Source organism: Tachypleus tridentatus, chromosome 9, assembly GCF_004210375.1.
Source record: "Tachypleus tridentatus isolate NWPU-2018 chromosome 9, ASM421037v1, whole genome shotgun sequence".
NCBI classification, from domain to species: domain Eukaryota; kingdom Metazoa; phylum Arthropoda; class Merostomata; order Xiphosura; family Limulidae; genus Tachypleus; species Tachypleus tridentatus.
The window spans coordinates 119,873,649-119,933,658 of NC_134833.1; the positions used below are offsets into that span (position 1 = coordinate 119,873,649).

Below are 60,010 nucleotides of genomic sequence, written 5' to 3' on the forward strand. Positions count from 1 at the left end.
TATTGTTGTGAATGCAGATGCGTAACATGTTTACAAAATAATAGTAATTCATTTGTAATTTCATCAACAGTAACTTTGAATATAATGTATAATAATATAATGATTTAAAAACATATAATTTATGATATTATAATGATTTAAAAACATATTATAATATATAGTATTATAATGATTTAAAAACATATAATATATAATGTATAATATAATAGTTTAAAAACGTATACCTTTTTCAACAACTCGAATTTGAAGTGAGATTTTAAATATACTTAGTAACTGAATGTATCCTCCTTGTCAGATGTTAGTCTATGATATGTTCGTCAATTGTCTATTAAAGGCCTTTACTTACATCTGTTAATAGTACAGACATATTCTGCGTTATTTTGTGGCTTATGATTCTTCTACAGTAGGTATGTGTAATATGTTGGCGATAAATTCAAAAATCAACGAACAGAACTCACTCTATTAGTTTTCAAAATAATTTATTTATTCGGATCTAGTTAAATGTTTGTAGAACAATTTCTTTCCGCTATAGAGATCACAGGCATGCCATAAATACCATACTGTTATTTTATTATTATTGAAAGTCCACTTAGGTCTATTCAGTTGTTTTAGAATTTCATTTTACAAGCCGAACTATCTTTTTTCTATTACTATTCACAGTATAATTCATTTACAATTGTCACGCGAGTTAGCGCAGTCATATGCTGCTCTTCCAGTAATCACTTTTTCCTTTTGTCAAAGTTCACACAGGCTGGTTCAATTACTTTAGAACTCGCTTTGACAGAATAAACTATACTTCTTGTCTTTTAAAACTTAGTTTTATCTAACATATTATATAAGTCTATCACTTCTACGACTATAAACTTCACACCAAATTTTTCCTTGGCCGTAGGTTTATCTTCTTCCGCTATTGTCTTTGTCTGTCTTATGTTTCCCGCTCATCTCATATTATTTATATGTTTGTTACCAAATTGTCTGCTAGATATATTCCCTACATCAATGAATCGTAAACACAACTTCCAATAATCATCTGCTTTTAACTCTTTTATAATAAGACAAAATTAAATAATCATAAAATATTCATTCGCAAAATAAACTAATTAATAATATATATGCTAAACAATATTTTATATCATAACATCTCTGACAGCTCAAAAGTTAGTTTAAGGGCTTATAAAGATAAAAGCCAGGGCTAAATCTCGCAGCGCAAACAGCAAATTGTGCAGCTTTTCGCTAAACGCAAGTACGCCAATGAGAAGATAAAACCGTGTATAATTTATATATAACTTGATATATAACTTTTTATAAATAATTTACACACGTTTAAAATAAGAAAGGTTGTGTTAGATATTGAAAATTCCTTAACTCCTGAACGATGCTAAAAGAAATAAAACTGTTTTCCTACAACTACTCAGCTTTCTTTGATCTCTGTTGTTTTCTTCGTACTTTTTTGTGTAAAACAAACGACGTACCAAGAAGCTTCGCCTACCAGTGGCTCAGCGGTATGTCTGCAAACTTCCAACGCTAAAATCCGGGTTTCGATACCCGTGGTGGGCAGAGCACAGATAGCCCATTGTGTAGCTTTGTGCTTAATTCAAAACAACAACCAAGAAGTCTCATCGAAGCTTTGTTTCGAAACGCTCTTCACAAATTAACTTTTGAAATATTATTCAAAAGTACTAGAGTAACTGGGTGTAATGCCCCAGAAACAAATAGGATAAAATGTTTTTATTGAATATATTTTATATTTAATTTAAATAACGGACCTAATAATAATATGTTAGAAAAGGACAACAACATTTACAACTATAAAATATTATATTACGATTTTCTTAATGTCTTTAGAGTGATTGTTGTTGAACTCAGTTAAAAGTACAAAACTCAATTAAAAACACTGTGTCAACGCTTAAAATAAAGGCACTTATGCAAGGATAAGCAGAAAAAAAACACTGTCTGTTTTTCTGGACTCCTTGTGGCACGAGCCTCCGAACCCCAATCCGCTTTGTTAGTTATTATAATTTTTCATGTCTATTATGAATGGGTCTTCTGTCTGTTAAGTACAGTTAAATGTCGTAAGCTTAAAGTCAGGGGTTCGTTCTTTAACTTTTGCGTGTGTTCATTGCTAAGAAGTCTTTTTATATATTGTTTTTTTTCTAAACCATTAAGTGGACATCAAAAATTGAAAAGCAAGGAAAAATTTGCTCCTTTGTTGTTTATCACAAAGCCACACAATAGGCTGTTTGTGTTTTGCATGACTGGGAAGAAAATTGAAAAGTTTCAGAATTTCGAAAAGTAAATGTATATTTGACGCTAGAAGAACAAGTGAGAGAAGACGGTTCGGGGAATGGAAGAAAAGAAATTACTTTATGATTATATTATCGTGGTCAAAGTATTTAGTCGACCCATAAATAGGAAATACTTTCCCTCGGGCTTCTCAAGTTCTTGTTACCTCACTAATTATTTTTAAAACAATACTGAGATTAAGTAAGTTTTGAACCCTGAAGTTGAGTCTATAGTTAAAGGAATTTAGATTTTGGGAAAGTAAAAATTTTCTAACATCTCTATATATATAGCTGTGTGTGTGTGGTGTGGAATACATTGTACTTTATTTAAAATGTTCTTCATTAATTCAAAAAATGTATTTTTTCTAGTCTTTAAAAGTTTTTGGGCTGTAGATAACATGTAAGTCACCAGACGTAGTTAATGCAAGTCTGAATCGTTTGCGTCATTTGTTATTATCAGTAAATCCTGCTCCAAATATTTTGCAAAAAAAAACAGTGAACTCAGAATAAACGGGTGGACAGTCATATGAAGATGTGATGTCAGAAAAAAAAATCTAGCTATATAATAGGGAAAACTAATACGATAATATACAAGAGAAGGTAATTAACACAGTAAAAAGAAATTTCGAAAATTTGGTCGTTTTCCTGTATTCGTGTTGCTGCTGGCTGCTCTGTCTAGTCAGTAGTTCAAAACTTGACGCAGTTACACCTGAATCTTACTTATCTGACATGGCCATAAGATGTCGTTTGAATTGAAAATTCCAGTTTCTCAACTACTAGTTAAAACAAAAAAAAAAAAAATGCAGGTATCTCCCTATATGTTTTATTGATAAAAAATCATTACAAAATGTTTTCTATATATAAGGGATATAGCACTTTCTTCCGAACGGTGTATTGTTATCAAGTATCGTAAGACACTGCATAGTAAGTGATACGCTGTTGCTGAGCGCTATAACAAGTGTATTGATACACTGTTATTAAGTGTTGTAGCACACAGTGAGTGATATAATATTACAAAATGTGGTAACGCAGTGTGTGAATTGCCACGCTAGGGTCCATGTTGCAAGAATATTTAAAGATACAATGTTACCAAGTGATTTAGCACATTGTTTACAAGAACACACTAATTCTTTCAAAGTATCGTATTTATCAGGAACTAATGATTAAATAAACCGTTAACTGTTAGTTCTGGTGTCTCCCTCTTCAACAACTTATATCAATGAAATTCTGAGTAGTCAATTAACTGGCTATCTTCTTGACTCGAACGAAAGAAAAATCGTTTTCCGAGGAGTTAATTTGTAACTAATCTGAGTTTGCATGGAATTAAATAATTACGTTAGTAGCGTGCTAGTCCTACTGACTGTTCTAATTCACTATAATTAGCAATATCCTAATTTTACACTCTGCCTTTGTCTTACTACTACTTTAGCATGCTTCCATTATATATTTATTCGTGTGTATAAATAGCAACTAGTTTTAGTAGTCCTGGACTAGTTGAGTCGTTTTAAAGCTGTTCTCAGAAAATACAAAACGTTAAGAACAGTACGGTGCGGGGTAGTGACCTGAGGAGCAACCTGTCATGTGAAGCACTGCGGAAGGGGGTTGTACGGGTGTGAAGGATGGGGGGTAGAAGACTAGGTGATAAGATCCTACAAACTTCTATGAAACAAAATATTTAACTTGTAAAATAAGATGCTGTGATTGGATGGATTAAATTATCCCGAGGCTCACACTGTCTTCTGCAGGTTGGTAGGTTAACGTCGTTCCACGACTGGTCTTCACTGTGCTCTCAAGTTGACCTCGATTTCTGTGGTGCACATCGGGTCCGCTGAAGAGATTTACCTTCTGCCGGCTTTGCTTCAGTTCGCGCCGACTACCAAAAGCGCAAGGCTCGACACAGTCTCTCTTCCCGTCATTGTACTGGGCACGTGTATTCGAGCTGTCAGAGGACCATGTGTATTGTTGCAATGGATATTTATTACACAACAGCAGCTTAATAACTTGAAAGATCGTAATAGTTGTGACTCAACAAATTTATAGACAAGGTAAGTCTTAGAGGAAGTGTCTACGTAAATTTTTCTTTCCCTAAAGTTTCGAGACTAGCATCGCTGTATAATTAGTCATCTGGAACAAGGTGAAGACCATATTTCTGAGTCTCGCACCTTAATAGATAGAAGCGCCTTAATCTTACTGTGAATCTGATACCTATAAATAGATAGAAACGTTGTAATTTTAACACCAATCTGCTTCATCAATAGGTTTATTTCGTACCAACCTACACGGAAGTTACCTGTGTTACCTATTCCTCATTTTTTAAGTTCTCCACTAGAGGGAAGGCAACCAGTCAATACCAACCATCAACAATTCTTGGACTGCGCTTATCAGACCGAACAGTCAAATATGTGTGTGTGTGTGTGTACTTTGCGTTAACGATTTGTTTGTTTATTTTTTGAATTTCGCACAAAGCTACTCGAGGGCTATCTGTGCTAGCCGTCCCTAATTTAGCAGTGTAAGACTAGAGGGAAGGCAGCTAGTCATCACCACCCACCGCCAACTCTTGGGCTACTCTTTTACCAACGAATAGTGGGATTGATCGTCACATTATAACGCCCCCACGGCTGAAAGGGCGAGCATGTTTGGCGCGACGGTTGCGTTAACGAACAGATAACGTATTTATAAGTATATGTTCAACTTCAAGAGTGTAGTGACGTCGGAACATATAAAAATCTATTTAATTTACACTTGATATTGTTCATCAAAACCAAAGGTCATTTTTTATCTGCTCTGTTAGCATGATAAGAGGTATGCAAGGCATTATAAAAAAATGTTGTTAATATTATAGTGCGGTTAAAAGATCATTGAAGTTTTAATGAATTTTTTACAATATACAGTTTCTATTTAGATTATAACGTATCTTTTTAAAAATACTTTCAAATAACGTTATATTTTCAATCGCAAATTAAAGAAGCTCACCCTTTCAAACTATAGTATAACCTTTAGAAAACTTGATGGCTGAGAGCCACAGTATACCTGGAAGAAAATGTTTAGAGACTGCAATACACCTTTAAAAAAATGAAAACATTTAGTGTGAAACAAGAAATGTCTCCGTTATAAATTTAAGAAATTTCTTGCTCAACTTCATAACTTTCTATGAACAAATGTTGTTAAATTGGAATTTGTTGCAATCGAAACACTAAGTTTAACAGCAAATAAAGCGTAAGAGGCAATTTAAGTTTGTTTGCATGTTGAAAACAGTAAAATTGTTTATCCGAAGACTTACTATCAAATATTGTTGTGGGTTGTGTTTTTTTAATGGTTCTGGTGCGGCCAAATGTTCAGCGTACCAGAATACGTATTCAAAGGTCCAAAGTTCACGTCCTGTTGCCGAAGGGGGGAAAAAAAAAGTTCTCTGCCTTTGGAGTCGAGGATGCGTTATAAAAGTGACAGTTCATTACTACTGTTTGATTAAAATAGTTCAAGTGGGTGCTGTTGCTTACTGTTAAATGTATCAGTCCCAAAGCGACAGAAAGGATATGTGAACTAGTTCTTCTACCGCTTTGTACGACTTTATGAAATAAGCAATGATTGTTTTTGTTTTAAGATTTACACCTTTATATTGTTATTTGGCCAGAGGGAGGTTTGATGTCACGATTCTCAACGTTCTGACTTTTTATCAAAGTTTTAGAAATGTTTAAATACAATATAACGAACGAGTTAGGCTCGAATAAATGATAAAAGAGGTACAAATATGTTACATTAAATTGTGAGTTTATTACTCATTTCGTGAGTAATCGGTGTATGATTTAACCTGCTGCCCATCAGTGAGTTCAGCGCTGTAACTTTATAGATTTTGTTTGCGATACAACAAGAAATATGAAATTTGCAAGTACGAAGAATTTTTGTTAAGACGTTTCTAACATGAAACAACGAACTTGTAAATGAAGATATAAACACCTTGTTATCATTAAACTTCGTATTATTCAATATGCCAAATGATAATGATATTAAAAAAAAATACAATAATTAAAATCATTACAACAGTATTATAGGACACCAATTTATCATAAATATCCTATACTTATTAGTATCATGGTATCAGAAAACAACAACTTTATTTCATCAGATGCACTACGTCCTTTGATATTAACAAAATCATTGATATATTAGTGATAGCGCACGTGTGTGAAGGATGAAGTATAGGATATAAAATCCTATGAATCTATACTAAACAAAATTTTGAATCTGTAAAATGACATACTTTTTAAGAGTAAAACTGTGTTGTCATCTTAAAAATACATATTTCTAACAGTGGTAAAGACAGAACTTCTAGAGATTGAGGGTGGTGCACGACTTGAGAGCCATCCTATATCATTAGTATGGTCGTGTTTGGTTGGATTCTGTAAATTTCTCCAGTGTTTTTTACAAAGTAGTATACTGACTTGTGAATGTAAGGATGGTGTACTTTAACACCATCCTGTATCGTTAGAGTCGTTTCATATGTGTTTTGTAAACTTTTCCGATAATTTATCAACGTCATTATACTGACTTGCATTTATACATGGCAGTGCGCGACTTTAGCGCCATCATGACGTCCAAAGTTCAGTTTCTTAGAATCACTTATAAGGTTTTGTTTTTCTGTGTCATCTTTTGTCTTGGATTTGGTGTAATATTTCCATTCGAGTAAAGATACAAGTTTTTTAGTTGACTTGCAATTTGTGATCATTTCGATAAAACATCATTTATACACAACTGCTCTTATCTCCCTTGCTTTGGCAGTAAATTCACTGTTCCCGTCTTCCCTGTAGCACTTTTTAAATCCTTGTTTTGGCTGTACTTTAACTGTTACCACCTTCCTTGTAGCACTTTAATTCATTTTTTGGCTGTACATTAATTGTTCTCGTCTTCCCTGTAGCACTTTAATCATTGTTTTGGCTGCACTTTTACTCTTCCCGTCTTCCCTGTTGTACTTTAATCATTGTTTTGACTGTACTTTAACTGTTCCCGTCTTCCCTGTAGCACTTTAATCATTTCTTCTTACTCGCACGAGGGAATAAATTAAACGCTTCATACTGTTAATCACTATCGTGAAATTAAAAACGCACTTAAAAACAAAAATAATTATAGGATTGAAAACTCTTCCCGCCCTAACTTAGAATGCCCACATAAATAGAACATGAATAGTTGGCAAGAAAACAGTTGAAGAATAAACCATTTTAATGATTTTTCACTCAAATTCTAGGGTCGCTGCATAACTATTTTTAATCACGTAGAGTATCGTTTTTTTTCCTTCTTTGAATTTTCTGTGCGAGACTGTAATTACACTATTAACAATTTCTAAATTACCACACTGCTAAATAGAAACAAGAACAAAACATGTATAAACAGTCTAGTGGGCAGGGTGCAACTTAGTTCCTTTCTGCAGTACAAAAAGCAAGTTTTTGTGACACATCTATTTAACATCTGTACTAAACGCTCTGTGAAAACATAATAGAAACAAAATTAACACATGGAATACAATTAAGATTTTTTTTTTTTTTTTACTTGAGTCAGTTAGATGTTCAGGTAATTTAACATTTAAGAAGATATGTTAATCTTCCGAAAAGAAATGCAACGCTGACAAATACAACCCCAGTATACTCGACCATTCAGTTAAATGTTTGTAAGTACTGTAAAAACTTTACTGAAATTTTTATTTTATATACAACAAACTAATGTGCGAGCTTGCAAAGAAACACCTGAACTTAGATGACCATTCTGTGTGTGTGTGTATGTATAGAAAATAGTTGGTTATAATAGACGAATTTTACCAGGACCAAAACAGCGTTAATTATACATAAATATCGTAAATTTGATTACATATTTGCCCAAATATCATTAAAATCATTTCGCGAATAATTCACGGACAAAGTTTATTTTGTTTTGAATTTCGCGCAAAGTTACACGAGAGCTATCTATGCTAGCCGTCCCTAATTTAGCAGTGTAAGACTAGAGGGAAGGCAGCTAATCATCACCACCCACCGCCAAATCTTGGGCAGTTCTTTTACCAAAGAATAGTGGGATTGACCGTAACGTTATAACGTCCCATGGCTGAAAGGGCGAGCGTATTTGGTGTGATAGGGATTCGAACCCGCGACCCTCAGATTACGAGGGGAGTACCTTATCCACCTGGCCATGCGGGGCCGCACGTGCAGAGGATCGTAATTTAGTGAATTAGCTCAAACGACCAGACTCCTTTTGATTTGTTTAATTTCTTTTCAGTTAATTATGTTCTTGCTTGTTTTGTCCATATGAAATTATACATACACATTTACGTGCATATTAACATATTTTTATTTCCTGACTTGGATTTAATCATAACCGTTCACACAAAATATAATTGAAAACAGATTGAGTAATCTGAAACGTCTAAAATTTACTTTTGTTATCCTCTTCGTAATTTTGCGATTTCTCTTATTACATAAAACACTGTCAGCAATTTTTGTGTTTATATACAGTTGTATATGTCAAAGTTCTTTGTTTTAGTAACTTGTTATAACCATACTTGACAACAACTGTTATTACTGTAAAGTTATTCTACTCAAAAATTACATCCCGTAAATTGGCTAGATATACCTTATGCCTGTTAGTTATGATATGTGGTGTATGAGTGATTAAAACGTACATATTGTGATAAGTGTATTGATTAGATATAAGGTACGCAGTAAAATATACGTTGTTTATTGTTAAGGAGATTTGTTTGGTACTTAATTCATTAGGACTTAAGGATTCGAATTACAATATGCGCTGTTGTATTTTCTGTTGGGAGGATGGAACTGAAGAAACGAAACGTCAACACACAAATTGTTCTTAACAACGAGTTAGTGCCAATTTCCCTCTATGATAAATTAGAACGAAACTTGAAGACTCGTTTTTCTTACCCCCAGAAAACAGACCGTCACGACAAATGTCTTTCAATGTGAGTAAATTAGAGATGAGGTGGCTGAAACATGAAGAAGTTTCCGTTCTCTTTGTTTAATTCAAATGTCCACTCAATGGTAAGTTTGAGAAACTATAACACAAAAATTCGAGGTTTAAACACTACGTTTTAGCAGAGCTCATTGTGGAGCATTGTATACTTAATTAATACATACTAACTTTAAAATTACTGTGTTATTACTTCATTATAATACCTGGTATAGAGCAGTTCAGGGTTTGTACTTTTACATAATAGTTGGACGTTTAGGTCATTTGGTTTGTCAACGATTCTGTGTAAGCAATTTCATGAGAGTCATCACAAAATACGATTTGAAAGATCTGTTAGCAAAGAAAAAAACGGTTGTTGTTCTACTGTAAAACTACAAAACGGACTATGATCTACCAACCTCGGCCATTGAAGCCTCATTTTTAATCATGGAGACTTATCGCTGAACCACCGGGAGCTAATACAAAATGAGTAATTTATGTTAATGAAGGCACTTCTTGTGAAACATGCCTAATATCATGGTAGGGTACCTTAAACTTGTGGGATCGTCACATTTAAACAGAAAAGAGGAAGTTAAGTGTTCGCTCGAATGATTATAAACGATCGTTGTTTTTATTTGAACTATTTCTGCTCTGTTGCTAACTTCTTTTAACCTAAGGCGATATTATATGTGAATAAAGATAGATACTCATTCACATAGGTTAAAATGCCTTCGAGGCAATGATAAGATATCATGATGTATTGTTATTACATAATGCCTTTCGAAAGACGGACGATCAGGTTGTTCCGCCATCGATATTTTACTCACGCATTTGTCAGTAAATACAATTTTTCATCTAAACTATTGTAATTACACTGTGATATAAATTGATACAAACTTGATTCAAATAATCTTTAAGTCTATAAAGTTCAATCATCTTTCAAATTTGATTTTTACAATAATATTACTTTCAAACATATTTTAGGTTTTTATTTAGCTCTTTATAGTTTTTATGGTTTCGGTACTGTTTATATTTTTAACCTTTTTTGAACCCACTTTTTCAGTTTTATTCTTTATATGACAATATTTTAATTTATTGATTGATAATTTGATATTGGTATATATGATGCTGTATGGGCTGAGTATGACCCAGGGATTTACGTCCCAGAGTATGAACTCATGAGTCCAATGCCGCCTGTGGTTACTGCAAAAAGTTAACAACAACAAACAACAAAAACAAACTCGATCCACAATTTGAAACCGTGTGTGCGTTATTGTCCGTCAGACAATAGTAGCTTAAGAGTTGATGGTGAGTACTATTGGCTAGATACTTTCCCTGTAGTCTGTCCGTTGAAGATTAAGAACGCTTACTGCAGTTAACCCTTGAGAAACTTAGTTCAAGTACAACAATTAAAAAAATGTTGGTTTTTAATGATTATAACCCTCTATCAATTTCGTGCTTATCTTGTTTTACTTTATCCATTACATTCTGTTTATTTTCTCATTAATTTTACTTCCATACTCTAATTCTCCGCTTCTTTCTTTTTTATTGTGATTTTAATTTTATACTTTATTTTAAAGTTGTATTTTTGCAGCTCCATCTGTGTTCTGTAATTTCATTCCTCCACCTTTTGTACTTTCTTCTCATTCTTTACCAGCTTCTCGTTTCTATGTTTGTTTGACCATTGAAGATGGATATCGGTGCAGCTATTATTTAATTAAAAAAACGTGTTAAAGTTATTAAGTGAATGGAACTGAGCTGAATTTAGTCATCATTCAAAACGTGGTAATTGGTGTTGAGCTGAATTTAGCCACCATTCAAGACGTGGTAATTAGTTTTGAGCTGCATTTAGCCATCATTCAAGACGTGGTAATTAGTTTTGAGCTGCATTTAGCCATCATTCAAGACGTGGTAATTAGTTTTGAGCTGCATTTAGCCATCATTCAAAACGTGGTAATTAGTTTTGAGCTGCATTTAGCCATCATTCAAAACGTGGTAATTAGTTTTGAGCTGCATTTAGCCATCATTCAAAACGTGGTAATTAGTTTTGAGCTGAATTTAGCAATCATTCGAAACGTGGTAATTAGTTTTGAGCTGCATTTAGCCATCATTCAAGACGTGGTAATTAGTTTTGAGCTGCATTTAGCCATCATTCAAAACGTGGTAATTAGTTTTGAGCTGAATTTAGCAATCATTCAAAACGTGATAATTAGTGTTGAGCTGTGCTTAGCCATCATTCAAGACGTGGTAATTAGTTTTGAGCTGGAACCTAGCCGACATCAGACGCGTGGTAGAAAAGAAAAAAGGCAGGATCAGATTTTGTTCTTACTTAGTTCAGCTCCTCCATCTTGAGGATCGTGTTCTAACACATTAATTTAAACAGTGTTTGATCAAAATTAATCCTTTTCTTTCAATATGTTCACGAAGGTCCTCTTATAGATAGCACGACACATTCTGTATCAAAAGATGCAAAACACAATGGCATGACAGGTGGCGGCACTGTTATATAAACACATCTTTAGGTTACTTAGTTTGACGGGAACATCTGTTCTTACTTGCAACATAAAACATAATAATTATACGCCTTATCCTAGGTCTCCACAAAACAGCTGGTGCTAAAGTGTATCGACGGACCGTCTTGACTGTAGTAGAGACAGTCTTTTTCTCGTGATTGAGTACTCGCTTACATCTAGTACATCATGCTCCAATGACTGCGTTTTGGCCTCAACCCTTCACAATAAAACAGTGGGTTTGTACTGGGCCATTCAGCAGTCGCTCTGTCGAACGGGGCACGCCCTTCATTTCATTTTCGTTCATTTAAGTTGATTTCTTATGTTGAGACTCTAGTAGCGAGAGTCACCGTCGTTGATAGTCAGGGCTGTGCATGGTTCGTGTTTGGTTTTTGAAGCAGCGGTAAGTCTCGAAAACAGACCTTGGACAAACAACGGCGAAAGTGATCAGTTTGTCTGTTGGCACGTACAGATTTACGTCACTAGACCTTGAGGTCGCCAGTGTTGTTTTTTTTTTAACCGTTGCGGACGCCTCCAAGCGTCTCTTACCTGCTTGTTGCCAACACGAGACGCAAGCACTTGGAAAAGTCGTGTTTTCCGTTTAGCCCACTTCCGGTGGGTCGGAGAAAATCACTTGCGCCATCGATCCATAACTAAATAATTCGATGGCCCCGTATGAGTCGACATCAGGCTTTCTTCTGTTTCGCTGCAGGAGTGTGTTCTTATGACAACTAGCAAGTCTCGTTGAAGTTGGATTTAGCCAGACGTACCTGGAACGAAGCGGGGCGGATATGGCTCCTGCCTTGACGGTAAGCACCTATGTAAATGTTCGTAGATGCGAAGCTACATGTTTATAAGATTTTCTCAGGAGTTTAGCACAACAAGTCCTGCTCAGGATGATTATAGACGAGAAACCTATTGGGCTACACTTTTAACCACCTGTATGTAATGTTTATACGATGATATTTTGTACTGGATCTTTTGAGAGGTGATGAAAATTTTTTCGTGTGTGAATTACACTTCCCATCAATAGATATATATTTTTAGCAACTTTTCTTTCAGGCTGAACGATAACTAGAGCAGGTATTGAGATTGTATAGAAGACGTAAACACTTTACTTCAATACCAGAGAGCCGGCATGGCCAGGTTGTTAAGGCACTCGACTCGTAACCCTAGGGTCACGAGTTCGAATGCTCGTCACACCAAATATGTTCGCCATTTCAGCCGTTGGGGCGTTATAATGTTACAGGCAATCCCACTATTCGTTGGTAAAAGAGTAGCCCAAGAGTTGGCGATGGGTGGTCATGACTAGTTGCCTTCCCTCTAGTCTTACACTGCTAAATTACGGACGTCTAGCGAAGATAACCCTCGTGTAGCTTTGCGCGAAATGCCAAAAAAAAAAAAAAAATCAACACCAGCTTCATACTTTTCAGTCTTTCGTGATGAACACTTTTTCCTTGGAATAACTTGCCTAATCATTCTGGGCCCGGCATGGCCTAGCGCGTTAAGGCGTGCGCTTCGTAATCTGAGGGTCACGGGTTCGCGCCCGAGTCGCGCCAAACATGTTTGCCCTCCCAGCCGTGGGGGCGTTATAATGTGACGGTCGATCCCACTTTTCGTTGGTAAAAGAGTAGCCTAAGAGTTGGCGGTGGGTGGTGATGACTAGCTGCCTTTCCTCTAGTCTTACACTGCTAAATTAGGGACGGCTAGCACAGATAGCCCTCGAGTAGCTTTGTGCGAAATTCAAAAAACCAAAAAAACAAACCTAATCATTCTATTTTTAGTGCTACAGAGTTTCTCAGTTTGAATAAAACACAATATTTTTGTGTATATTTTTTAAGTATGGAGAAAAAAAAACACTTAGACGGACAGAAGCGGTTTTTCCAGTAATCTGTTCTACTGGCACATAAGTTAAACATGTAATGTTTACATAAAAGTACTTACTTGGACTTTTGAAGTATGGTTTCATCTGGTTACTGTTGTTGAATTCGAGGACAAGAGGTTGTTTTTAAGTCCAGGTTTGTTTGCTTGTTTTTCGACTTTCGCGCAAAGCTATACGAGGGATATTTGCGCTAGCCGTCCATAATTTAGCAGTGTAAGACTAGAGGGAAGGCAGCTAATTATCACCACCCACCGCCAACTCTTGGGCTATTCTTTTACCAATGAATAGTGGGATTAATTGCAACATTATAACGCGCACTCTGATAAAAAGACGAGCATGGTTGGTTTGACCACGATTCGAGCCCGCCACCCTCAGATTACAAGTCAAATGCCCTAACCAGCTGACCATGCCGGGGTTTTTAAATCCAGCAGCTGGTTGAAAGAGCTTCATTCCATCACAAAAGTTATATTTAGAAGCACAGTTCGAGTGTAGTCTTGTCGTTTCTCAATTTTATTGAGTTTCAAATGTGACTCGCCTTCACTCTTGAGTCGTGTTGTTTACTATAAAATATTTGTTCTCAAGTATATGAAGTAAATAAAGAAATGTGTTCACGAAAGAAAACCAACAAAACAACTTTAGTTAGAAAATATCTTACTTATAAAAAAAAAAATATTAATGCAAATATCAAAACCTTCGAATATTTGTGGTATTTGGTTAGGAATGTCTTTGAAGAGCCTGAACTAACACGTTGGTTATATGGATGTTTATATAAAAGTTACATATATATATTTAAGTTACTTAGAGATTTGTTTTAAATTCCTGAACATACGTTAGTCATTTAAAGTTTCTTTGAAATTTTGAGATATACGTATTAGTCTAAGAGTTGCCTTTGAAACGTCTGTTTAAATGTGGTATAACTCTCGAACTCTCTGATAAATGCTTGAATATAGTAGTATTCATCTAGAGATTCCCATGTAATATGCAAGAGTAGTTTTCATAAGAATTATTATTCCATAAAGAATTTACGTGCTGTTTCAATGTTGATGTAACCATTTTTCGTTCACACAGTTATTTCTTGAGAAGTTATACATGACTTAAATATTCCTTTCTGTCCGTTATTTCATCAGCGTTTCTGATTTCATGTATAATATGACGAAATAAATAGAGAAAAACAGCACATTCTTTCTTTTATTTCACTTTTACCAATGCTTTTTGATTCTGGTATAACGTGAATAGCTTGACAGAAGCCAAACTTATTTTTCTATTTGGTCTTATATCGATGTCTGTCTGTATTTTCCTTTATAACACTAGGAGATATGTATAGCAGAAAGATACTTTTTACTTCGTCATTCTACTAATGGTTCTCTTTCCTTGTTTCACGCGATTAGCCGCATAACACACTTTTTTTGTCCTAGAGGTCACGTTAGTACAGTATGTCTTCCTTCTTTTTTACTTTTTTATTAATTTATCGGGCATCTTTTATGAATCGCAAAGACATCTCTGGAACAAGGTAAGATGTCGTCTTTTACTGGTTTCGCAATGTCGTTTGTGACCATGAGAGATTCCTTCTAAGTCTGACATCAGAAGTGGTTTTTCCAGTTCTGTTGTTGATAGGATTTGCAAAATGGAATGATTAAATGTATATTGCTGATCTCTTAAGGATGGGGGAGGGGCTAACTGTGTAAAGTATAAAGCAGCAGGCTATCGTTTTGGTATTTTTACATGTAAAACCAGTTATGGGATTTTCAAGTTATGTTGTTGTTCGAACTTGAAAGGTAAAATTTTAATATATATTTGTTGATTTTTTTTTCCAGATGAATCAACTGTGTAAAGTGTGTAGTGAACCGGCAGCAGGTTACCATTTTGGTGCCTTCACATGTGAAGGCTGCAAGGTAAGATAAAAATACAGAAAATATGAATATTTCTAGCGACCTTTACTTAACTGTATTCATTATTTAAACGTGAACTACCATAAATGTTCAAGGTTTTCATAACAATAACACACCCATACACAACTAATAGATGAAAGATAGGAATAACTTTGACAACTACCTATGAAATCCTATGATGGTTTATTTTAAAAAGGTGAGCAGTTCTTCAGTCTTTGAATTGCCCTATAATTTGTCTCTCTATTTCTAGCCTTTTAATAAAAAGACTTTTCAGTCAAACTACACCACTTCCGAATTCTCCTCAATCGTGGAATATTTTACCAGGGGAATCTCAATTACAGTAGCACACAAGGATTGATAGGATATATCTGGTTAATGTTTTGTCAGAATTTGTATTGTCAGTTTGGAGTTTCTACGTGCTACGAATGCATTAGGAATGATGGATTGCCCAGTTGCATTCTTCCAGTATAGTGTGCCAGTTTTCTGTGTGTTGACTTTGTGAGCGTGCTTATTTTTGGATAAATGTACTTGTCCTCTAAATAGTATATATATATATATATATATATATGTGTGTGTGTGTGTGTGTGTATGTTATTTTTTTTTAAATCTTTAGTGGCATATCCAGGAGAAGGAGGTGTAATAGTGTGAGAGATATAAGGTCTTATCAAAGTAGAATAAATCTCGCACCCATACAACTATATATATATTTGTGTGTGTGTGTGTGTGTGTGTGTGTGTGTGTGTGTACTGAAATGAACTTGGTCAGAAGATATTTCTTTCCGCCAGATTTACCAATTGTGAAGGTACATTGAAAATATTAGTTAATTTTATTATGATCACTTTAGTATTTGTTTTTATGAAAGTGTGGAATAAACATGCATACAGAAATCGACCTGTGGCGCCATCTGATCCACAACAAGTAGTTTACCCCAATTTGTAACTGTCCTAAGATAGATAGCCAACCCGTGAAAAATTGAAGAGTTGATTTTACTTTAATGATATTCTGGGTTAATGGCTTGAAAATATATAAAAACGTTTATCATATATCATTTTGTCTGAGTTGTTGCATGTACTAGGGTTTTTTCTGAATCTTAAACGTGCTTTGACAATGAAATTACTGTTTTGGTAAAAACGTTTGTGATGCTTATAGTTTTATGTCATGACATAACGGCAGACATCTTCAAACGGAGATGGTTGTTAACAATGCAACCAAATTTGTCTATATTATCAGTAAGTAACTTCTCAAAAAATAGCAAAATATGCTAAGTAAGAAAAATGATTGAAAAATTTCGTGCCTTGATTTAAACAAACGAATTACAGGAGGAATTACGGATGTGTGGCGACCTCTAGCGAAAGACAGACGATTACAAACCAGACATTCCACCCATACATAAACCTTATGTATTCAGCTCACAATTTGTGTTTGCGATTCAGATTGAGAGTACTTCACTTTGCAGGCGTCTCGAAGCTCCACAACCATCTTGACACAGAGCTGCACTCCCTGTACCTGTAGGAGGTAAAATATCACGTGAGCTTATCTCGAACATAGAGTTTCTATGTAAACTTTCACCCTAACACACCTTGTAGCTCCCACTCTCTACTGTGGATGTTACGTTTTTGTCTTCACAGAGCTGTGTGTACAAATCATATTCACGTACTTTCACATTCACTCATCTGATTAGTAAGTACTTGAAATCAAATAACTGTGAGAAAATCTGTCATATTCCAAATAACTAACTTTGTTCTTCCATTGGTATTGAAAACAGAGTAGACACAGTACAGTAGGTTTGATCATAGAAGTCCAAATTGCCCCTTAAAGTTCTGAAACCATCTAATTTTTTGTTGTTGAAACCTTTACCACTGTATTAAATATATCCAAACATGTTTGTACGTGCTTAGGTATATTTTCGTTCATTACTGAGCACAATAAGTTCGCAATCGGCCCTAAAGATACTGGAAATCGGAATTTTCAACTTGAATAGGGACTTGCACACTCGTGTACCAAACAGCCACAGAGATTTCTGGGATCGTGTATAACTGTTACTAATTTTGATCTCGTGACCAGAAAAAATGCAGCACCTACCGCCACAAAAGCTTTATTCAGCCCTTCATATTGAATAAATGAATTGACTGTCGGTTAGCACAGATAGCCATTGTGCAGCTTGGTGCTTAATAACAAGTAAAAGACTGTCGGATAGCACAGATAGCCCATTGTGCAGCTTGATGCTTAATAACAAGTAAAAGACTGTCGGTTAGCACAGAGAGCCCATTGTGCAGCTTGATGCTTAATAACAAGTAAAAGACTGTCGGTTAGCACAGAGAGCCCATTGTGCAGCTTGATGCTTAATAACAAGTAAAAGACTGTCGGTTAGCACAGAGAGCCCATTGTGCAGCTTGATGCTTAATAACAAGTAAAGACTGTCGGTTAGCACAGAGAGCCCATTGTGCAGCTTGATGCTTAATAACAAGTAAAAGGCTGTCGGTTAGCACAGATAGCCCATTGTGCAGCTTGATGCTTAATAACAAGTAAAAGACTGTCAAGTTTTATAATGTGTACACAGTTGATAGCGCGGAGTGTGATTAGCAGTATTATCTTTCGAACTCCATACTCTTTGATCCGCTGTTCGATACCTTAACTATTACATCTCGCCCAGTGTTCTTAAATTGGTTTGTATATTCACTTTACAGATTACATCTTTGTTCTGTAAAGTTAGTTATACGTGAACCAATAAATAATAACATAAATAATAAACAGACTTACAGTGGTTTCTATTGTTGAGCTGGATGTTTGTGATAAATTAGACAAAAAAAAGCAAATTCCAACCTACTTAAAGAAAGGGAAAGTTTTACTTTTTCGACAACAACAACCCAACCCCCAGTGGCACAGCGGTATGTTTGTGGATTTACACCGCTAGAAACCGAGTTTCAAGACCCATGGTAGGCAGAGCATAGTTAGCTCATTGTGTAGTTTTGTGCTCAATTCCAAACAAACGAATAATCAACGAGAACTTCTAGAAGTTCATCGAATGATAGATTTAACTTAAATAATAATGCTAGTTACTTATTTGCTAACTTCTACAGTATTTCCAATAGTTTGTTGAAACAAATTCAAAAGTTACAATAATCAATCTAACAACCCATTGTATTGTCTAGGGGTCATATCAATATCATTCAAATTGTTTCATGATGTTTTGGGGTGTGACTGTTGTGCATTACACAGGAACTCCTTAGTCATAGGCAAACAGCCTAGAACAAGTCTTACGTCACATCTATATTTCCATAGAAATACTTTTTTCTGTATGCACTGTTTCCCAGTGTCGATTGCCCACGCAACGCATTACGTAAAGAAGGTTTTTATACTTAGGAAGTCACCATCTTTCACCTTGCTGGACCTATACATCCACTTGTTTACATACGTCCATTCTGAGAGGAAATTTCTTATTTTTTTAAAACTCCTTTTGATGCGACACTTTACTCGATAAGGCAGCCGCCAATGCCCGGTAGTTGTTACTGGAAGGTGTCTTAGTGTTGTTTTAGCTGATCCTCTTAAATGACGATAAAAATTAATACCTTGTTGCCCATCTATCCACTTTGGACGTTATTTCGAAATGAGCCTGATACATCTTCCATGTAGTCCTGCATAGCCAGGTGGTTAGGGCGTTCGAATCGTAATCTGAGGGTCTCGGGTTCGTATCCCCGTCACACCAAAATCTTCGCCTGTTAAGCTGTGGGGGCGTCATAATGCTACGGTCAATTTTACTATTACTTGGTAAAAGAAGAGCCAAAGAGTTGGAGGTGAGTGGTGATGACTAGCTACCTTCCCTCTAGTTTTCTCACTGCTAAATTAGGGACGGCTTGCGCATATAGCCCTACTGTAGCTTTGCGCAAACTTCAAAACAAACAAACAAATAAACATCTTTCATGGTATCATTTCGTCATAGTCCGTTTGGGAGGTTTTGTTGTGCTTGCTTGCTAAATTCTGTAACAAGATGAGATAGAGGTGTAGCTGAGGTAGTCCAGGAAGGACACGTAGTCGTAGACGACAAAATAATAGTGGTTAGAGGTGTGTATCAGACGTGTTCTCCTATTCCATGTAGCATAATTAGAGTTTGAGGTCTTAGATGGGTGTAGTGGCTGGTTCGATCCATACATTTACCTGTTCTGTTTCAAGATCTTTTATATTGACGTCAATGTCCTTCTGTACATTTACTGTGGCTACATCGAGCTTATCTTTTTGTGTCTTCTCGATGTAGTTTTTACCATGTTTATTTCTATTTTAACCTTTTGCTATAATCATTTAGTACACCTTATGTGACCTCCATTTTACCTTCGATCAAACAAATTTATTTTTAATAACTTTTGTGAACATTATTTCTTGTTTTTGTAAATCCTTTCTTAGTTTCATGTCTTTTTTGTTTGTTTTTAATTTTCTTTCTCTTTCTGCTTGACCATCTATTCACTATTTCTAACATTCTTTCTGATCTGTTAATTATGTCTCTTTCTTCTTAGACTTGTTTTCACAGTTGTATCGTTTCTGTTATTTTCAGTTTTACTTCGAAAACTTGCAGTCATAGGATCAGTGTTAATTATGTTTTATTTTTACCAAAATAATCTTACTCCTGTCACTCATATAGTAACGGTTTATGATGTTGGACAGGTTCTTTTCGGTCATTTCGTAAAAAATAATAACATGAAGTTCACATGATGAAAGGGGAAGCATTTTATTTCTTCAAGTGCAAATTTCACAAATTCACCTAGCGATAGGCCTAACTTCAAAAATGGCGTTAATCACTTATTTGCTAATTTCTTCATTTAGACGTAAATTCAGAATTTACTAAACTGAAGTAACAAACAACTAACTAATACACTCGCTAACTCGGTTATCAATACAACAAATCTCTTTATTTCATATTATTTGGCGTTTTCATATCATTCAAGATAAATCAAACCTCTAAAACTGTGCAGGAGCCTCGGAAACGATTGCCCCCTCCCATAAATATATGTAGAGGAATCCAACGAAATTGGTCTTCCTCTGTTAGAGGAATTTCTGTGAGAACCAAAAATAACTACGGAATTTTCAGTTTAAAGATTCTAAGTTTTCAAGAGTCAAAATTTTTAAAATAAATAGATAAGCGTATATATTATAAAGTCCCCCTAGTTTTTTACAGTTACGTGATAACAGTATCCCCACGATTAAGTCATATTTTAATAATTTCATGTTCTTTGAGTATCGTTTCCCCTGGTAAGAAGTTCCTACGCTATTAGAGCTCCCTCTAGTGAACAATACAAAAATCTAAAAATATTAAAAATGTAGCCTAACACAAGTAAAGCAATGAGTTGATTGTCTAACAATTTGAAAAATAGTTACTAGGCAAATTCATAGGAAAGTTGATAGCAAAAGCGAAAAATTATTAAGACATGTTGTTGAAAGAAATATAAAATGATTTCACGTCTGTGAACTGGACCTAAAGAGATTTCATGAAGTTAGGGTAAACTTTAATAGTTTCTTGATTTTTACCGAAATAGCCTTCCTATATAATAAAATATCTCATAGAATCAGAATTTGGGTTCTAGATCAAGAGATGGGTAAAATGGTCTGAACCAGTTACAGATTGAAAAAATTGAAGTTTTCTCTAATATAAACCGTCCAGTGACACAGCGGACTTGCATCGCTAGAAACTGGGTTTTGATGTCCTTAATGGGCAGAGCACAAAGTCTTTTGTGCAGTTTGTGCTTAACTACAAACCAACAGCCTTTAACATCAATATTCTAGCAAATAGTCAATGTAAAAAAAAAAAAAAAGATAGGAAAATGATTAAATTTGAATTGTTTACCGATTTACAATCAACGTCCCAAAGAGACACATCATGTTGACTTTCGAAAATCGCTACATGCTTAATAAAATAAGAGATGAGCCAAAGCGATCGAGTTTATAAATGTTTTACCTTCTACCCTTATTTTTCTTAATAGATCCCGGAAGGAAGTGAACATTCGTCACCCTTCATGCCCTCCGTTTCATTCTTTGAACCCACGTTAACAGGCGTAATTCGTCGCTTATTTTCTGAACATTACATATAAACGTTCCTGTTACTTCGGGCGAGTAGTGTTACAATACTCTCAAACCCGTAGCGTTCTTTTATTTAGTTTCCTTGTAAGCTGAATTTTACAAGCGATTAACGATTTAGGATGAAGGTAAACAAAAACCTTACGCCTGTTACTTAAAAAGATAAATGTAGAATTGTTTTAGTTGTTAGTCGCAAACCAACACAATCAGCTATCTGCGCCGTACTTACCAGGGATATCTACACCGATAGAGTAGTGGTAAGTTTAGGGACTTACAATGCTAAAATCCAGGGCTCAATTCTCCGCGGTGGATGCAGCAGATACCTCAGTGTGAATTTGCTCTAAAAATAAGCAAACGAACCTCTGATTTCGAAACCCTGTTTTCAGCATTACAAGTCCAGTGACTTACCGCTGAGCTACTGGGGGGGGGGAGAGAATTATTTGACAGATAAATTTATTATCTTTAAGAAAGACGAATGTATCTTTTTACTAATATTCAAATATAGTGAGACGATAATTGTAAGACATGTTCTCAATTGGGGTGAAAGCACGGCTACTCCAAGTAGCATGTAAACTTGAATAATCCCTGTATAAACGAACAAACATCCCTTCGTTATGTAGTTCCCCAGATTAATGTAAGTTGTATTTACTTATATTTTTATAGTTCTTTTAAAAAATTTTGTAATATAGTGTTAATTTTATTCATATTTTATTGTATTTCCAAAAAAACATTGCAAAACCGTTTTTCATCAAAGTCTTACGCCCTCCTATCATGTATTTTGACACATACACATCAATTAAGATTTTTGTAGCCATCGAAGTCTGTCAGAGATTTAACTTGTTTGTTTCTACACACGAGGGAAAATACTTGTAAGTAGGGTGAGAATTTATGGAATCTTGTAGTGTACATGTGCTAGGCACTTAAATCGTTAGATTGTTACAAATCAGCGGAATCAGAATGTACAGGTGTCGGGGGCTTAATTCTTTAGAATGTTACAAACCAGTGGAATCCGAATACACAGGTGTGTCGGGCATTTAAATCGTTAGACTATTACAAACCAACGGAATCAGAACGTACATATTTCGGAAACTTGCATTATCAGATTGCTCTATACGTATAACAAAATCTCAAATCATCTGGATACCAGATTCTTGCATCACACTTTGCTACAGACTAACGGAATTTCAGAACGTAAGTGGCACACATAATTAACTTTCTATATATAACACAAACCAACGGAATCTCAGAATATCTTAGCATCGGAGTCTGATTAACATCACAAGGTTGCTACAAACTACAACAATAACTGGCATTTTATGACACGGGTGAAAGATATACATTATGATACAAAAAACCCTCATACTATGGTAGAAAAGACCACTGTTATATTATCTGTAGCAGCAAGATCCATATTGTTATTCCCTACATATTACAGCAAAAGAACCAGATATCTTTTAAAATCTCTATCTTCCTTTGCTACATGTGCAATACATGCTTCCTCAGAGTGGTTCATCTAGACCTGCCTGAAGGTTGCTTGTTTATAATCAGCTAACAGTACTACAAAAAGAAGTAAAAACATCGCGACTAAGAAACAAGATGGTGCGACTTAATGTAACAATGATGCCACAGAACTAACTTCCATAAAGCAATCTCTGTACTGCTGCGGTACACAAATAATGGAGATAAACTCTTTAGGGATGCTTATATTTTTCATTGAGAATGGATCGCTGTAAAATAACGAATCCACAAGAAGAGGTTCTTCCTTCCCTTCGGATGCTTTCATTGAACATAAGACCGTAATGTGTGAGATAGTTAAAGTTGAGAGTGGTTTAACACAAAATGAGTGAAAATATTACTTTGGACCTTGAGGACGTGACAACATATGAAATTTCGTGAGATTTAATATCAGTGCGTAAAACTTAACATGTCTTAGTAGCTACGTGTGCCAACGTATGTAAAGGTGCGAGCAGTTTTACCCCCTAAATTTTCTAAGGTGATCTCTATAGATTCGTAGCTCGTAAAATATGCCCTTTCTCAAGGTTAGGCGCGAAATATGGCTATAGTAGAAAATAAATTATATATGAAAGTGCAAACATACACTGAAGTAGTTTTTAAACTGCCATACTCTATTACTACTGTTAAGTTATACAGTAAGGACAATTAGCATGAAAGAAAATGATGTGCAGTACATACACATACAGGTTTTATGGGTTGCGCTACAAAACGGATTTTAAAAAAGGCTCTACTAAAAACAAAATAAAAACGCGCACCACTGCATTAGACGGCAAAACTCTTCGGGAAATTTTATGTTTTATCGCAGCTAGACATAAAACCATTTCTTTTTTTTTTAAAGTTGTGTATAACAAGAATGTGGGGGGGATGTTAAGCGTGCACGTGCGCTTATATACATCACATAAAGCAGCTTGTGTCTATTCGTGAGAAAAGTTTAGCAGGAGTGTTGGTATACTGCAGTGAGATTCTAAACCATTTTTATATTTTAGTGTCTTCCCATGGTGCATAGTGGTTGGCGTGCCTGACCGTAAATCCGAAGGCTCCCGCTTCGCGTCCTTTTGCTGCAGAATCAAACTTCGCTCTTTTAAAGCCGTGGGTGCGTGATAAGAGTTACGGTCAAATCTCGTTATTCAATAAGCCTAACCCGCGAGTAGAATATGGGTGCTGTGGACTAGCTACTTTCCTCTTGATTGGTTGAAAATTAGGGACGAGTAGTATAGATAATCTGAGTAGGTGTGCGCATAAATATGAAACGGATCGCTATGACACACACGAGTTCTTCGTTATGGGTCAGATTTCCAGGACACGTTAAATAATAAACTGAAAACAGTAACACTAATATGATGACGCTGATCAGTAAAGTTACACTTACATAAAGCTTCGTTCCAGTATTCAGTAAACTTGCAGTTCTAAGTGGTAAGTTGATGAACTCGAGAGTTAAAATACAAGGTTCGATCCCCGCGGCACACTAAGCATAGGTACGAAATTTTGAAGCTATGCGCTTAAATAAAGAACCATGCAAATAAAGTAGGCTTTGTTGATGATGAGTGACTGCAAGTCTGGGTCGAGCCACTAATCCCGTAAAGTAAATACTGCTCGTATTACGGGAAAGTCCATTATTTTGAACGTCGCTTAGCAACAAGAGAAAATTATCAATGATATGAACGTGGTGTGTCAACCAGACAAAATGTTACATTACGTGAACGTAGTTTGGTAACCAGAGAAACTTATTATGTGAACGAGGTTTGGAGCGCAAATAGACTGATACCTGGTAGTGATTGCGAATGTTACAAGAAAACAGTTATTATTAGAATCTTATTTCGTAAAACAAAAATATGAGTAATATTTGCTCGTTATTTTTCATTATTTTTTGTACTTTACGTTATTGTAAAAAATGAAAAAAATACGCTAGTCTAACCTTGCAACTTTTTTAGAATAACAAAAATAAGTACATAAAATACAGCAGAAATCTGTTTCTTCAACAGGTGTTTAAGACACGAGATAAGAATAAACAACGCAATTATCTACCGACACGTAGCTTTCGTTTGATTGCCTGGTGTGATTTAGACAGCAAATCAACCCAGTGTTTGAGACGCTAAATACTTAACGTCCGTACTTTATACCAGGTTGACCCCCACGAGGTCAGAACGCTTCAAAATCATTAGTATTTTGACTGCGCTCTTGGGTCAGCTCTTCTCGTAAGTCCATATTGTTCCCTGTGCTGTTTGGAGCACTAGTTTGGCATGCTTATCACGTTTTCTTCTCGACGTTGAGAATCATAAGAGTTGACTTCTAGATTATAAGATGCCACAAATTTAAGGGTGCTCGAGCAGCAGGCGCACACGTTTCTTAGTGTCGGTCGCGTTCGCTATAGAACTAGGTTAAACGTGCTGTACTCTGACTCTAGAAGGTAGAAGATACATGATCCAATGTTCAATGACAGTTTATCTATAAAAGGTAGCGATACGTCATCAACAAGTGAATTTTCGAATACATATGTTGTTATTTTTTTCAAACCTTATTTCTGAATTCCGTTTCTATTGTGATCTGACGTTTTATAATCTCTGATTCCCATTTGAAAACAACACTTGTTTGGGATGAGCTTGTGAAACGGAGTATGCCAGACACACAGACAGGTAGATAACTAGATAGATGGAAGGAAGATATGCGTCTATGATCTAACTGGATCTAAATACAATAGAACGTTTTACATCTCGGGTTAACATGAAATTCTCTGAAGAAACTTCAGTTATATCTGTGGAACTTTAATACGATAAACGGTTTATTAAAGCTTTCATGGCAAGCTAGATGTGGCTATCTTCGAGAAAAATGGTGCTGTTTTAATTGTTTATTTGGTCATTGTGCATTTTGAGCTTTCTAAATGTTTTGGGCCTCATTAATTTAGAGTGCTCTGAATTTGAAAATATTGAAACGTTAAAACTAATTTTAAGTGTTCTTAAAAATAATTTGACGATTACGTAATTAATGCGTAAAGGACAGAAAAGAAATAAAATTACGAAAATTACAAGTTGGACATCACAGCATTCCAAAGGATGAAGATCGAATACGCCCTAGTGTAAAAAATTGTTAGTAATTTCTTATGCAACCATGACAACAGTGTTAAACATTGAATACATTTTTCAAGTTCTCATATTTCTTTTTATTCTCCGCTGGAACTCAGATACGTTATTGAATTCAAAACACTAAAATCTAGGTTTCGATTACTAGCGGTGGGCAGATTGTGAATAGCCCATTGTGTGGCCGTGCGGTGAAACAAGCAAACACACTTTGAATTTGGCCCAGCGTGGCTAGGTGGTTAAGGCACTCGACTTGTAATCCGAGGGTCGCGAGCTCGAATTTCCGTTACTTGTAATTTGTAGATGAAGATACTTTTAAACTAACCCTTCTGCAACTGATATTCAAGAGATTGTAGACACGGGGATATTAACAGGTGTATCTAAAAATATGTCTTCGAAGATCAGAAAGGATCTTTTTTCATGAAAACGATTAATCACACACTTTAGTACGTTTTTTTATTGTTTGTGTATGTAAGTCAAATTGCCCCCCAGTGGCTCAGATTATGTCTGCGGACTTGCAACGCTAACAACTGGGTTTTGATACCCGTGGTGGGCAGAACACAGATTGTGTAGCTTTGTGCTTAATTCAAAACAACAACAACAGTAAGTCAAATTATTACGCAGTTAAGAATCGATAATTTATCTCACAGTTAATGAGTATTAAAAAAAATCGCGATATAAAATCGACTTCCGGTTTTGGGAATATTTTTTTCCGTAACGTCATTCGAGTCCGAGTGTTTTCTCCATTCAGGCTGTTATCTTACCATTTTTAAAGGTGCACATTGCACTCGTTGATAATGTAAAAGGGAACATGATACTAAATATTTGCGCAGGATGATTAACATTTGAAACGTGCTTTTCACGCTAATGAAGAACAGTTTTTAAAGCCAATAGCACTATTCGTAATTCGATGAGGACTTGAAGATGTGCTGGATATTATTGTCAGAAAGCTGGTTCCAGCTAACCAGCGTTTAATGTGTTTATGTGAAACGTGAAGTAGCAAGTTTGTTATCATAGCAACAGAGATAAGATTTTTAATGACGTATAGAGTTACATGCCAGGTGATAAAGACAAATTACAGCTAGATCTTATTCCACGAGCAAACTTGTTAAAATGCGTGTAAGCACCTGAGAACATGCGCGAGTATTAGCTATTTCCATTTTTCACTTACTTTGGATAAAAAATTCATCATACAGCCTTGGTGATGCCAAAATGCGTGCAAATCATTTAAGTCTTTAATGATTTTCGGTAAAGAATTTGGAGGATGGTGTTGGCCCCCTCGTGTTCACGACAGATATTGATGGTGTTGGCCCCCTCGTGTTCACGACAGATATCGATGGTGTTGGCCCCCTCGTGTTCACGACAGATATCGATGGTGTTGGCCCCCTCGTGTTCACGACAGATATCGATGGTGTTGGCCCCCTCGTGTTCACGACAGATATGGATGGTGTTGGCCCCCTCGTGTTCACGACAGATATGGATGGTGTTGGCCCCCTCGTGTACACGACAGATATCGATGGTGTTGGCCCCCTCGTGTACACAACAGATATCGAAAAGTGTCGACATCTTGAGCACACAATAACACGGTGCTCAGTAGAAATGTTAGCTTTAAGCACGTATAATGAGCGGCTCGCATACAGCTGAGTAAAATACGAGAACTGTTAGCGTGAAAAGGAAGAGCAGACAAGTGCAACACTTTAGTGAAACCAGTATCACAAGTTGTCTGTTTGATGAAGTCACAAATGTCGTGTACAATTCCCACAGTTTCGTGTGTGCAGAGGCGTATAAGGAATCTGAACTACAAATGGTACGTGAATATACAGTTAACAAGTAAAATCACAGGCGGTCCTACATGTTTGTTGTATTTAGAAACCGGTCAACTAACTCGGTCTCTACGTTTTGTTTGCATTTCACACATATTTTCCTTTTTTCCTTCTTTTTATCCTCTCGAGTTTCTCAATATTACAGGAACTTTGTAGATCACAGCTAGCCTAACAACTAGCTAAAGTTAACCTCGTGTTATTACCTCGCCCTGACGGCCCAGGTTAAGTACATGGTTATGGGTTGAAACAAAGATGGTGTTCAGGAATGAACCTGCTTGTTGAAGATTAGTGTCATGACGCGATACTGCACTGGTGCAAGGACTTCTCACGCTGCACGAACCAGCTCCGAGAGCTTCCTGGTCCACTTAATGCACGCGCTACGAAGACTAGGGGGATGGACCAGTATCGTCAATACGCGTTGCCAGCGGGAGTGGGCTATTTGTTAAGATGGGATGAACTATATGGTTGTTTCTTCAGAAACGAAAAATACTAGGGTTTCTGCCTTTCTACTTTCTTCGCTACATGACCCATTTAATAACAGTATTGATGGTCGAACTACGAATCCACAAACTATGCATACTTATAAACGACTTTATGACACCAAAAGGCTGTTGTTGTTTAATTATGCACTTTACAGCTTCTCCAGGAGCATTCACTAAAATTCAAACTGAAATTCTTCTATATGCTAATAAACACTACAGAGATTAAACAATAAGTATGTATTTTTAGTTATAATCAGTTACTGTTGGAAGGCATTAAAAACATTTTAGACAGTATGTTCTGTTTCTGAACAAAAAGCGGTATTTGTATTCGTCCACACAAATACGTTGTATGGTTTCTTTTTTTTCTCTCACATGAACCCCATTGGTGAACTGTTTTACGTAATCTTACGCATGCATACGTATTTTTAAATATATTTGTAATTACTCTAATTAGTCAGTTGTATGTCTCTACTTTACGCTCTCTTGTCATTCCTCTAGTCGACTTTTTAACCTTGTATGTTTATCTGTGTCTTTACTTACCCGACATATTCATTGTGCGCGTGCTCTTTTATCTAACTTGTTCTGTTTGTAAGTTCGTTAATGCACGTGACCGTTTATTCATAAAAGTACTGACTCTGTCTTTTTTTCTCTTTCTCTCTTCACCTGTTCTTCAGGTTCTTCTTTGTTTATCTGTTTATACAACATGTTATCTTTTTTGTCTGCCTACTCACCACGACGTATTGCATGTTGTTTCTGTGTTTTCATCTTTCTTTTTTCTTTTTGCTAAGTGGCTGTATCATTTTGAATTTCGCGCATAGCTACACGAGGGCTATTTGCGCTTGTCGTCCCTAATTTAACAGTGTAGGACTAAAGGGAAAGCAGTTAGTCATCACCACCCACCGCCAACTTTTGGGGTACTCTTTTACCAACGAATACTGGAATTGATCGTCACATTTTAATGCTCCCACGGCTGTAAAAGTGAGCATGATTTGATTCGAACCCGCAACCCTCAGTTTGCGAGTCGAGCACATTAACCACCTGGCCATGCTGGGTCAAGAGACAGAGAATATTAACATTGAACAGTCAAGTAAAGTAAAACAAAATTGTTTTTCATTTATATCCCTTTGATTACTTTATTACTTCATTATTGTTCATGTGAGACTGACAAACGAAAGTTAATGCTGGTAGACGGTGTATCCACACCGCAATGTGGGTCCTACTTCCACAGTCACCACCAAACTCTAGGGTACATTTTATATCTCACATTATAGCCTGAACCATGGGGATCCTTTCAATTGGTGCATTTTAAATTTGTTTGAATCTGTTTTTGTTTATAACAAATTATCAGTCCTTTCACATTTTCTCCGATAGTTATATTTTTCTTCTGTTCATATTCTAGTTATCTCTCATTTAATTATGAATCTGTTTATTTCATTTTTCCCTACATAAAACATTCTCTCATTCACATATTAATTTATCGTAAATCATCTGTTTACACACATTCATTATCTTTACAGGTTTTCTCCGAATCTGTACAAAATCTCGCATTCGTTATATTTATATACATACACGATTATCTGAATTTGTTTAACATGTTAACACGTTCACATTGCTTCATAAGGCTTTTCCTGAGTTAAAACATCACCTTACAGTTTATAAATAGCTGACACAGGCCTTACCTATGTGAGAAACCCACTTTTTCCTTATTAAAAAACTATGTAAAAACTAACGCTTAAAAACTTTCCGGTATAACACTGAAATGGTTACCCTGGTGGTACAGTGTTAAGTCTTCAGATTTACTATGGTAAAATCAAGGTTTCAATTCCACTTGGTGGACACAGTAGATAGCCTGAGATGGCTTTGCTAAATGAAAAAACACACACACACTCTTTACCTCAAAAGTGGGTAATAAAAATATTCGCGTTCCATATTCTTGGGCAAACATACATAAACATCTATCGTTTGAAAATGGTGTGTTGGTAGCATATTTTCCTAAAAACCAAGTTACAGTTGCTATTTTCATTTTTTTGGCGAACAGTAGTAAAAGACAAATTATAATTCAGTATGAAATATTTTAAGACTGTGCTTTCTTGATAGCGTAACTTGGTGGCAACATACACAACAAAACGTTAAATCGAAATACTAATACTTTTTATGGCTATGCACTAAGAAAAACTACAATACCTGTCCAACAATTTTTGTAGTTTCCTATAAACTGTAACTTAAAGGCCTATGAAATAGGTTATTACGCTCATGTTTAATAATAGTTTATTTTTTTCTTTTTCAGAGGATCTTGTGATAGATATATGATATCACGTGGACTTTATTTTAAATAAAGTTTTCTACTCTCCTTATCAGTGTTAATTATAAATAGCAGGAAACACTTTGTATTGTCAACGTCAAATAATTATAAACGAATCTTCAATGTCTTTCTGTTCTCCCGCACTACATTTTTTCTGGTGAAGACACTCCATGTAAGATAAGTCGATAACTATCTTTGAAAGGAAATCAAGTGCTTATAACATTGGTAAATCCAACTTAGTTAATCAAGGTCTGAATCATTAATTTATCTGCTCACACTGATATCCTTATAAACGTTTTACTTATATCTTTTCTTCGTCCATAAGCGATAATCTGAGTGAATAATTATGTTTTAAATGGAGTATAGGTATAAGGTTTCTCCTGTTTACACAGCTTCACTGAAGTACCTTGTTACGCTGTGTTAGGTAATAAAAGTACGTTTAGTCAACGCGTGTTTTTGAAAGCAGGGTTTTTAAAAAACTATTGGTTAAATGGAATTTTGAAAAAGGTAATTTCCCATTTGAAATCCACTTTGTGATTGTAGCATGATTCACAACGTGGCCCAATCAGAAAACTAGAAGATGTCTTAACTCTTGGAAAGCACCTCAATTTAATGTCTGCCTAAAACCCTAGATTTAGGCTGATGTAGCCCAAATTAATAAGTTGGTTAGAATGCTTTGGTAGTATTACCTAACATATTACGCCATCAAATTTGCTTTTATGCTGCTCTATTATACGATTGTTACTAAATAATTCATTCCAGTTTCTTTCGTGCAAGTATCGGCAAAAAATATGGTTATTAATTTATGAGAGATAAAATGACACATTTTTTTGCAAAGTTGCTAAAGATCCAAATATCCGCGTTTTAAAATCGTAAAAGATATAAACAACTTATTGTATATTAGATTAATAACAGCAGAGAGAAATCGATAAAATTATTACAACCTATATTTTGCGAACCATGTTATCTGCTCGAACCTTTTTTTGACTTCCTTCTGTTTTAAAAAGCTTTGCAAACAGACAAGGTTGAAGATTCACTTTTGAAATGACAAGAGAATAGACATGAATAATGTTGATGCTAAATCTTATTTCATAAGCAGAATATTTTACACTAAACTGTTAATAATTAGTTACACCGTCATTCAGATTTCGAAATGTGGAGTAACTTTAATAATAAAAATATTAATTTACGTATGTTGTTCTTGAGCGGCTTTTAGCATGACTGAAATGTTCAGCAATTACTTTTCGCGGGGTGTAAGTAGCTCAGGGCTTTGGCTTCGAGTGAAAACAAGAGTGTATTATAATTAACTTTTCAAAGTCCATGAAATAATTTAAATTGATAGATTATTTTAAACATTTCCTGTCACTGAGGGCGGGAACTTTTGCTTTTCTTAATATGAAGATGATCCATTACGTATTTATATGTGTGTGTGTTAGCATCCATCACCCGGAGTTGGTTGATTCCATTATTTAAATTTTTTTGTATGGTAACCAAAGGTTGTCCTAGGGTGTATATGGGGCTATCTTGTTTTAGGATTTTTGGTCGAGAACGAGGACAAAAAAGCCCTTGAAATAGAGCGAATTTCAATATTTTTTTCTCTACAAACTTTTGGTTTTGAAATAAAAAAAAACTGAAGTAGTTCATTAATTAAGTGGTTATATTATTACTTTTCACAAAGTAGGGTATGTAATTAGCATGTGATGATGTCATTCTGGATGTAACAAAAGAAACAATGAAGAGGCATTATATAACATTGTCCTGTATACAGGTTTTGATTCTTTAACTTGTACTTTTAATTAGGCCCTTCAACTGTATAATGGTATATTTGCGGACTTAACAACGCTAGAAACCGGGTTTCGATAGCAGTGATGGACAGAGCACAGATAGCCCTTTGTGTAACATTGTGCTTACGAACAAACATATTTTGGGTATTTTCTTTGTTTTACTACTGATGCTACACACGCTACCCAATGATTACCGTATTAGACGATAGCTCGTGTCCCTTGTTCCACCTCAAAAAAAAAAAAAAAAAAAAATCCTACTATGCACTGTGAGGCCATAGGTAAGTCATAGGAGTGACAGTCACATCTGTTGATTCGAATTGTCCACGAGTTGGAGGAGGGTGATATGAATGTACAACGGATGGGACAAAAATTACTAAACTTTGTGGGCTCATTACTAACATCATATGGCACGAGGAAAGAAGAGGTTAAAAGGAGAATAGGGATTGCTAAGAATGCATTTTAATATGTGAAAGCTACACTAACAAACAATAAACACATCATTAGAAGTAGGAAAGAAGCGCCTTACAATGTTAAGTTAAACCCTTTCTCATGTGCGGATCCAAAACCTACACATAAACAGAGGAAGTCGAGAGACCACTTTGTTGTTTTTACGGAGAATGCTGCAACTAGCATGAACTGCTAGGAAAAGTAATGAATATATAATGGTTTTGTTTCTTTGTTTTTAAATTTCGCGAAAAGCTACATGAGGACTATCTTCGTTACTTGTCCATGATTTAGTGTAAGACTGGAGGGAAGGCAGCAACCTTCAGATCACTAGCCAAGTAGTTAAGGCCCTCTTCTCGTAAACTGAGGGTCGCATGTTCGAATCCCCGTCACACCAAACATGCTCGTTCATTCAGCCGTGGCGTCGTTATAGTGTGACGGCCAATCCCACTATTCGTTGGTAAAATAGAAGCCCAAGATTTGGTGGTGGGTGTTGATGACTAGCTTGCCTTCCCTGTAGTTTTACACTGCTAAATTAGGGACGGCTAGCGTAGATAGCCCTCTAGTAGCTTTGCGCAGAATTGAAAAAACAAACAAGCTATTTCAAAGTGTTGGTTAAACTACTTGTTTAAACATTCAAAGAAATTACAATATTAATATACCTATGATTGAATAATCAAACTGGAATCTACATTTTGTTTCTTGCATGCGGCATTTTTCTTTATAAAATTCTCTGGCTGATTATATAAATCTTGGTAGTTTCTTTACAATTCATATTTACATCATTTGTTTTCAGGTGAGTCAGTGTGGACTTTGCTAAGATACCTAGACATTCTTGGTTCACAACAAATGTTCACTATGTTTTCTTTCATCAATATACAGTTAAAATAGTATTAACCAGTTTAATTTCCATTTCGTGGAATCTGTAGTTTCGATTAATGTTAAACGTATAGAGAATGTTCAATGTATAATTCATAGACTCGGATAAAAACTTCCAAACACAGATTTTGTAACTGGAAAAAAAAAACAAGGATCTTCAAAAACTGACGTGTAATATAATTTCCATAAAACTTACTGCTGAAGGAGTCTATCCACATATTGCATCTGGCCTCTTCAGGCGCCAGATCTTATACATTATACATTTTAAAATGATTGAAAGTCGTTTAAAATATTTTATTTTAGCACTAAAACTAAGAGCTCTTTAAGTCTTCGAGGCTGTTTGGAAACTTTTTTTTAAAATAATTAGATGTGTCATATGACAAGTACATTCATAATTTGTCCATACAATGGAATATAGAAGAACGTTTTTTTACTATGAATGTTAAGATCTTGTTTCTGCTTGAAGGATCTTGTCTTCACAAACTTCGCGTGCACTTGATACAATATTCAACGTGCTTCTCGTTTTCTCTGCTTCTTCTAACACATTTCTATAGTTTTGACACGTTTAATCCTGTTTGCATCCAAATACAATAACAGTATACCAGAAAGTGCAAACATCAGTCTCCTTTGTTATTGATGGTTTTAACCAGCCTTAGAAAAAAACGTTTCTTAATCCCAAGCTTTTTATAACACTAACTATACTTTATTTCACCTTTTGGTGCCCCAGTGACACATCAGTAAGTCTGTGGACTTGAACTGCTAGAAACTGGGTTTTTAATACTCATGGTGAGCAAAACATGGATAGCCCAAACAAAACGAAAAGTCGTCCGTTAATAAACGTTTTGTGTATCTCTTACTCTCACAGTTTCTGGTAACGATTCAGAGTAATCTAGTTTAGATAAAAACTGATATGTTTAAAAGCATTAAACTTTATTTGTTAAGAATATTTATTCCAGTAATCAGATATCAAACTAAACTGGCGACTACTAATCTGGTTAGTATTAAGCAATGACGTATTGAACATAGGGCCCATTAGTTAGTGTTGTGGGCTATTGATCTTTAGGTTCAACATTCGTGTCCCATTAACAAACTCCACCTTCTGAAAATGCGCTCCGCACTTTGGGAACCATGCCATTTTTCACTACTAGGTCCGACTTAGACAAGAGAAGCCAGTGAATACTTGGGATCCTGGGATTCTGTTGCTCAGCTGCCGTCCCTCCTGTTTGTCAGCAAAATTTGAGACGCCTAACGTAGGTGGTGCTCTGAGTATCTTTGCGCCAATACTTCACCATGCTGAAGACCATTAATAGTGGTAATTCTTCTTCAGTGGTAATCTTAAAGACTCTCCTCTCACGATATTTTATGTCAGTTTGTTACTGATTACCTGTGGTCAGTACTTGATGAAAAATTGTAAATAAATCATGTTTAGTAAGATTTTCTTTATCAGTCATTTCAAAATGGCTGCCACCATGGCTAAACGGTTAGATTAAAAAACTTTTAGCTGTAGGTACTGTGGATCCTAATATTTAGTTTATGACCAGAGGGAAGGCAGTTAACAGCACCAGCCGCTTCGTCTAGCTTCTCCAACAGAATAACGGGATTGACTGTCACTTTTATGTGGCGCTGAAGTTTAAACTGCAGAGATGTTCAGCGACATGACGATTCCAACTTTGTATATTAGATCCACAGCTCGGTAAGATACCCAGCTATTCTGTTCAAGAAAATCTACTTAGATTTGGTGATTTACTGTCGTTCTGAATTAAATATAAGAAGGTCGGAACGTTGTTCTGTACTTTATTTTAATTAAAGTCTTAATACCCATACCAACTGTCTTGTGAATACATTTGTACCTGTTTCATATTCATTGTAACATCTAATATGCTATTAATAAGAATGAATGAGTTTTCAGGTAATAGTTATTTTTTCAGTCTAGCATATGGATTCAACTTATTTAAAATTAATGTACGTTAAAGCAGCAAAGTAAAACTTTTATAATAACTTGAAACTGTTAAAGCGATTTATTGTTATACAGACTGAACATGTTGTCTTGCACAATTCATTCTGTACCGACATCGTTTCTGTGCGCGTGTAACGTGCGTAAAGCAGTCGTTGAATGAATTTTACCCATCTTAAGCATATGTTCAAATCATATTTTAAATCCTGTCTAATTCGAGAGGTAGGTACGTATTTAAAATGAATAATTAGTTACAGTTTCAGTAGCAATGTATTAAAAGGGCGTTTAAACTTCCCTGTATTTTGTAATTGGATGAGCGCGTAAGTTAAACACTTTACACCGAGTCAAAGTTTAATAAATATATACTGAAAAAAAATCAGCGTTTTTTACGTGGAACTAAAAAAATGTATTTGTACCGACAAAAAGCATTTTATACTTGTTAGTACACTGTGGTTTCTTTGTTTTACAAAGAGTTTATTGCTCGAGTCTTGGACATGCCCTCCAGTGGCTCAGCGGTATGTCTGCGGACTTACAACGCTAAAAACCGGGTTTCGATACCCGTGGTGGGCAGAGCACAGATAGCCCATTGTGTAGCTTTGTACTTAATTAAAAACAACAACAAAACAGCCTTGACATAAATATCCACTGATGACAACTACTTCCTATCTTACCCCAGATAGATCGGCGGTGAGTTTAATGCTCTAAGATCCGGGGTTCACTTCTTCACGTTGGACAGTGCGCAGAAAGCCCACTGTATAGCTTGGCGCTACTAAAACAACAATAGCGTCATTAGATATACACATGGAAATGGACTTCCCATTACTAAACCACGTAAGAAAATGACTCAAACTTTAAGAAAAATTAAAAAAACGTTAGACCTTCAGTTGTCGTATGGTGTACTTCACATTTAACAGGAGAAGGACAATGAACACTTCATTAACTTCATAGAGATTTACATGTGCACTTGGGTAAGGGCGTGTTATATAACTTCCTACTCAAGTTTTTGTAAGCTTTGCTATTTTTTCTTTTATCAGGGTTGTTTCTTCCGTTTAGAGAAATAGTTCCGTGAATAGAGAACTGGGTCTTTTCTGATTCACAAAGTGGTAATTCTTTGAACCTACGCACCATTAAATAGTGCATGGTACGTGGCCGAAAAAACAAACACGAAAAACACTGCAATACCATCGCAGAGGAAATTCCTTTACGTTATAAATGCTAGCGTAACTTTTAGAACAAAGCAAAGATATAAAAAAGCTTTTAATTTCCTATTGAGCATATACAGAATTTTTAGCAACTTTACTACAGAAAGCACTCGCTACTTTTTACGTATTTCATTTCGTTTGATTTTTGTTTTTGAGGGGTGGAAGGAATGCCGTCGAATAAAATTTAAGTTTCTATTGAAAATGTTTTCAAGCTGTAAGCATTTAGGCCTAATCTTAAGTTTTAACTCGCTGAAAGACAACAATCGAAATAAAACCTAGAGCAACAGCCATAAATTTTATCAATATAACTAAAACATACTAATTTTCTAGTACTGTCACAAACGTGAAATTCAAACCAAAAAAAAAAAAAATATTATTGTAGACAGGAAGAAACAGGTTAAGAATGTACTTGAACCTCTCCAGGTCCACCCCAAGGACCTAAATCCCGATAGATAGAAACGGCATTATTGAGATTCCGGTTACTAATTCTTAGGGATATTTTATGAACAGGAAAATAAATGAGTGTTTTCTTTAATTCCATGCCGCATGTAGGTCGCCATTAATGTACTTGAGTGGGTTTGATTCATGTTTTCCATCACACCAAACATGCTCGCTCTTTCATTCGTGGGACATTATAATGTGATGCTAATCCCATTATTTGTTGGTAAAAGAGTAGCCCAAGAGTTGGCGGTGGGCAGTGTGACCAGCTGCGTTCCCTATAGTTTTACGCTGCTAAATTAGGGACGGCTAGCGCAGATAGCCCTCGTGTAGCTTTGCGCGAAATTCAAAAAACAAACAAACTTGATTCATTTTTGCACTTCTTTCAGTTACTTTCAGTGAATGACCAGTGAAATTATAACATTATTAAAATAGTTTTAAACTTTCAATATGCCTACAGTTGACAAAAAATGCACAAAATAAATTAGAATTTAACAGTGAAAGGCGAACATAAATTATTTTACAAAATGAAAGTAAAACTACATACCATATGCTATGCTCAATAATCTAGTATGTCAAAAGGCACGACTCGTAGAATATGAAAACAGATTGGTACAACTGAGAGTTTAAAGTTCAATATGAAGATAAAGCATTGAATACATGCACCCACACAAGAAGATACTGCAACTCATAGAACATTACCATCAAACCGATTCAAAACATCCTCAGTAATGGATGTATGAAACACCAGAAGTACATGAAGTTAGATTCATTAATATGGCTATTTGAAGATAGTTTAGACAAAGTATTCTACACGAAAAAACTTGCTAGCAAAAGCCAAATATTTCGCATGGGTCAACGAGCGTTTCTATTTTCCGAAAATGACAAAACCTGGGAATACAATAATTCATCATAAAGTGACAAAACAAACTCTGAGCTTCCTGAAAGATCTATAAGTGTTTGTAAATGAGGAAATGCCTGAATGGTGGTGATTCTGTAACACTGTATGATTTTCTACTGCGGCATTGTACAAATCGCTGGTATTTTGAAGTAGAAATCATAGTTTCTGTTTCATCACGTGACACTTCGTCAGTGACATAAGTATGCCCTTACAGCCCCCGCATTTGAGAGGGTGGGAACCAAAGGGGGACTGCAAGGTCACATTTATGCCTCTGAGTAAATGTGATGTGATGAAATAATAATTAAAGTTATAGGGAAAGAAATGTAGGGGATCCGATCACTTTTTATGTGGTTTGTGGCTACGCCACTGTACTCAGTAGAGTATATGTAGTTGACTCATGCTTTGACTTTCAAAAGCATGAGAATATAGAACCTCGTGGATAAGAGATTTTGAAAAGAAGGAAGGTTTGTTTCTTTAATGTAAAAATACCAAAACTGTCTGTCACTGACCAGTTGTAAGGTAACCGGCTGGTATCACCCGCCGCCAGATCCTTTATCAGTAAATAGTGGGATTAACTTTCATATTATATGAAACTCGTATATAGCTGAAAAAGTGAACGATGTCAAAGTCAGGTTTCAATTACATAACCATCAGATTGTGAATGGAGGGCCCTAACCACCAAGCCATGTGCCACGCGCCAAAGTGGAAGAAACTGATGGTACAGGAATTATGGAATGACGACCCAATGTTGTAATGTTTTATGACAATATAACAGAAAAATGTTGTTACCAAAGAGAAACTAACTAACCCATAGTAACTTTAGAAGCCTGTGGAGCAAAAATAGAAGGAAATACCAGTTTATATTTTTGAAAACAAATATCGTCCTTGCCTGATTGATGTTGTAGTTTAAATCATTTCAAAAACTAGGTTCTTATCGTTTAATATATATATTAAGCCCCGAAAAAAATTTTGAATGGGTAATATTGTAATGTTTTTCATTGTGCTGACTGTTTGGATTAAGATTTATGACCTGTAATCTGTGTATCTGTGCATGATATATAACAGGGCTTAAAGGCGAATGATTCAAATTACTTATTTTTTGTTTGCACTGTTTTTTATTCATATCCATTAATTTTTCAGCGTGGTTTGTTTGTTTTATAAATCTATCGCAAAGCTACACGAGGGTTATCTGCGCTAGCCTTCCCTAATCTAGGAGTGTAAGACTAGAGGGAAGGCAGCTAGTCACCACTACCCACCGCCAACTCTTGGGCTTTTTTTTTTACCAACGAATAGTGGAATTTATTGTGACGTAGTAATGCCCCTATGGCTGAAAGGACGAACATGTTTGGTGTGACGGGGATTTGAACCTGCGACCCTCAGATTACGAGTCGAGCGCCGTAACCACCTGGCCATGTCGAACCTTGCAGCATGGAAAATTGAATTTTCAGTCAATGTAAAAAGTGAAATATTTCAATATTGTATTAAGCAATTCTGAATCTATAAAAGTTATAAGATTTTAGTGCTATGTTATGCTGAAATGTGACTTACGAAAAATTGTCTAGCAATAAATTTTACAAGCAAATTCATTGTAACAAATTAAGTATCTACAGAAAATAATATGTTAAACATGCCAACCACAACATTTCCAACATTCCCACTTCACATCCATATTTCGAGGGTAATATATTTCATTTTATACAGTAATTTCTTTCTGTTGTTTTCAGTATCACGATATACTTTTAGTAATAACTTGTTAACACGTTCGCTCCCACACGACCCACTGGTGAATCGTGTTCTATTTTCTTTTTAAAGGGCCACTTATTGGCTAGGACACAACAGCTACATATACACTCTTTTTTAAAAAAAAAATAATTGTAAAATGACTATTGGGACCCTGGAAAGTATTGGAAAAATTGGCTTTGGAGCCAACGTGTTAAATATATCTCACTGATTTCTCACATTTAAAATGATTCGTCAAAGTTACTATTTGTGGTTTATTAAAGTAATAACATTTTTTATGCTTTTCAATAATACTTATTTATGTGTCTGAGTTGAGCGTAGTCTAGTGGTTAGCGTTTCCAAACTATGAACCCAAGCAGTCGAGACTCGTGTGCTCTTAGTCTGTTTTCGCAAATAATATGCTCCACTCTTGGAGCAATGGGCGCTGTAAAATAGGTGGTAAACTCCTACTATTTAATCAGACAAAATTATTCCAAAAGTAGACAATAGGCACTGCCGACGCTAGTCTATCAGTTTGAAACTATGAACGGCTATTCGCAGTTAGTCCTTATGTATTCCTGCCCAACAATCCTAAACCAAATCTATTTAACACTTCTGGGTGGCGCCACCCTATAAACTTTTGACGTGTGTACTTTTATTTGCATTGTTTTATTTTCCTTGTTTATTGAAGTGAATGGGGTGGAGTTACTCATCTATGTTACATAATAAAAACGACTGACCACATGGCTTTTGGGTTGGTTGTGCTCAGCGGTCATGATATTAAGTGAGTTTGATCATTGTTTTTGGTTGTTTTTTTTTCTAGTGCAAAATACAAAATAACCTATCGATACTCCGTCCTCTGCGGGGAATCGAACCCTGGATGTTAGCATTGCAAGTCTGATAACTCTCTGTTAACCAAAAGGTGGACGCTTGCTAATATAAAAAGGGATTTCCTAACTTGTTTATCCGAAGTGAAAACAAACAGTAAAGTGTTTCTCTTTATATCTCTGTACTGTAGAGGTTTTGAACTTTAATTTATCTCCCATGAAAAAACGTGAACAATTTTGCCTGCTATTGTGGATTACGGTTTTCACACCATAATGTAATTTCAAGTAACGTTTAAGACTAACAGAAGATTATAAATCTAGATAAAGTGTGTAATTGCTATAAATCGTTGCATCACGGAGAACGTGATGTTTTCAATATGACTGCCTGACAAAAAATAACAACAAAAGCTTTAAAGAATTTGCTTGTTAAGTCAGTTGCTTAGAAGAAGACTATTTTCCTGATTTGATGCAAAAGTTTCCTGATAATATGCAATTATTACTACAAATCTCGACATTTTATCGTGGGTGTTCACTAACTCATCTATTATATTAAATATCATCCATTACAAAGGTGCCATCATTTTGTGATTTCTCCTTTCGATAAGAAACAAGACTCGGATTAAACCGTCTGTAAAAGATGTATCTAGGCATAAAATTAATTTGTTTCCGGTATAAGCATTGTCTGAAGTGGGAAAATCTACAATATTATGTTGTTTATTGCGTTAGAGGGTGGCGCTGTTGTAAGTTAACTGATAATTGACAGCGATTTTGTACGATGAAAATAGGCTTACAGTGTTACTGGAAAAAAATAAATAAAATAGAGCGAGAATATATAGCCACCTGGCTGTGATGAGATACCTGTAATATACACTGCATTTGTGACCTCATATACATAAGAGATCCAAAAAAGTGGGGCACAGGCAAAGAATGTTGAGAAATGTAGTGAAGATGATGGAGTTTGGTCGGATAGTACAAAACAAAAGTTATAGAAGACCCTGACTCTGAAACGTTCAAATAATTTAGTTAAAACGAAGTTCTGTTATATCCTGTCCTAGCCTTCTGCAGTCTACTAGCGGCTACTAAGTAAAACAAGTAGACTCGGGTAGAAACATGCTTTGAACGCTAAACCTAAACTTGGACTCTAGAAAACGTGACTAATGGCCATTTATTTCTTCTACTTTATCAATATTCCAACGTTGACACGTAGATAATATCTGATCATATAATGTCTGCTTCTGTTTGACATATTTCAGCAGTTTATCATACCTTTTGTAATTTCTTCCTAGGACAAAAAAAAAATTGTTTTTGTTTTTACACAAAGTCCTCCGTTTCACTTTTCTAGTGACATCCCAGCTTCTTGTTCCGATTGTGTTTCACCTGAAAATCTTTAACACTTTTTATGAGATCAATAACAGGTTACTTTCTACACGTTTAACTTTAGATTACCGTTTCACTGTTGACTCTATTTCCAGTCTTTCTTTGGACGAACTTACAACAACCTGACGGCATTAGGAGACTGTAAGAACAACAACCAATGCGTCATCAACAAGAAGAACCGCACATCCTGTAAGAGCTGTCGTCTCAAAAAATGCCTCAGGGTTGGCATGTCGAAGAGCGGTAAGTCTCTCCACGTTTTTTCTAACCACCCTTTTTATTGAATTACAGAACAGTGACAAAGAGGCACTACTGCCACCTACACAGCACGTTACTCCTTTGAGGTTCTTTCGGAAGGTTAATTAAGTTTCGAAGGTTGGCAAGTAGCTAGCAATCAGTCTATTCATGAAGAAAAAATCTTTGGAAATTCCGAGAGCACTGTCTTCTTTTAGGAGTATTTTATTCTATTCATGAAATAAGGAAATTTCAAGTGTTGATATGAAAGATCATTGCACTAATAACGAATTTCAGAGTTTAAACGTGACGTTCTTATAAACATTTCCCCTTAATAAATAAGGCTAAATTTTAAAAAAAGTTTATTCTGCTTCAGATTATTTTGTATGATAAGGAATCCTCAATATCTTTCTTTAAAGTTGTTTTCTGATACACTTATAAGATTATGCTGAGTGAGGCATGGGCAATGAAATTCATATTATTAGCTCGTGTGGTTTTTCTAAAACACGTGGTAGAAACTGAAGGTTTTTTCATCTTCTTTAGACTCTTTTATATCTCAAAGTGTCGATTATATAGCTTTATCAAGACACTGTGTGACAAAGTAATTATTTGGTACAATAGTAGACTGTGATCTTTCTAGATATGTTTCTTTGTTTTTGTATGTTAATTTTTCTGTAATATATTATTTAGTCTAAATTGTCTCATGTCACCACCTCACACTCATGCCAATTGTACAAAAAAGAACAAACTTTTGAAGTTTTAGCTATAACACTAAAATCCGGGTTTGGTCTTACGATATACCGACCACCCATTGTTCCGGCCCGACATGGCCCAATAGTTAAGGCGTTCGACTCGTAATCGGAGGGTCGAGGGTTCGAATCCTCGTCACACCAAACATGCTCACCTTTTCAGCCGCAGAGGCGTTATAATGAGACGGTTAATCCCACTATTCGTTGATAAAGAGTATCCCAAGACTTGGTGATAACTAGTTGCTTTTTCTCTAGCTTCACGCTGCTAATTTAGTTACGGCTAGCGCAGATAGCCCTCGTGTAGCTTAGCGCGAATTTCAAAAACAAAACAAACAAACTTACGGTATAGCTCTGCGCTTAACATCACCAAAAGCCCGGCATAGCTGGTTAGTTAAGGCATTCGATTCGCAACTTGATGGGTTGCGGATTCGAATCCCCGTCACACCAAACATGCTCACCCTTTCAACTGTGGGGGCGTTATAAGGTGACGGTAATTTCCACTATTCGTTAGTAAAAGAGTAGCCCAAGAGTTGGCGGTGGGCGGTGATGACTAGTTGCTCTCCCTCTAGTTTTACACTGCTAAATTAGGCACGGCTAGCACAGATAGCCCTCGTGTAGCTTTGTGCGAAATTAAAAAAAAAATAAATAAACAAATCTGTTTTTGAATTTCGCGCAAAGCTACTAATAAACACAAACACAACTGTTATATAGTGTTTTGATAAAAGTATGTGACTAAAACAAGAGCTACCAAATAAAAGTGGTATGTTTATTATTACAGACACCTGTTTTATTTGTTTGTATTGTTGGCTCTTAAATGTGAGACTCGAGTCTGTTGTTAGAAAAAGTTTGCTGTACTTTGAAGTTGTGAATGTGTGATATATTTTATTGTATTAACACTTGCAAGAAACTGTTGTGTTAAAATGATTTTTAATTGAACTTTTTCTGTGAGATCTTATCTGATGTTTTATGTTTTTTGTTACCATTTCAACCAAGCAGCTTTTGTCCCTCGGTGGCACAGCTACGTGTCTGTGGACATATAACGCTAGAAACCGGGTTTCGATATCTGCGGTGGGCAAATCACAGATAGCCCATTGCATAGCTTTGTGCATAACCACAAACGAACAAACAAAACACAAGTTCGCCTTATCGGCATCATCGCAGATTAAACATCAGATAAATATAGTTAGAATTGAAACCATCATGGTTGCCTTAGCAACCAAAATGACTACCTTCATCACGAGCACAGCGAAATTTAACGCAGGTTTTCATAGGAATATCGGTTTTAACAGAATTTTACACGTTATTTAAATAAGTTGCTTTCCCTCTAGCTTCACGCTGCTAAATTAGGGACGGCTATTGCAGATATCCCTCGTGTAACTTTGCGCGAAATTCAGAAAAAAAAGATATCGATATTTAGTTTTTAGAATTTATTTGTCGTTAAACAGGAACCTACATTATAAGTTGTCTTTGCTATACTGGTATTGAAACTCAATTTTAGAATTCTAAGCCCTTAGACTTGTATTTTTGACCTCTTATTGTTGGTGGTAATACGTACATATCAAAATTTCATTGCCAGCCCGTCGTTTCGAAGAGTCCACCATGCAGAAGTAGCAATTGCTTGAGTGGTCAGTGGGTTCACGCCAAATGTTTGTAATAGCGAACTTCATGGCTCCCTCTGTACCATCCTGCAAGAGAGCAAAAAAAATTATTATGAAGAATAAATTTATTTCATCCACAACTAATGTGTAAAAGGTTCATAGAAAATATTTTATATGTGATATTTTTCTATACTATTGGAAAATTAAAAAAGTAGAAAATATTTAAATTTTGAAAAGTCTAAAATTTGTATAATAGAAAATCTTACTATTTAAGCAAGCAAAAATTGTCCATCTTACCTTCTAGAGTTTTTTTTTTTTTTTGCAGTGCTCGCAGGTAAATTGAGGTGCCCAGGGTTTGTCTTGATCCCTAACAGGCATGACGAAATATGTTTTGTAGGCTTCACACATTTTAGTAGATGCTGTAACAGAGTACGATTTCGCTTTTGTCTTGATAAATTGGCCACATACATAGCAGAATACGTCTAGAGAATGCTTGCAGCTTCATGATGCCATCTCTGATAAAATCAGATAGGTCTATGTGTTCACTTAGGCAGCTAAAACTAAACTGAAGTGGTGAGTGGTGAACCCCTGTATATATATATATATTATTATGGAAAGTTCTAGAAAATTCTTAAAGGTTCTTGAAAATTCTCGTAAGTTCTACAACATTCAAGAAAGTTCTTGAAAATTCTTGTAAGTTCGAGAAAATTCTCTATCAGCTACTCAGCACTGAATCTACGTGAAATATTCTGGAAAATGGGTAAATTTGAAAATTTCATTACCCAAGTCACAAAAGCAAAGTTTGAAGAGAAAAATAGGTTTGTTTGTTTTTCCATTTAGTTTACTTTAGACATAAGCAGTTGGGAAATAACACTTTCTACCCAGGAACAAGAAAAAGTAAAAATTTTGTTACATAGTGTAATGAATAATATATTTTAAGATATATTTTGCCAAGATAACAAATGAAGGTGTCCACAAGATGTGTCGAAACGTTATTACACACTGCTGCAGGGCTTTAAATTTTTAAGCTACAGGGATTCTGGTACACTGGAAATGTGTTACCGTTATTATCATTGTTATTTCCAAGCTAATCTGTACAATTTCTTCTTAATATATTTATTATTTTAACGATCATTGTTTTTTGCATTTTACAGGGTCTCGTTATGGTCGTCGTTCCAATTGGTTTAAAATTCATTGTTTAATCCAAGATCAAACAGAAATTAATGGAAGAATCAGTGACCAAGTGTCTTTGCCTAATGGACGATCACAGTACGAAAGCAAGGATTTTGCCTCATCCTTTAAGTCAGAATACAGAGAAGACAATACTTCTGGTACATCACCCAAAGGCATAATGCCATCTTGTGAAGTAACGCATCTAGTGAAGTCTTCCGTGCCTTACACTGTGTACGACACCAAACTGTTAAGCAGCAACTTTGGACATTTTGAGCAATCAAATAACACGTATGATCGTAAAGAAAATATAGGTTACCACAGTCTTCCATTGTCCCCTGTGTCCCCTATGTCACCGTTGTATACCCACAATTTCTTATTTCATCAGGGTAACGGAGGAATCGTCTCCAAAAGCTGTAACAGAGTAACAAAACTTTATAATAGAGACAGTAAGTACAACTATTTACCACAGTACTTTGCTTTCAACAAAAGTGACCCATTGCTGAAGTCTTCACAAGGGGGTGTGCCAGTTGTCATGGACTATCAAGCAGATACACCTGAACAAGAAACGCCAATCGATCTTTCCATAAAGAGAACTTCTCCGACATTCACAAGCCATGACCTCTGTTTAACCAATGACAGAGGGTCTTCTCATGCTGCAGAAATTGCATCATTGACAAATATTACAGAATCTCCTTTAGATTTAACAAGAAAGGTGTTTTAACTGCAGATGTATGTTGGCTGCCAGAAATTATGATACTTATTTTATTTTGTATTATATGACTTGAGTATGTATGGATTTTTTGACACTTTCATCAGAAGTGGTTTTTAAATGATTGGAGAGATCCTTTATGTTCTTGTGGCAGAACAGTGGATACATTTAAACTGATCGAGAACCTAGTTTTGAAATTACTTGTTGAAACTATAAAGTCTACGTTACTATGTTTAGGAATTGTAGATTGCCACAGTTCATCATTACGGGTTAGGCTTGATTTGGAAATAGGTCAAAAGAGATGAAAATACCGTGACTTGATTGGAAGTGGTTGATTAAATTACATGAAGGCCAGTGTTAATTCCATATTGTAAATCACTCATTACTTGTTATTAATGTTTCATAAAGGAATAAAGTATCGTTAACGGTGTGATACAAATTAGGATGTTAAAAAGTCAAGCCTTATAATACGTTAATTGACATTATTTGTTGAAATCGTTGAAACAAAATAACACTTTGTTGACCTCTTCATGTGTAATTGTATAAGATGAGCCTGATGTCAGATTTTTGTGTGAGTAAACTGTAGTAACTCCTTTAATAAACAGGCAGTTGTATTTGATCATAGGACTAACTCGAAATTTACAATACCGGAAACTGTCAGTTTCTGCTGTTTATTCTCGAGAAAACTTCACAGTTTGTTTAAGTTATAATTTAAGGAAATAGTATATTTGAGTTATAACGAAAAAATTATCCACTTTAATGTTCAATGGTAAATGTCTTTTAGGATATATGTTTGAAAGTTGTATTGTTGCGTCAGATGGGACCTCAAAGCGTTGTGAGCTGTTAAATTAACTTGTATAGAACTGTATTATTGGCTGTGACGTTAGACGTAGATCTTTACATGCTCGTGCATGTATAATTAGAGAATTTAACAGATGAATTAATAGTCTATCGCTGTTTTTAACGCCAGGGGGAGGATATTACCAATTTTAGTAGGACTGGATGCTGTGATGCTAAGTAATTTAGTAAAATGGTACTGTTAGGTGATCAATCATGTTACAATTAATTTTATGCACTTGTTGGAAGTTACAATTGTATACTAATATGTTATACACTAGTTTTCTTCAAGTGCGTCACTAGAACTGACCATATTTTTTATTTCTAATCAAGATTAGGACTTGCTGTTCTTTTTAACCTTAGTCCTTCATTACAGGGTGATTTTGTCTATTTCATCTCTCAATATTTATTTGAAGAATTGAAGTATCAGGCCACAGCTGCGTTTGGATATCGTGAACGTGTGCTTTATAGCTCTAAAGTTGCTACCATTATATATTACTCTTTGTTGATTTGAAAATGAAAATGTTATATATATAAGAAAAGTAAACAATCATTGCAGTGGTGCGATCTTTTGTTTTAGTTGCTTAGCTGTTTATGATAATCAAATTAACCAGGTTGAAAGTCGGGTGTCAATTTGTGCTCAGTTTCAACGGCTCTTATTTCTTCTCTCTTACAAACAACAGCCATCATTTGTATACTTTAATAGTTCACAAAATGCTTAGCCACGTCACTTTTTTTATTTCATATTTTCTGTCATATTAAATTCTTTACCTCAAATTCAGTTTCATTAACCTTCAAAATTGTGAACAATAAATTCTTATTTATCTTAATGTATCTTGTAAGTCAAGTAACTTCACTGTATTATAAGAAGAAAAAATGTAGAGGGCGCTAAAACAGGTGTTTTGCATTATCCGTCCATATCTTTATTCTGAACTCTAAATAAAAGTTTATTTTTAGATATTTTAAAGTATTTGGTTTAAATACATGTTGATTTGTTTTGTTCTTCCAAATTTAGTAGATATTAAGTGTGGGTAATCATGAGTGCCTTCAATAATAGCTAGTAGACATACGTGTTTGTCAATTTCAAATTTACTTATTTTGTTACTGATTATTCGTTATGTTTCATTCTTTTTCTTTGCGCTGTCAAAAATAATTAGTTCACTATAGTTAGTTTCTGTATACATAGAAAGAAGAATTATATATGTCTATTAGGACATAGTTTTAGGCAATGAAAAGTGTACTGGATAGTCACTTGTAAACTCGTCATTAGGCTAGTACACTTTCAATGAAAAATTCTGCTTTCATAGCTTCGTCAAAACGTTTTATGGATCTTGATAAAGCATTTATTTTAATTAACTAAATCATTCGTAACAAATCTCTATCTCTTAGATTAGTGTTTTTCTTGATACAAAAAAATTCTCTAAAGCTTCAAAATTAGTTTCCTTATCTGTCTCATTGACTTAGTTATTCAACACTATTATAATTTTCCTGTCATTATGCTTCGTTATTCACCGCATTATTTTAATCAACAATTGATTTTTTTTTACCATATTGTTGGGCAGTTTTCAGTTTTGTAATATTTAAATTTTACTATCCTTCATTATACACATTTTTACTTTTCTAGTTTCATTGTTCACCGTAATGAAGCATTGTTAATTTCCAGTTTTAAAATCCATCTCTATTCAACACCTTTTTATATGCAATTTTCCATTATTATTATTCAACATTATTACTTTTCTAGTCTTATTATCCGTCAATATTTTAACCCTATGACTTTTCCAGTCTTTTTTTCTCGTTATTTGTTCAACAGTTTTAATTTGAAGCCTTACTTATTATTTACTACTTCAAGTGAACTAAGTTTGTGGTATTTAGTATTATTACTGTGTTTTTTAATCCAGATTGCGATATATGTTACAATACGTTTTATTTTACACTTTCTTTTACATTTTATTTTTCTAAAAATTTGTCTTTAAAGGTTCGCCTTTACGATTTTAAAGGTATTTCTCTACGGTTTGCTTCATGTTAACTATGTTGCTTATTTCTAGGAAGACAGATTTGAAAGAACTCTTAAAACGTGCTAAGTTAAACGTGTTGAAATCTATTATTATGCTGAACGTGTTGTATGTCTCTAAGCGGTGATATTTGTAGGATCTGAAAGTGCTTTACTATATGGATAGTGTGTTATGCGATTCTAAATGTCGACTTTGACTCGCTCGGTAATTTGATGGTGTCCATGTTTTATTATGTGAGATTAACATTCCCTTTCATATGATAAATTATTTCAATGCTCCTAAGAGATAATTTTTAGAATTTTTTTTGAAACATACTGAATATGATATATTAATTCTTAAGGCTGCTCTCAACTGGGAAGTTCACTTGGATATTTCCGAAGATGAGTTTGTACTAGTTTGTCATACGAGTTATCTGTTTCCGAAGATACGTTTCTGCGGGTTTGTCACTTGAGTTGTATGTTTATGTATATCAGTTTGTACGGGATTTTTGCGTGTTTCTGAAGACTAGTTTATACGGCTTGTTTATGTTTATGAGTTGTATGATTCTTTCCAGATTCCGATGCGTTGTACATTATGCCAATTTCTAAAGTAGTCAATTTTGACAATGTCCTCATTACTTTGATAAAGATCGCCCTCTGTGTTGATTTTTCTTCTTATAATTTTAGTACTAAAAAGCTGTGGTTTTGTTTTGCTATCTCTTCCTTTGATGTAGTGTGTCTAGATGGTACTTCCGAGGGTTCATGGTTTGCATCTCTTTGCCGCAAAGAAGGCATCCTACATTTTGATACCTTGGGTGTGTTATAAGATTTACTATCAAATCTCACTATTTGGTCATGCAAGAGTAGCCCACTGTTGGCGGTAATTGCTGATGATTAGCTGCGTTCTCTCTAGTCTACGCAGATAACCCTTGTATAGTTTTGCATGAAAATTGTTTATTTGGTTTAGAATTGTTGTAGCATTATAAATCAGAAGATTTACCGCTATCCCACCGGAAGAAGGAATACTAAAGAAATTAACAATACTAAAACAGTAAGAATTCCCCTCGGAGAACAGAACAGATAGTCCAATGTGGCTGTTCTATAAGAAAAAAAAACGTCTTTAGCTTTGTATAGCTAAATTTATCCATTTCGTTACTTAAGTGCTAAACAATAAACCAATGAACCCAGTGTAGTTATTTTTTAGTCCTTAGGTGATCTAAATGAAAGCTCTGATTTAAATTGTGTGTGTGTGTGTGTATTGATGTACAGAATAAGAAAAAGTCTCAATTTGAAGTTCTCAAATCACGCTATCCATGACTTTTTGATTAGTACAAAGTTCATGTTCTAATGGCAGGTTAACGAGCACAAGATTCGAGTATTCCAAACACTTTTTAATACATGTAAAGTTTCCAAATGTCTGTTGTTAATATTCATTTGTATATCTTTCACTTCTTTAGGGCTAATATATGTAAAGTTGACACATTGTAGTGTTAAGTGATTGCATGGATGCAATTATTTTTTGTTATAATATTTTGTATTTTATTTACGGCTGAAACTTAGTCTGAATCAAAACTTCAAAAAAATGCATTTTCTGTGTTCACCTAAGCGGGGTTTTTTAAGTTTTTGTTTTCCAAACTCTAAATTTCAACGCAAGCAATGTTTAGGTTGTGAATTTTATTTTCACAAAGTAAATAAGCGAGCTTAAGACAACAGTTTTTACTCTTGTCAGGTTGTTCTCTTCTTCCCTATTTAACAAAGATGGCTTGTAGAATCACTCGCGTGTTTTGTTTTTCTTCAATAGCTGTATCAATCTTTTGATTTTTTTGTGTCTGCGCTTTTACTGGATACCCTCTTGTGGAATTTATCATTACATTTATTTCGCTTTATTTTCTTTAGAATTCAATAGTTAAATACAACACGAGTAGAAGGACAATTTCCACGTCGTGTTACTCGATTTATTGGTTTTGAGTTTTCTGTAACTCGATATGAACATAAAATCGAATTAGTATGTAGGTACAGATGTATCTTAGCGTAATATTTTCCATCTCTAGTAGAGAGTGAAAACAAAAGGTACGTCCAGCGATTCCATTTGAGTTTTAATTTGAGAGAAAGGCAAATTCTTGTGAAGGTCAGAGACCCCTGAAAACTCTTGGATTTTTATAAAATGAAAATATATGAATTAGTTGCTTGAGTTTAATTTTTATTGAAACTTTACGATATCCACACCCACACACACACCATGAGAACATAAAGCTAATACCTTTTGTCTGGTCTTTCTTCACGAGGGAAGGGGGTTCAATTCCCTTTATTTTTCCCATAGATGGCCTTCCTGAGTATGTCGTTCTGAGCGCATTTCGATTTTTTATTCATTTTTTTAAATACGCTCTCTTATTTTTGCTGCCAGAGTACAAGTTTCTACCGAAAATCTTCAGTAAGCTCATTCATTCCACCGATACTTTGAGTTGCATTCAATATCCGTATCGAAACATTTCTTATACGCAGAGCATTTGTCTGATTATTTTAAATGTATAAAATGTATTATCTGTTTACAATGCACTTAAGGTTGGTATTGTTTCATCATATTTTCTTGTTATAAAAACAGTTTTTTTTGTTTTTTTTGCCAGAAAGACTTTAAATTTTAGTGTGCCATCTCTTTACGATTATGATAGGCCACTCCAGTTACTTAATGGGTAGATGTTCCCTGTCCATGACTGTACACAATTCAATTTTGGAATTTTGTAGGAAAAAAGAAATGTATTTTTATAATTATCGAGAAATAAAAACGACTTATTACTAAAACATAAAACTGTGTTTTTGTTATTTGGACTGTTTTATAGAGATGCTAATATTTTTCTCCTATTAAATGAAATTGAAAAAGGTTTGTGCCATATACAACCTTGTGTGAACTTTGTGGTAGTAAACATTTTACTTTTCTTTCTAAAGTAATCTGATTCCGAAAACAAAGTACAATGATCTGGCTGATTTTGGCCAAGATAAGTAATCTGCTTTCTTACCTAATTTCTAAGAGTAATAGATTTTCTAATCCCACGTTCATTGGTGGTTAATTTTCTCGCTTTTGACATCTAAAAGTAACTGTTTTTTCTCGATTTTTAAAGTGTGAGATAATCAGTTTTCCTTCATTTATTACCTTCAATGACAATCCATTTTATAGCTTTTGATTTTTAAGAGAAAATTCTATTTTGCCTTTTGAACTCCAAACAAAATCAGTTTTATGATGTGACCTACAAAATTTATTCGTTTTCTGATTTTTTTCCAATTTAATACTTTTCTATATTGTTAAATTGTAACGTTGTTCAGTTTCTTGGATTTTGACTTTCAGAAGCAAATAATGTTTTAATTCTTTGCTATATAAGTAGTTCGTAATCTAACTTTTAATCATGAAAGTAAACTTTTTTCAAAGAATATTTTTACTATCTAAATTGTTCAATTGTTTTTACTTTGACGTACTCGAAAAGTCAGTAGTTTATAATTTGTTACACGCTTTAGTAATACACTCTATTAGTTAGTGACAGCTAGTGATCGTCGAATGTAGAAGTTATTTCTCAGTTGTGTATGTTGGAAAAAAAAATTACGTCTTTAACGTAGATGGCTTGTGTGTTTGTTTTATATTTCGCGCAAAGCTACACGAGGGATATCTACGCTAGCCATCCCTAATTTAACAGTGTAAGACTAGAGGGAAGGCAGCTAGTCATCACCACCCACCGCCAACTCTTGGGCTACTCTTTTACCAACGAATAGTGGGATAGACCGCACATTATAACGCCCCCACGGCTGAAAGGGCGAGCATGTTTGGTATAACTGGGATTCAAATCCGCGACCCTCGGATTACCAGTCGAGGTGCTTTAGCCACCTGGCCGTGTCGAGCAGATATAGGCTCACCCCTTCTCCAATACACAAACTCTCAATGTTTAATATTGAAATAATGGTGTACTTCATTTGAAATAAGTAAAATCAAAGTTGAAAGGTCGAAAATAAAACACCTTGGACATCCTCAAAACCTTTGATTTTGAAAGCATAATAAATAGACTGGCATCATTTGAAATATATTTACTTATATTAGGTGATAAGTATATTAACCTGCAGGCCACCTTCGGCGATGTTACTACGTTATTTTTTTAGGCCAATACACGCAAGAGACCATGACTAGCAATCTATATTTTAAATGCCAGGAAATGAAGAGAAAGGTGTATACTGCGAAAAGGAAAAAAAAAAAAAGTCGGGACCTCATTAAACATCACCGGTAGAATACGACGTTCTACTTTTTAATTTATGTCCATTCCATGAGGCTGATAGCGTTTACAAGTAACCTCGGTCTGTTGGATAACTAGGATATAAGGTGTCAGTTATTTTAACGAAGATATATAGAAAGATAAAATTCCTCACATTTTGCTATAATTACAAGAATTTATCTATACTTGTCATAAAAATGTATTTTGTCTATTACCTCGTGCGTTTCATTTTCTCAGAAAACGTTTGACGAAGCTTTGAAAACAGCACATCAATGGAAAACGATGAATTAACATTAGTTTCTATGTTTATTTTTAAAGTAGCTTTATTATTAGTTAGAGCATGTAATCTAGTGTACAGTTCGTTGGAATTCAGTCTGATTTTATTGCTAAGTTTGGTTTATCATAAGATGAGATCAAATCTATAGCTTTATCGTTAGTTTAAGGTGTATATATTAGTTTAAAATTTGTAGAAATGTCGTCTAACTCTATCATTAAGTTTGATTTATCAAAAGATGTGATCTAATTTATAGCTATAGTTTATGTCTATAATCTAGTCTATATATTTTTTGGAATTTAGTCTACCTTTATCGTTAAATCTGGTTTATCATAAGTTGTGATCTAAGCTATGGCTTTATCGTTAGTTGGGGTCTATAATCTAATTCATAATTTGTTGGAATTTATTCTACCTTTGTTGTTAGGTCTGTTTTATTATTAATTGTGATTCTGTTTATAGCTTTATCGATAGCTAGAGTATACCCTAACGTTATTAGTTCAGATACAATAAATATTAGTTTATATAGTCTCAGTGACTCTTTAGTTTTAGATCAACTGTTAGTTTGAATTTATTTAGAATTCGTGGTAGGTTCTTCATAAATTAAGATTTTGTCAAGATTCAACAATGGCTGAGAATTAGTTAGATTTAGTGTTAAATAACAAAGAACCCTGCACAGCATTTATTTCGTTGGCTTGAAGTATCTGGGTGTTGCCTGGTGCTGGACTGCGGATCCGAAGGTACCAGTTCGCGTTCCTTTACAGAAAAAACTCTCCATGTATTTTAGAATTGTTGATGTAATATAGAAGTTACAGTTGAAAACTCTAACTGTTTAGAGTAGCACAAAAACGTGATGTGTATGTTACCTTTACTTTAGTCCTCCAGTCCAAAATTAGGGACATTAAACCGGATAACCTTTGTATAACTTTGTACAAAGATCCGAAAAATAAAAATGATAAAAAGTCACTTCCTACTAGTCAGCTTCTTCACATTAGAGTGTCATGGTGATAATAGTTGGGAAAGTAAATTGTGAGGCTGTAGCAAAGGAGAAAATTAAAACGGCTGACAAATCCATAAAAATGAGAAAATAAACAAAGTAAGGAGTTTTACGAATCTTTTTTTATTATACCCAAAATCTCCAGAATGTTTTGCGGGTGTCAGGGGTCAGAAAGCAAAAAATATTTATCATTAACAAATAGACAGTTATACATATAACCGCATTATCGTATATATTGATAATTAATTCGGATTTTATTTAGCTACATAATTACTAAGAGTTTATTTAGATAACCGCTAGGTGAAATTTTATATAATACGTCTTTTATCAAAGATGTATTGTATAAAATTTGAATTAAATTGTATGCATGATTAGTTTAAGCTGTGTTTATAATATTTTGTAAAATACGTTAACATGTTTCATTTCAATCCTATTCTTCATTGATAAGAGTAACCCAGCAGTTGGCGGCGAGTGGTAAAGACTATTTGTCTTTTCTTCAGTGCAGATGGCCCTTTTGTAACTATTGCGCGATGTTTAAAAACAAACAAAGAACTTTTATAAGTCGGAAAGGTTGTTCTCTGTTGATCTAGTAATTACTTGATTTTATAAGAAGTACTAAAAAGTATTTAAGTTGACATATTATTGTGTGATGACGAAATACATTTATGTTCGTTGTAGGTTTTGACAAAACTATGTCTAGTCTTTCTATCGTATATACAGCTAGTTATTATCATTTTTAAGCTTGGTCTTTTTCAGTAATTTTCTTTCTGTTTTGTATAATGATATTTTAATAGAGTAAAATAAACTGGTATCAATGATGAGTGCGTTACATTAAAACCTCTCCACATCTGGCGATGCCCTGTGTGACGACCATGCTCCCTCACTGTCGTTGTGCGGCGTAGGTTTCATTTTGCAAGATCCGTTGTAAAGCTGTCAATTTTAAAGCACAGCACTCTTCTCTGACTACTTTCTATATTCCATCTAGTATACGAAGGCGACAGTTTCTCAACGTCCATTTCAACAGTACGAAGACACAGAAAGCCATCGACGCTGGTTTTCACAATTTGCCTCGTAAGTCTTCATATGGATTTGCAGGAATATCCATTTCATAATACAGCTGATTGAAATTCGCGTTAGTGGAAGTAACTTGTGCATACATTACTTGTGTCGTCTTTCCATATAGAATTCTTTTAAAAGGTTTTGCATACTGTTGTCTGGATTACGCAGATAGCGTTTGTCCTCGGCCTTGGGTGCTCGTGAATTCTCACCTGTTACAAAACGCCGCATCACACAACCTACGAAAACTCGAACAGTGTTAAAATGTAGTTCTGTTTCATCCCGTTCCAACTCGACTTCATGCCATATGTGTTTTTCATGTAATTTGCTGATTTGCATTAAAAACAATATTTGTAATATAAAGTACTCAACTCTGTGTATAACATTTTTAAACATCATCAACAAAAAACTAATAATTTTACAATACATTAGCAGTTTTCCGGTTGACTTAAATCCTAAGTACATAACTGTATTCAAGTCTTTCTCAGAGTATTTCTTCAGTTTACAGCCCACAAGAATACAAATATCATTTTACTACAGCTTTTTAAAAATAAATACTGTTGAATTACCATATGAATGTTAAAAAAACTACACATCTATATTAGTTGAATCTTTATAAACGTTTGTTTGTTTTTTGAATTTCGCGTGAAGCTACACAAGGGCTATCTACGCTAGCCGTCCCTATTTAGGAGTGTAAGACAAGAGGGAAGACAGCTAGTCATCACCCCCCCACCGCAAACTTGTGGGTTACTCTTTTACCAACGAATAGTGGGATTTACCGCATATTATAACGCTCCCCGGCTGAAAGGGCGGGCATGTTTGGTGTGAAGGAGATTCGAACCCGCGACCCTCGGATTAAGAGTCGAGTACCTCATCCCCCTGGCCATGCAGGGTCTTTACAAATGTAAAATAATAATAATACAAAATTAGAAACAGGCTTAGAACAATTTGCCTTGTTGCAATTAATCATGTTATAACTACATGATTAATATCTTTCCTTTTCTATAGCTACGAAATACTGTGAAAATTACATTTCAGGTTTTATTATTAAAGGACTAGAACAAAAATAATGCAGTTAGATTTCAGTTATTTAGACGATTTGTTTTTCACTCTTTTATTGGTGATTAAGAAACTGTTGGAAAATATAGAATTTCAAACGTTGTGAAAGATAAAATCCGGTTGCGTTAGTTGTATAATTTTCCTAGTTGTTTGTCTCGTGTTAACAAAAACGGTACATAAATGAATTGGGATAAGGTGGAGTTAGGAGGTGCACCTTACTTGGTAGGTTAACCGTGACCATTGAATTGAAACTAGAAACAACAAGTTTCTACGATACGTGTACATAAATCTACTACCTATTCAAAGGGGCATTTCGCGACATGGTCACATTGGGGGGAAATGCCCCCAATATCCCACTTCTCCGGTTCAGTCGCCTGTGAGTGTTAATGTTTATTATTATAACACCTGCTATTAAGTGATAATAGTAGACTTTTCTTACATTAGATCTATCCAAAAATATCTGGGAGAATACAATAGTAATGCGAATTGCTCAGGACTTCATTCTAATTGCAGATAGCTCTCGTGGAGCTTTGCGCGAAATTCAAACAAATCCAAACTTCATTCTAAAAGTAAGAAGAGTATACAATGAGAATTCATCTATATTTTTGAGTTGCTACTGTCTACAAAAACGTTTATCAATCCGGCTAGATTATGTATCCATATGGGGAGTGTACACTGACTCCTGTAATAATAATAATTATCCTGATAGACTGAAACTGAAGGAGAACGGAATTCGAACCTACAACTCTGTCGACTGCTCGGAAGGAACGTCATTTTACACATGAGTGAAATGAAAACTGAGAACAACACCGATAGGCTGAGTATATAAAGCACCTGCCCGGTAAGTGCTATCGTATGTTTTGAGGCTAAGTAAGAGCTGTCATGTGCTTTTAAATCTGAGAAAGCGCTGTTGTGTGTTTTTGAGACTGCATTAGTAGTTTTGTGTGTTTTAAAGGTAGAATAAGTATTTATGCGTGTTTATAAGGTTGAGTAACTGTTAATGTGTTTTTAGTGCTAAGTGTTTTAGTGTATTTTTAGTGCTGATTAAGTATTTTAATATGTTTTTAATGCTGAGTAAGTGCTTTAATGTGTTTTTAATGCTGAGTAAGTGTGTTACTGTGTTTTTAATGTTGAGTAAGTGTTTTAATGCGATTTTAATGCTGAGTAAGTACTGTTATGTGTTTTAATGACTGGATATACTTGTTCCAATTATTAAATATTAAAATTATTTGATAAAATACATTAAAGCGAATGAAATCCGACTTTTTTAATAAGGTGAATGTAATAAAGTATAATAAGACTGAATTGTTTTCAAATACATCACTTTTACTGACGTCACAATATCCGAGGCTTTCTCAAGCCGACGCCCTTTCGTGGGTCAAGTTCAAACAATCGTGAAAGATCAGAAAATTATTGTTTAATTACGCGTGTAACAAACACTTTCGATAAAATATGAGCCAGTAACAGGGAAAAGAAAAAAAAAAAGACATACATTTTGGATAAATTTTCAATAAAAGATATATGACTAAATTCAACTGAATTGGTCAGTATGAGGTATTGAGATGAGGACTGGTCAAGTGATAACACAAATTCCTCCCAGATATTTCCTTCCCAAACATTGTCAACTAAAGAAGTCACTACACAGAAAACACTAGTAGAATTGAAGGATAACAATTTAAGAGTCGTATACTTGAATTTCGCGCAAAGGTACATGAGGGCGATCTGCGCTATCCATCCTTAATTTAGCAGTGTAAGACTAGAGAGAATGCAGCTAGTTATCACCACCCACCACCAACTCTTGAGCTACTCTTTTACCAACGAATAGTGGAATTGACTGCCACATTATAACACCTCCACGGCTAAAAGGCCGAACACGTTTGGTGCGACGGGGATTCGAATCCGCAACCCTCAGATTACGAGTCGAACGCCTTAACCCAGCTGGCCATGCCAAGCGCGTATAATAATTCAGCATTATGGTTGAAAGATGTGTATTTGTCTTCCATTGACCACATGGTTGCGACTGTTCGGATAGACTTCCCAATTTACCTATCTGTATCACATGTTTTTTGCGTCTTTATATTTAAACTCAGGGTGCACATAACCATAGAAAAAAATTTCAATATAGATGAGGAACTTTAAGTGTAAATATTAAAAGCGTAAATTATGCTTATGAAAGAGAGAAGAGAATGAAATTTATTTAAGAAGCGAAAGAATATGGAAGCGGGAGAAGAAAAACTGTATAGTTACATTAGCGTTAGGGATAAGAGAACAAGACGAGATTCCATATAGATCTATACATTATTGACGAGATTCCATATAGATCTATACATTATTGACGAGATTCCATATAGATCTATACATTATCGACGATATTCCCTATAGACATATACATTATTGACGAGATTCCATTTAGATCTATACATTATCGACGAGATATAGACATATACATTATTGACGAGATTCCACATAGATCTATACATTATCGACGAGATATAGACATATACATTATTGACGAGATTCCACATAGATCTATACATTATCGACGAGATATAGACATATACATTATTGACGAGATTCCATATAGATCTATACATTATCGACGAGATTCCATATAGATCTATATATTATCGACGAGATTCTCTATAGACATATACATTATTGACGAGATTCCATATAGATCTATACATTATCGACGAGATATAGACATATACATTATTGACGAGATTCCATATAGATCTATACATTATCGACGAGATATAGACATATACATTATTGACGAGATTCCATATAGATCTATACAT

General features: G+C 35.0%; 1 protein-coding gene across 3 annotated transcripts; it reads left to right on the forward strand.

The window, feature by feature from the left end:
* Nucleotides 1-4,010: 4,010 nt before the first annotated feature.
* On the forward strand, nucleotides 4,011-52,382 carry LOC143226197 (uncharacterized). 3 transcript variants are annotated; one of them, XM_076456846.1, is made up of 5 exons: nucleotides 4,011-4,327; nucleotides 9,206-9,316; nucleotides 15,431-15,508; nucleotides 42,385-42,529; nucleotides 46,022-52,382. In XM_076456846.1, the coding sequence occupies exons 2-5, from the start codon at nucleotides 9,269-9,271 to the stop codon at nucleotides 46,759-46,761; spliced, it is 1,011 nt and encodes a 336-aa protein (XP_076312961.1). In that variant the 5' UTR covers nucleotides 4,011-4,327; nucleotides 9,206-9,268; the 3' UTR covers nucleotides 46,762-52,382. The 3 variants fall into 3 exon arrangements, with proteins under 3 accessions (XP_076312961.1, XP_076312963.1, XP_076312962.1); XM_076456848.1 differs by lacking the exon at nucleotides 9,206-9,316 and having other exon boundaries at nucleotides 4,016-4,327; XM_076456847.1 differs by lacking the exons at nucleotides 4,011-4,327; nucleotides 9,206-9,316 and adding an exon at nucleotides 12,052-12,543.
* Nucleotides 52,383-60,010: the final 7,628 nt, after the last annotated feature.

Bases quoted from the DNA above. Each gene is read 5' to 3' on its own strand.
- LOC143226197 (XM_076456846.1), top strand. From the start codon at position 9,269: ATGAAGAAGTTTCCGTTCTCTTTGTTTAATTCAAATGTCCACTCAATG. The intron at 9,317-15,430 runs GTAAGTTTGAGA...TTTTTTTTCCAG, and splicing joins ATTCAAATGTCCACTCAATG to ATGAATCAACTGTGTAAAGT. The intron at 42,530-46,021 runs GTAAGTCTCTCC...TGCATTTTACAG, and splicing joins GGTTGGCATGTCGAAGAGCG to GGTCTCGTTATGGTCGTCGT.